General features: G+C 37.9%; 1 protein-coding gene across 1 annotated transcript; it reads left to right on the top strand.

Moving 5' to 3' along the window:
- Positions 1-35009: 35009 nt before the first annotated feature.
- LOC131227624 (21 kDa protein-like) lies at positions 35010-36143 on the top strand. Its single transcript, XM_058223429.1, has 2 exons — positions 35010-35817; positions 35865-36143. Exon 1 carries the CDS (start codon positions 35071-35073, stop codon positions 35752-35754), a length of 684 nt encoding a protein of 227 aa, XP_058079412.1. The 5' UTR covers positions 35010-35070; the 3' UTR covers positions 35755-35817; positions 35865-36143.
- Positions 36144-72089: the final 35946 nt, after the last annotated feature.

Consider the following 72089-nt stretch of genomic DNA (forward strand, 5'->3'; position numbering starts at 1 on the left):
GGTGTTTCAAGTTGTAGTGGCTGATATTTGGGCATGGGCCCTCTGACCTTTGTTTAAGTTGCCTCCCCTAGTGGGTCCGCCGAAGATAGTGCGGATTTTCCCACTGGGTTTGTTGTTAATGGCTTGCTCGTTCTTTGGGTTCGCTCGCTCTTCTCTTTTGGTAATATATTCCCGCAAGTTCCCGTTGCGAATGAGGGCTTTGTTTGTTCTTTTAGATTGAAGCAGTCGCCAATTGAATGGTCGTGGTCACGATGGAAGTGACAATACTTCCGCTTATCTCGCTTATCGGCATTGGATTTCATCTTGTTCGGCCACTTGAGAATTCGTTTGTCCTGAACTTCCATGAGGACTTGCTCAGGCATCGTTTTGAGAGGGGTGTATGAGCTGAACCTGATCTCAGGTCGTCTGCTCGAGCTTTGGCCCCTAAGGGGCTCGTCGTCTTTCCTGCTTTTGTTGTCGTTTGTTAAGGTCGACTTCTCCTTAGGTCATTTTTTTTGTCAAGCATCCCTTATTCTGAACATCTTTTCATAGACTAGTAAGCTCCTCAGCATTGGAGAATTTCTAAGCTCTAATGAGTAGGTCGGCCATTATCGTCAGAGGATTTTTGTCAAGTGAAAAGAGAAATCTTCCCTCTCTGAGGCTCCCCATCATGGTGGTGAGAGCGATCTCATCCAAATGTCCTTATAATTGCATCATGTAACATCTCGGAAAAACCCGTACAAGGACCCAAGTACCACCTCAGGCAGAAATTACCCAGGACCAAAACCTTTAGAAAATTAGGTTAATGTTAGCAAGTGCTAAACTAGAGTGCTTATGAAATTAGCACTAATCACTTTAAATATGATCTGTAAAACTCAAAACGTGCAGAATCATTGACGCTACATTACCCTGAAATCTAGAATCTATCCTTAAACCCGGTTGCTCTCGGGAGCATCTTGAAACTCCGTATCGGACCTAGACCGCACGTCGAAAGTTCGATGACCGCGAAACTATACAGTTATAACCGCATTATTGGACTTGACAATCCCTTCGGAAATCAAGTCCTAATTGTGTCTAGAAATGCACAACTTGAGCCTGAAGCAAAGTGTGTGAGAAACGTGAACATATTTAGAAATAAAAATTTGAATTTAAGTAATCTGAGTCGTGTTACTTGCGAGCCAAATATAAGGATTCAGACCATCAGAATCTGACCCAAATACACCCTCGGATCAGGAGCAATGTCCCACACATGTCGATGTACTTGTGGCCCTGATCGAGTGACCGTGACCGTTAAACTGAAACTGGTCCACCACGGCTGATCTGTAAATCCGATCAGAACGAAAAATCAGCCTGACCTAGATCTATGGTCAGAGAGCTTAAGTCCGACCGCACGTGGAAAAGGGGCCACCAAAAGTGCTTCGTTGGACCGCAACAGTCCGTATTTGGATATAACCTAAGTATACCTTGGCCCTGGGGCCATTCCCATCAAACCTGGGCCTATGTAAGGACCTTAAACCCTCTCTCTCTCACCCCATACGAATTTGAGAAACCCTAGGGAAGAGAGGAGAGAAAAGACAGTAAAGAGAGAGAAAGTGAGAGAGAACTTGGAGAAGATTCCTGGTATTCTACCCTGCCTCTTCCCGTGCTTATTCATTGCTACTGGATCGCTATTCCGGCGAATTCTATTCCACTATTGAGTAAGAAAACCTAACCCTAATCTGTTTTAGGGTTTCAGATAATGTAAGTTATGAAATAGTTAACCTAATTTATGCTATAGGTTATCAATCTGCCGTAAACAAAGACTTAGCTTTAAAACTGAGTTCGTTACGAGTCTACAAGCGTAAGGTGCGGACTATAGACGTATAGGTTATGGTTTTCAAAGCTTTCACTATCGGTTAATGATTTATAACTGACATGGGTGCTATTTTACATGCGAAATGCGTCGTCTGTTTCATTTTACAAGTATATATGAACTATGTGACATATAGTGTATTCTATGTATATATTGTGATATTTGAATACGTATGGAATTTAGATTTGTGCCTAACATGATTATCTGTCGTGGATATATACTTGTTATACATATAACAACTCCTTAGCGAAATGACTTGCCCTAAATCACGCCACGGTCAATATACGTTATATATGTTAAAGTGTGTAGCCCAAGTGTTTGTGGAAATGATTAAATGAATATGGAACCCAGATTCATGTATGCCATGATTATCCACCATGGGTATATGTATGTGGTATACGGGGCAACTCCCTAGTGAAAGGATTTGGCCTAATACATGTGTGATCAACATACATCATGTATGAAGATGTATGTTGACTAAGTGTCTGTAGAAATGTTTGAATTAGCTAGTTGTTACTAAGGAGTAATTTGTTTGAGGGTGAATCTCGGCTACCTTAATTATGTGTACGATTTCCTCCATGTATGTTACACTATGATGTTTGTTTCATTATGGAATGAATGTGTGTAAACTCATGTTTACGTTGCTTTGCATTACATGCTCATATGATAGTAGAAATTGAATTATTGTCCGTTATTGCTTTGACGGTCTCGTATGATTACTTGTGGAAACTGAATGAGGTTGGGACTATGATATAGTCCAGGCAATCGGTAATAGGCCCTGATTTGGTGGCTGAGGTTGTTTTCGCCACATTGGACGTGTTAGGTGAACCCGAGTCGTGCTTTAGTCGTCGACAGTGGTTAAGCCACACGAAGTGCTTGCGCACTTCATGTCAATCGATTCGATGTGCGCTCGTACTAGTTGAGCTCGTCCAGTAACCCGATTGGTCCTATTATATGTTCACCATGTATGGACACTACTATTTGAACCTAAGGTATCAACCTTACCAGTGAAACCCCGTTAACCTTGGTACCTCGATCCGCTAAGACTCATGAGCCAGACATGGTGGTATGGGACACCGTGGTTGAGCTGTCGGCCTACGCTGGGGTGACGAGCCTCCCCGTAGTGTCCATTGAGCAATATAGACTCGTGAGCCGAATACGGTGGTATGGGACACTATATTCGAGCTGTCGGCCCACACTGATAAGGTGACAAGCCCTTTGTAGTGACCTCGAGCGTATGCTAAGACTGCATAGAGGTGACAAGCCCTTACATAATAACAAGAGTACACTAGGCCTGCACTGATGAGGTGATAAGCCCTTTACAGTGACCTAGAACCATATCTTCGTATGAGATTTACTAAGATTGACGACCCTAGAATGGATCATCATTTGGGAATTGATACAAGGGAGGTACCTTAGATTCTCAATCCTGCTATATGAAAGGGACTAATAATAACTCGGTAATCACGTTTATTCCATCACACTACATGTGTCCCGGGTTGAAGAGCACAAAGGGAAGAAAGCATGCCGCGACCGTAAGATGGTGTCGCACGAGGGAGTGTAGGCGAGGGCATGCATCATGCTTACATTTCATCCTTGCATTAATAAGAGTATCTAGGAATGTCTGATATGTCTGCTTTATCATTACTGCTTAACTGAATTGATAACATGTTAACCTTTGCTCTATGATTCCATTGAGTTGATCACTCACTCCCACGTTCTAGGACGGTGTTCTGAACACCCACCAGACTCTGTCTTAGTTACAGATGATGATGCGACTTAAGTGGCGGAGCCCGATTACTATGACAATCAGGATGAGTTCTCATATATGCAATTCTTCGGTGGTTTCGCTTAGGCCATCCGGATCGACAGGGCTACAGGGTTTATTATTGTAGTTGAACTATTTTGAACTATTACATGTATATGGTAACTCAGTGATGTATTCATACTCTGGAGACCGATCGTGATCCTTTTGGCTCATACACGTTTATATACATTTTCCAGTCTTCCGCTTGCGTTATATGAATTGATCTGGAGCATGAATTACTGTTTTGGTATAATCCCGCTCATGATTAATGCGCTAACACAGACAACATTTAATCATCATTATCTATGTTGCATAAGTGATGCGTTGGAACTCGTGGGTTGAGTTTATGCTTGACCCCCAATTTGCAGGGTGTTACACATCATTTCTAGATTAAAAAGATTGATGTAGTTTTTCAATAGTTCGTTGTCCCTCTGAACAACATTTAGGAGATGGGAAGCCGGCTTGAGTCTTTCTTTTCCTCTGATAAAGTTGGTGATGAATACCTTGTTGAGTTATATGAAAGAGCTGATCAATTGTGGCTTTAGTTGTTGAGCCACTTCTGAGCTGCTCTTATTAGGGTTAGGGAAAACGCTCAGCACATTACTGCAATTGACACGCCGTCAAGTTCCATCTAAGCCCTAAAGGATTCCAGATGCTTGGCTAGGTTAGTGGTCCCAAAGTACAGGGTGATCTGTGGCATCCGAAATCTCGGTGGGAGCTAAGTGTGCATGATGTCGGCAGTAAATGGCAGCTCAGTTTCCTCCAGTATCACTTTGACTGAGGTTGGAGCGATCGGGTGGTAAGCCTGTCGTATATCACTGATCTGACCTTACAAGTCATTGAGCTCAGCTTCCCAAGGGTCTCCGCTCTCGGCGATCACCTCGGCACTGCTTCGGGAATTTTGTTGCGTTTATTTTTCTCCAATTCCTGGCATAAGTCGGATGCAGCCAACGTCGCAGTGCTCGAGACGTGGGAGGGTGGTGGCATTGAGGTTCTGATCTGCCTGCTTCTTTGAGAGCCAACGGGCGCTTCGGATGGGTCGGGTATTTCTGTAATCGCTTGTCTTGTAGCTTGTTCAGTCTTTTGGACGAGGTGAGGTTGCAAGTATTCTAACAATTATTTCATTGAGTTCAAGTTATTATTCAGGGCCTCAACTTGTTGTTCAAGGGAGATAAGCCGACCACTCTGGCTCTTAGATCATTGTATTGGTCCCGCGGGCGCAGAATCAGCCTAAAGTTGGGAAGAGGAATCCCGATGGCTAGCAGATTGATCTGGTGGCATGAGATCAGGGTAGCGGTGGAGGGGACTGTCTTCTTCTTCCCTTTCGCCATCGTTGAGCCTAGAGAGGTGAGAACGACTTTCGATGTCGATTCCCACAGACGACGCTAATTTGTTGATGTAGAAATACGGTTAGCCTTACCTAGACCTTCGCGTACCTGCACAAGCAACAGATAAAGGAGACCCTGGCTAGTGCAGGGGACCCTCTGATGCCTAAGTCAGGTAGGGGATCTGGGTCTAGTTGAGTCGATGTGTTTTAGGCTAAAGATTTGCATACCTTATACCATCGAGGGTACTCTTATTTATAGGTGGGGAGAGGCAGTGACATAGATGGCATCTCCCTATTTTGGTAGGGACGGATTATAGTAGGATTTAGACTCCTTACTTGGCAGGGAGGATCTTTCTGGATCCTTGGCTAAAATCCTAGGTAGAGCCATATTGGAGTCAGTTTCCTGGATCTTCAGCTGGGATCGTGGATAGACCAGATAGAGGTCAAATCGGATTCCATGGAGGGCGGGTTTAGTTGACCTGAGGTGATCTGACTTGGCCCACACAACTGGGGTCAGGTCACATCCGTCAGAGAGCAGGTCTTGCCGACCTGAGGTGAGTAGCTTGTTTCTTTCAGATTGTGGTCGGTCAACAATTGTCCCGACCTTGTGCTAAGAGGTCGACCTCGGCCTTTCTCTACACTTGGTCGAGGAGATGAGGGTCAAGATCATTAGGTTACGCGTGCTACTTTTTGAAGTGCTGACCTGGCCTGCAGATAGTTGGTCAATCTATTTTTCCCATAACAAAAATGATCAAATATCGTTCTACCATTTTTCTAAGAATGTAATGTATTTGTCGTTAGCCTAAATAACAAAAAAAAAATGATGATTCAACTCAAAACTAATCTAAGAGCTAAATAGATGTAATTCAATGCATATAGATTGAGAATACTCACAACGCTGTCAACCCATACATCTTTCACCCATATTGAGTTGAACCAAATTCCCATTGTCAACTCTTTATTTGCATCATACTAAGCCTTCAAATTTTGAACTTCCTCCTCTGATAACACTCTAAATGGGTCGATTTGCATAAGAAAGGGTATATGAGAAGTACAAAATTTTTTGGATTCTTCAGAGCCGATGATGATGTTGTGAGTTGTAAAAAGGGCAGACAGGGACAAAAATGGAGAAACCTTGCAGTAAGAATGCTTTAAGATCCTTTTTGGTCTTCCTTCATAGGCAGGAGTAACTATCGTTGCTTACTCTTCTTTCTCTACTGCAGTAGAGGCTTATCTCTCCATTTCTTCTGTATTCTCTATCGCAATAAAGGGTTGCATCTGTACCTCTTCCTTCCCTTCTTCATTCTCCTATAAAGTAGATAAAAATATTTAGTAAATGATAAAATAGTTCACAAAAGAGTTCATAATTAATATATCAGGGACACAAAATAATAGTATGACATATATCACAAATATATCAAGGATTTTGCAAAATATATTACAAAATAGTTCGTTGAACATTAAATAGTTTACTCAATACACAAACACACCTTATGAGAGCCTTCTTTCAACTACTTTATCCGCATCTCCTTCTTCAATCATCCACTATCCTTCTTCAACTCTTCTATTTCTTTCTTCAACTCTTCCCTCTCCTCCTTCAGTTTTTGAACCAATTCATATCCCTTTCCCTTCTCCTCTCCCTCTCCTTCTCAACCCTTCCCTCTCCTTCTTTAACCATTACCTCTTCTTCTTCAACTCTTCCATATCCTTCTTTAACCATTCCCTTTCCTTCTTTAACTATTCCCTCTCCACCTTCAGTTCTTCAACCAATTCATATCCCTTTCCCTTCACCTCTCCCTCTCCCTCTCCTTCCACATCTTCTTCATCATCCTCATCTTCCTCCTCCTCATCTTTGTCTTCCTCATCTTCATCTTCCTCTTGCACATTGAATCTTATCTTCTTCCTTACTTCCATCGTCCTTTCAATATAACCCACTTTAATGCCCTATAAAATGTAATGCATATATCCAAGATGTAATATATTAAAGATGTATATGAAATTAATAATCTTGAACAGAAAAAAGAGAGATTGTATGACATCTTAGCCCAAGCTTTTCATGGACCAAATGAATGACTTCCATCTCCAGTTCTTGACTAAGGACTACTTTAGTTTGCAAAATAACTTGTTTCAAGTTCACGTATAGAACCTATATGTTAAAATAAGCAACCAAATAGCTTGAAATAAATTAACTTACGTCTTCACTCCCGAAGATGTTGTATATTGTGTTGTACCTTCAATCCTTACAGTCTCGATATTAAATGAAGTGTAGAATTTGGGAGGGAACAAATGATATCACACAGTCTTTAATGGCCAATACTCTCTCAATTGCCCATATCTGTTATAATGAAATTAAATAAGGTTAAAAAAGTATAATTTAATACAAATACTAGTTATATGGAATAAGGAAAGAATCATTACTTGCAACAAAAAGATGGAGCTATAAACGTTGTAGGTTTTTCCTGTCCCATTTGATGCCTCGACGGTTCCTTTAACTCTTAACTCATTATCTTGAATGCCAAACTACCCTAAGGATACTTATTGAACTCTTCTAAAGACTCAACCAATTCAATGTACTCCGATTTGCATTAAATTTGATATCTGTCCCCCCAATAAACCCCTCTACACAAATTAATAAGGCAACCTTCACAACATCTTCATGCTTATTAGAGTCGACAATCTTATCAAACACCACTGCTAGATGTTTCTTTAATATTGGATATTATTTTTTCATGTACTTCTCTCTTATGGACTTCTTAGTAGTCCATATTTTGGGTATACAAAGGGCTTTAGTCTTAAGCCCTATTATAAGGGTAATGTCCATCTTAGTAAATTTCAAAAGCTTTCCTCGTATCTCAAATACAAAATCACCTCTGTATCTCAAAAAAAATATATATGTATGAAATAGCTCCTATAAATCTAAATGATGGAATGTCAAACAAGACAGAAACTTGGGACTACCTAAATAGACTTAACCTAGTCTCATTCTTCTCAAAACTGCTCTTGACTTTATCAAACCACCATGTTAATGAACATTTCGCAGATAGGTTTGGGATCCCAAAGTCACTTCCCTTCTTCAAAGGCTCTTCAATTTATATAAATATGAATGAATTGCAAAATATATCACAAATTGTTTAAAAGTTCACAAAAGAGTTCACAATAAAGTTTACAATACTCGGTCAAATTTACAATGTACTCGGTGAATATTGACTGAGTACAGGTAAAAATTCACCGAGTATATGTGCAAATTCACCGAGTACATGTGAAAATTGATCGAGTATAGCTGCATATTCACCAAGTACAAGTGAATATTGACTGAGTATGGTTGCAAATTCACCGATTGCAAGTAAATATTGACTGAGTACAGGTACAAATTCATCGAGTACAATGTGAATATTGACCGAGTACAAGTGAAAATTCACCAAGTATAAGGTAAATATTGACTAAGTACATGTGCATATTCACCGAGTACAGGTGAATATTGACCATAGTATAAGTGAAAATTCACCGAGTATATGTGAAAATTCATTGAGTATAGGTGCAAATTCATCGATACAGGTGAATATTAACGGAGTACAAGTGTACATGGCGAATATTGACCTAGTACAAGTGAAAATTCACCAAGTATTGGTGAATATTGATCGAGTACAGGTGAAAATTCACGTTTCACCATTTCAACATTCAACACATCCGCACAATTTAGAAATGGAAATTAAAGTTTTGAATGTTTAGTTCGAATGGTCAGTTAAAAATAAAGTTTACAGAGGAGAATTTCTCTGAAACGATTATACCACAATGTGTGGCTTCTTAGACGTATGCACCATCTTCTTCCTCTTCTATCTCTTCAAATCTCGAATCAAATCCCTCTTCAACGTAATCGATTCGAAGTAATAATGAAAATAAAGTGGAGATTTTAGGAAGAAAAATGAAGAGAAATTTTGAGGAAGAAAGGTGAAGAGACGAGATGATTTCAGGAAGAAATACGAAGGCATAAAAATGAATTTTTGGTATAATAAAGATATTTTCATCCAAAAAAAAAAAAAAAAAGATCCAACATTTAGAAATAAAAAGTAAAGTTTCGAAGGTTTATGTATCTTGGTAGGTTAAAATAAAAAGTAAAGTTATTGAGGTTTACATATCTTGATAAGTTAAAAGGAAAGTCTAGGAATGAAAATTTCTCCTTTCTTTTCTTCCATGCTACCGCATGGTTGCCTATGCAACTTCAGAGAGTGGTCCCAAAAAGCCCGCATACTAGGACACGACTCGCCACGCTTGTACTATATCCACCCTCCATCCGTTTTTCCATCCCATTTTAGGACATGGTCCTAAATATGAGGGAAGTGGGGCCACATCACATAAGACACTACCGAATAAATTACGAAGGAAGTAGTTTTGAAAGTAGAATAGGTGTGACTATTTTTTAAAGCACCGAACCACTATAATTCTTTGTGCCATGTGGTGAATGCTTTCTTTCTAGTTGTGGTGGATTGAATGTATTTAATTTCAATTGAGTGGTGAATGTTGTAATACTTTTATTTACTCTTGTTAGTTTGAGGTTTTAATTTTAAAGAAATTAGTGAAATAAGATTGTCCTGCCTAAAACTTTAGGTGAAGGTTGTCCTACGAATTATTTGGAATTAATGTTTCAATACTCAAGCAATTGAGATCTTTGTTTTATATACATATTCAACACTTATTTCGATTATTTGACATTGTCCTATTCACCTTCCCTCTAGGATATTTTAAGCTCTCCTTTTAAGATAGTCAATTAAAATGAAGTTTACATATGAGAATTTCTTCGAAACGATTATACCTGCATTGCATGGCTTCTTGGGCAAAGGCATAATTTTCTTCCTATTCTATCTCTTCAAATCTCGAATCAAATCTCTCTTCAATATAACCGGTTCAAAGTAATAATGAAAATAAAGTAGAGATTTTATGAAGAAAAATAAAGAGAAAATTTGAGGAAAGAATGGCGAAGAGACGAGAGGATTTCATGAAGAAATATAAAGACATGAAAATAAATTTTTGGTATAATAAGGATATTTTCATCAATAAAAAAAAATGATCTAACATTTAGAAATAAAAAGTAAAGTTTTGAAGGTTCATGCATCATGGTAGGTTAAAATAAAAAGTTTTGTAGGTTTACGTATCTTGGTAGGTTAAAAGCAAGGTTTAGGGAGGGAAATTTCTCCTTTCTTTTCTTCTGTGCTACCGCATGTCGCCTTTGCAACTTCAGAGAGTGGTCCCACAAAGCCCGCATACTGGGACACGACTCGCCACGCTTGTACTATATCCACCCTCCATCTGTTTCTCCATCCCACTTTAAGACGTGGTCCTAAATATGAGGGAAGTGGGGCCACATCACATAAAACACTGCCGAATAAAATGCACACCGTTGAAACCTTTCCAAGGGCGACAGTAATTTTTATTGGCCATCTACATCTTTCATAAGATTATTCAAAGGCAAACATGGGCCTAATCCAAAACTTCCGTGGCCTCTAAGAATGTTTCAACCGTACACCTTCAAGTCCCGCTCTTTCCAGTGGTGTGGCCCACTTCACTTTTAGATTTCCCTCATGTTTACTCTCATTACTTAAAATGACCTGAAAATATAGATAGACGGAATGGATATAATACAAACATTATGGTGGGTCCCACAGAGCTTGGGCTAAGTCACGCCGGCCATACTGCGAGGCACAATTTATGGTACACCGGCAAAGTAAACTCCCACATTACCTTTCCGTTATGCCTTGATCATCAGCCCATGAGAAAACGACACGTGTCCACATTGTGACATTGCAGAGAGGTGAGGCTGTAATCCAACCCATAAAAGAACAAGGACTAACTAATATTTTTGTCCCCAACCTACGATTCTAGATCCTTCCTATCCTACTTCACGTGCATTGCAACATGTGGTCTGTACGTGTATCAAATAAGTGGGGTCCACCTCATCTCAACACTATCACCCTATATATATTCGGACCTACAATCCATCACATGAGGCCAAGAAATCTGGTACCTTGTTTCCCTCCCTTGAAGAAATTGAAAACTTTTCTACTAAGCATCAGGCAGAAGGAATCCTTCTTAACTGGGGAGTGGATGAGGTGTTACCTGACGTGGCAGCATATCATCCATACGCGGGTTATCATTTATTGATTAATATTAGAATATGGTAAGATCCTGGACGTTGAATATTTTACCGTTTATTGATTGAATGGCAACATTGTCGTTTCCTTTTTATTAACCATTTCTTAGTTGCCTACCTATTGAGAGGTTTAAAGTTACAGTACATTGACCATTTACAGCCAGTACAAGTGGGGCCCATGATTCATTGCTCTGAACATTACTATGATGGGCCTCATTTAAATAAGATGATCCTGGACGTTGAATATTTTACCTTTTATTGATTGAATAGGAACATTGTTGTTGTAGGCATGTTTGGGAGCGTGGATTTGGAATCCCTTGGATTTGAAATCCTCCTATTGTGTTTGACACCAGAGTTTTAATTTAATTACTAAATCAACTTTAATATCTTTAATTAGTGATGTATGTAATATTTTAAACAATAGTTATAACAAGCCCGATGAAATATATGCTTTGCCCGAAAATAATGAAATTCCAAATCTCGAATGGGCCACAAGTACAAGATCATGTCCCAGTGACTAACCAACGATTTTTAACTATTGATTTACATGAACATTGTTTGGATGGTGCCCATCATCATATTAAAGTAATTATAGTGATGCAATTGATCATCTAATTGTTTTGGGATATCACTAGTGGGCCATGTACCCAATAGATAATAGTCTAGTGACACACATGTTACACATGCAGCTCCCGTAAGGATTTTAGATGTAATCCAATCTCTCCCTGTGGATTTCAAACCCCTAGATTTGCTTTATGCTGCCAAAGGGGATTTGAAATCCCCCCAAATCCCCCCAAATCCCTGGTGCCATGATATTAATGGCTATAGTTGATATTGGACCATTTATGGTTGGGGCCATGATATTAATGGCTTAGATGACTACTGAATGGGTCTTGCTTGTATAAAATGAAAACCCAAGTTGAAAACCCTAATCATTATTGTGCAATCTCTTGGCCAAAGCATTGTATAATATCTCATAACACAAGGAACACTGTATAATGCTTAGTTAAGAAGGTTGCTACACTCATTCATGATGAGCTATTGGCCCAAAAATCAGGTCAATTAATGATTTAGGTGGGGAACACCATAGACAACAATTGACAGTGGATGGCCGCTGATTGAAACCTTCTTGATTGTATAGAGGGCACAGAAAAATGTGGTTTAGACATTTAGCCCATTCCTTGTGTGTGTCCCACTTAGATGAGAGCTCACACCAAATTTTAGGCCATTTCAAAACTTGGATAAACCCTATCAAGTGTTTTTAGATGTTTTAGGCATAATTTTTCATTGTTTGGAATGGCATGGCCCACTTAAGTTTCGGATAGTGTTGATTTTTTACACATCCAATGGCCTAAAGGAACCTTCCAAATGCATGGTGCATATATCCATCACCATCATAGTAGGCCCCACAGAGCTTTCCAGAGGTCCACCTCATAGTATCATTTCCCATATAACATTTCAAAATAGATGAAATAAAGTTTGCAATGGCCATTCAGGTTTCCAAGTTTGTACAAGTAGGGCACATGGTTCAGTGATCCAAGCCATTAATCAACCACCCCAACATGGCCAATGGTCAATCCATTCCCAAGATTGAAAGATGTTAGTTATTGGCATTTTGACTTTGATTTTGCTGAATGCGACCTGTTGCCTCATTTTCTTTCTCATAGACTTTTATTTGTCGTCAGCCACCTGTTGACGATTAAGATTTTTTCTACGCCACATAGCGTCCGTTAATTAATGGGCCCAGTGATATCAGCTATTTAAATCATGGAACCATTTAATGACAGCCCAAGGATTGCATCGATCCCATGTTCTTATGCGATGTCCATAAAAGTCATGATTAATGGCCAGGATTGGTCGATTGGATGGTGTGGCCCATCAAAGTGCTGCCCATGTAGTTAGACGGATATTAGTTAATCAGATGTGTACTTACTGATGATGGTATATACACTTTCCTGTTCTTAAACTGCGCACTGTGGAGCACTGGTACATTTTAAATGGACGAGGATTGTGTACTGCACTCACCACAGGCTGGGGCTCTGAGAGGCCCACATGATGTATGAGTTTTATCCACACCGTCCATACATTTTTATATATTGTTTTAGGATGTAAAGCCAAAAATGAGGGAGATCCAAGGTTCAAGTGGTCCACACCACAGGAAACAGCAGTTATATTGACACTCACCGTTGAAACCTTTCTAGGGCCCAGCGTGATGTTTATTTGATATCCAACCTGTTCATAAGATCACAGAGACCCTGATGAAGGAAAAAAACAAATATAAGCTTGATCCAAAACTGTTGTGGACCTCAATGGTAGAAATTTAATCCCCACTGTGTGGTCGATTTGAGCATTGAATCTAACTCAATTTTGGGCTTGTATCTTAAAATGATAGGCATAAATGGATGGACGGTGTAGATCAAACACAGGGTGGCCCCTCATAGCCCCATCCCGTGCCGAGGGCGGGGGTAGTACCCAATCCGCGTCCATTTTAAATGCACGTAGAAACCGTAACATGGCACGTTTGGACAAGATCTGGACTGTTCATTAGGTGGGCCCTATCGTGGGGTATCCATATCTATAAAGAAAAAACACTGATCAGACGCTGTCTGCCACGTCATCGGCCTACGAATAGACACCTGTAGAAAAGTGAAAAGAAAACCAGAAAACTCTCCACATTCAACGGGTAAAAGTGTTCTTTAATCATTCGATCAATGCGGTTTTAACGGTGTGGGCCACCTGAGTTTGAATCTCATCCATGAGTACGGGAAATTCCAACCAACTACTAACTACTTTCCCATGAGATCCCCACCAAACAACCCGTCAATTCAGGATCACTGTTGATTGACAGCCATTCAATCAAGATCAGATTATCAGGGAACATCTCACACTGTTGACTGGATCTCAGCTTTACACACCGGACCAACTGTACGAGAAGGAGAAATGATGGATTTGATTTCTTGGTTTGGTAAGCTTACGTGCGTGTGTCGCGTGGGCCTACTAATCTACACTTGCACACGTGCCAATATGATACATGTGTGAGATCTGAGCTTTCCATGAGATGGGGCATATTTTTTAGAACGTCTGGCCCAAAAACTAGGTTAGTTCAGTTCTCGGGTAATCTAGAACGTAAAAAAATTAAATGGAAGGAATACGTGATTTTTTTCAAGCCGTCCATTTGTTTTGTATGGTGTGACCAACCTGAGGAATGATAGGCCTGATTTTTGGGCAAAATGAAATGTCCCAGATCATGAAAGGATTGGATCTTGTACAAATGTGCCACGTTGGCTCTTGTGGTGGCGTGTAGATGAGCAGGGCTATACACGCGCGTGGGCTCAGCTAATTTCGCAGATTTCTAAAAAAGAGAAGGAATTGTTTTAGGAATGTGGAACACATGTGTGAAATCCACACCATTCATTTGGCGAGGCCCAATATTTACATGCATTCTCCCAAAATTCAAGAAATTCTAGTCATCATATGGGCCACACGAATGTGGAGAACATTCACCATTGGCGTTTTTCTCTTTCCATCTATTTTTATACCAAACATATGGTCCGCTTGATGATTACACCAGCCCGATTCTTGGGCTGCAGCATGTTGGCAGCGTGCCATACCTCATTCATGGCCTAATTCTCACACACGTGTTTTAGCACTTGCCAGAAAGGCCCTCTATTCATTTCACATGTACGTGCTCCACACTGCACAGGTTTCACAGGACTCAGATTAGGTAGTGATCCCTCCCGTACCGAGCTCGGTAATGGTCGTACTGGAAAGCTCTGTGGGCCCCACCAATGGAAGCGGATTGCGCGCTGTGCCACCCACCACTGACCTCCAAGGTGTGTTGACGTGGCAAACTTCTGTAGGCCCTACAATGATGTGTGTGTTATATCCACACCATCCATACATTTTTTGAGATCATTTCATGGCATGAGACAAAAATTGAGTAAGATACATAACCAAACTGGACCACACCACAAAAAGCACGGGGACAATGAGGCCTACCATTGAAGGCTACGGAAGCTTTGGATTAAGCTGATATTTGTACTTTCCCATGATCCTTGTCTATGAGATCTTGTGAAGAGGCTGGATGGTAAAAAAAAACATCATGATAGGCCTTATAAGCCCTAGGAAGGTTTGAACCGTAGGCATCATTGTTCCCACTACTCCCTAAAATGGTCTCTCAAAATGATTAGACGGTGCGGATATAATACATACAAGGTATCAGGGGCATAGCAGTTTGCCACGACAACACACCATGGAGGCTAGCGGTGTATATGGCACACCACGAAATCCTGGTCCCCTGCCATGATGTATCTGTATTAATTTACCAGTGCACCCGGTTCAATCCAGTTCTGAAGTGAAACCAGAAGTGAACCTTCCCGAAGGTTTCAGGAAAAAAAAAAAAACGAGAACTGGACTGTTTATACCCTGGAACCCCTCGGTTCGGTCCAGTTCTATGATTATGGGCTCCGGTCCAATTGTATGATTTGTTTTTATAATTCAAACCAAGTACATGAATTTTTTTAGAATTCAATCCAAAGGCCATGAAAGGGGGAGAATAAAGAAAAATTAGACTTCTTTTATTTTCGTTTTTTTACTTTTTTATGTTAATTTTCTTTAAAATATTTATTGGTTGAGGATGCGGTTCCAAGCTCGGATCCAAGTTTCAGTTCTACAGTGCAGTTCAATTCTACAGAACTCCGAACTGAAAATCAAAATGGACTTACCGATTCTTTTAATTTTGGAACCAAATTCAGTGCACTTTAGAACTGGACCAAACCGTGCGGCCTGACCGGCTCTGATCCGATCTACCGGTTCGACCAACTCATGTGCACCCTATGTACTGTCCATCCAATTCACTTTGCAAGCACATTTTAAGATATTAGCCCAGAAAATAAGAACCAAAGCTTAAGTGACCAAACCAAAGAGCGTGAATAGTGATGACACCGTAGAAAACAGTAGGGATGGAATGCTGTGCTGTTGAAAACTTCCTCTGGGCCACGGAGGTTCAGCTTCATCCAAAACCTCCCAAGCCCACGTGAAGTTTTCAACATCAGCATTCAATCCCTACTGTTTTCTATGGTGTGGTCTACTTACATCTTTGAATATTTATCCTCTTCAGGGATGATGCACTAAAATAAACTGAAAAAAATAAATGAATGGTGTGGATAAAAAATAAGCATCTCAAGTGGTTCACATGAGCATTGGATACATTTCATTTTTGGATTTATATAATAAATTAGTCTGGAAAAATGGATGGACGGCGTGGATATGGAATACATATATCAAAGTGGGCCTCACGTTAAGAGCAGCACCGTCTTGGGTGAGTCCGGGGTCGCACCTAATCCGCTCCCGGTTTCATTCACCATTATTTGCGGGAAACAAATCCGCCGCTCTGCAACAGAACGAGGAAACTGAAGGATACTCGACCAGCGGCTTCCACAGGATACGCGGGTTTTCAATTCTGAGAAATATAAACCATTCTTCGATTATCTAGACCATTAATTCGTTGAATCCAACTGTGGATGGATCATGTACCAAAAATATTTTCGATAATCAGATCTTATCCGTTGAAATTTGATATTAAAATAGACAGTTAAGAAGGGAAATTAGAAAACAGTCCATACAACTGAAAACATTCCCAGCATGGTTCATTAATATCTTCCAAATCATCCACTGCAATGCAACAAATTAATGGTCCAGATTATCACAAAATGGGCCCCACTTGTCAGAATTAATAACCCACGTGTACTGTGAAAAGACAAGGGCCGCGTATCATAGAATCCCTTGAATACCAACCGACCGTTGGTCCCTCATCGCACGAGCCGCAACTCAAGGTGGTCCTGCTTCGCTTTCTCACGGCATACGTGGCCGGAAATCTCTGAGTTCGTTTTTTCTCTGTCGCGACTCAGAAACAGAATTTTCTCGCCACCCACTGCAGCTCACATGATCTGATGTTCAGATGATCTGAACCATCCAGTTTCTAGATATTTCATTAAATAAGCTATTTATATAATCATGATTCAGTGATGATAGGAAAGATTATTCTTTCTTCCATTTTCTTTTTTTCTTATACTAGCCAGAATATCATAGATTACATAAAATGGATGGTTCAGATCATTGAACCATTCATCATGTGGGACCCAGTGACTGTCGACACACGCTGGTGTCTGAGTCGCGACAGAGGCAAACATGAATTCTGCAATTCTACGGCCCACGAGCCGAAAGGGAAGGCCAAAGTATAACTGCACAAAGAGCTCACTTTTTAAACAAAATTACAGGAACGCCATTGCTTTCTGTTGACAAGAGTATCCCTTCATTGGCTTGATGCGGGAATGGTCCAGGGATTTTGACCAATATACCCCTCCTGGTATGGCTAAACGCACAAAAAATCAGAACCTTTAAAAATATGCACTACCTTTTTTCTTTTCTTTTTTTAACACACGCACACACGCCCCCACAACACTCATGCCTTAGTGGGATTTCACCACCTATGGATACTTGAACCCTTGACCGGGTGTTGAAACTCTTAAGAGTCTACCACCAGGGAAGGAGTAAGGATCCGCACTACTTAGCGCATAGCACCTTTTACAAAACATTCGGGAAGAAATTACCCCAAGCTTTAGATCCACACTAACATGGCTTTTCTATAGGGGAGAAGGTACATGGTACTCATCTCAAGGCACGAGACATTTCATTGAATCCACTAAAAGGTAGATCCAATTGGTATCCGTTAATGTGGGAAGATGATAACCTTATGTTAATACGATTTACTTGTGGCTCATAAAACCTGGTAACCTATAACAATATCTGTTCTGTTTTCTTATGATGTGGTCTATATGATTGGCGGATGTCAATCATTCTTCTAACTACGACATTTCATAAAATTCTGAGGATAATGGATGGAGTGGATTCCACACACGGGTGATGGTGGGTGCCATAAACGGTGTATGATCTCTCTTAGATTGGCCAACCATTGCCTTTTTAGAGGGCCTTTCATCTTTCTTAGGAAAGCCATGGTCGTATGACCCATTGCCACTCTCTTAAGTGTTCTCTTTGGCATTTCTCTATAGAGTTTCTCTTTGGCGTCTCTCCGGTGTTTTTAGTAGGCGTTCAATTATCCGACATTCTTTGGCGTTCGTTTGAAAACTCATCTTCTTTGAAGCTTCATCCACCACTTCTTTTTATTAGGCGTTCGATTATCTGACATTATCCGACATTCTTTGGCGTTCGTTTGAAAACTCATCTTCTTTGAAGCTTCATCCACTACTTCTACCATCATGAACATACATTATATTTTCTGGCGTAGTAATCCTCTTTATTCCATTCTTCGATGTCCTATCAAACTAGCGAACTATAATTTTAGTTGTTATTTAAGGTAACCTTAAATCTTCGGTTGAGGTTATCATGTGTTAAGGTTTAATGCCCAAGATTTTCATGTACTCGAGCATTGAAAGTCCTTGGACATTTCTATTGAAACTTCAAATAAATATGATGAATATGCACGTTTATACTCGAAATTCCTAAAAACTTACACATGAAAACATATTTCTAAGTATCGGGCATCGAGAAAACTTCAAACAAAACCTTTATAGATAAAATCAAACTATGCAAATTCGATTAGATACTCTCGGGAAGATATTGAATTTGCTCGATCACTTAAACTTAGGGTCCAGCTTTGTGATAGGACCATCTAAGGCTCCAAGACAACCAGGTGCTGAATCTTGATTAACAAACCAAATTGACCTAATGATTCTCTTAGCCTAAGAACTAATAGTTTATGATGATTAGATTGAATGTCATTTCTGCTAGTTACAATTAGTTTACATTATGAACTTAATTAATTCAAGCCTTTTATACAATGCACAAGACATCTCACTACCTAGTTTATTCTAAAAATGTTTAGATTAACCAAACAAGCTCTATACCGTTTGTTAGTGGGCCACTAAATCCAAAACTATAGAAAGACATTCGTCTTGGTAGGCTTGACGTTAATTATGGAATAAACCACTATATCGCATCCCGAATCATTTAACTTGGGCTCGCAAGGCGAGCACATGAGATGTGTGAATAACCTTAGGATTTGCAGGAACTTAAGTTAATTGTACCCGTCTGATCTTTATCAAAGTTGTGGCTTCTGGACTGTCAGACCACGACCAAATTTAGGGTACTAACATTAGTTAATATCCTACATATATCCATATAACCATAACCTCGATCGATGATCGGTAACCGTCGAACTGACTTTTGATTGTAGCCATCAATCGTTGTGTCTGAACTGTGGGGCGATCGATGCCTTATGTATATTATCATTAGGGATAATTATCCTACGGTACAACCGACATGTTTGATGAAATGCTTGAGTAATATGAAATTCCTACTGTTAGAACCCTTTTATGCAATTTGATAAGCATTGTTGATGCATGTTGATTTGTATTGATATACATTGGATTGTACTTATTCATATCAGTATTTTATTGATATACCCTGTTGTGGTATAAATTGATGTTATTGATATACGTTGGATTATACTGACATATGTTGAAGAATGCTGATTCACATATGTATTTAATTGATATACCATGTTATGGTATTAAGTTATTCTGTGATTATGTTTATATATTGTAAATTTGAATTGCTGTTATGTGGATCGAATCTTGTAAATCACTTAAGTGGATGACCCGTTAGCTATCCTAGACTTATACAGTCGATCGATGTTGAACACAAAACAACCGACAATAGTCTAAGCTACATGAGATCCTTTGTACCTAATGCTGGTTTTGTCTGGGGTCCCACATTGTCGATCAAATTAGTCCAATGCATGGCTTGACATTCTTATGTTTTGCAGTTGTATAATATTTGATGGAATCTTGGATACCATTGTTACCTATGATTTAAGTCCATTCATAATCGTTAACAATCCTACAAAGACTTATGAACCAAACATGATGGTATGAGACACCGTATCTAAGCTGTCAGCGTATATTGGGGTGACATGCTTTCCATATTGGTAACGAATTAGGTGATGGACCCATTATGTTGATAAAACATTGGGTGACAAGCCTCCTCGTAGTGACCATTGAATACTAGTGAAGGCCACAGGCCTACCGTATTATTGATGGATTTGATATTGTGCCTTCACTATATTTGTGTTTGGGTGACAACTCTTACATTATTTGTGATTATCCTTGGGTGGTGTTTAATTGTATAAGTTAGACTTCTAAGGTGACAAACGTAAAATATGATCAAGTCACACTGGTGAGGGACCGCTACGTACCGCCATGAGCTACGTGACCCATTTAACGACTTTTGATAAAATAGAGGTATCCCAATTTTGTCAATTCATTTTATGAAATGGGATTAATAATTACTTGGTTAATCATACATATCATGACAAACATTGGTGGGTTGTACGAGAGCTAACCATTGCGCATTTGATTGATTGTTTCACTAGTAATAGTATTGATGTGGAAATTATTAGTGTGTAATTGAGCGCTCGACTGACTATTAAAGGCCAGGGCATCGTACCTGACTGACTGTTAAAAGCCAAGACATCATGCCTAGCTGACTGTTAAAGGCTAGTTCACTATTTAAACCCCTTATGGTTACTCCCAGGACATACATTTGCCTATCATGACATATATGCATCTAATCAACTAGTTAAAAGGTAGAGCTTACATGGTGGATGGTCCATATAAAAGGTGGGCCCCATATGATGGATTATCCCATATTAATGTGGGCTCACATATATATGGCATACATCAAAGGTCAACCCATAATGATAAAAAGCCCACATTCAAAGCGGACTGGTATGATGGACGACCCAAGGTTGGGCCTACATGATGGATGGTACACATCAAAGGTGGGCTCCACATGATGGACAATGGGCATTGAAGCTGGCCCCCACATGATGGATGACCCATATTGAAGTAGGTCCACATGATAGACGGTCCACATCAAAGGTCGACCCCTAACAATGGACTGCCCATATCTATGGTGAGCCCTACATGATGGGTAGAGGTGGGCATCGAGTCGAGTCGGACCGAGTTAAGTCCAACTCGACTCGATTCAATTTTGCTAACTAACTGACCCGAACTCGATCCGACTCGGGATCGAGTCGAGTAGGGCTGACTCGATCCAAACCGATTCCTGGGTAGCCTAACTCGAATCGAGTCCGACTCAGTCAGGGAAACTGAGTCAAATCAAGTTAGGTACGATTCAGATCGAGTATTTTGTTTCAAACTTTTTTTTTGAAAAATTTAAAAAAATAAAAAATATATATATATGGAAAAATTCTAAAAAATTGTAAAACTGGATCTAGTTCACTAGCTAATTCGCGTCCGTCCCAATCGGCTGGACCCACCATGAAGTGTGGTCCACCAGTGAGCCAGGGTGGGACCCACCATCGGGTTAAGTAGCTAATCTACGTTCGTCTCGATCCAGGGTGGGCCATGACCGAGGTCTCGAGCCAGGGTGGGTCACCAGCGGCCTACACAGCTGTACCCGAGGTCCCAAGCTAGGGCAGGCCACCAACGGCCTGCACGGCTGCACCCGAGGTTCCGAGCTCGAAACAACATAGAAAAAAAAACATATAAAATTAACCTACCTAATGAATGGACGGGGATGACCGGTGAAGATAGGGTGCTGAGCAGCTGACTGGCCTAGATTTTGATAGAGTTCGGTGTGACGCTGACTTGAGTAAGGTTAGGGTTCATGTAGATGAAGGGTAAAGGTATAAAAAAAGAGAAAATTTTGACTTTATAGTACCCGATTTTGGATTGGATTTGACCGGATCGAGTTATTACGTGAACCAAACTCGACTCGTTCGGGCTTCGGATTCGAGTGGGTCTACTCGATCCGACCAGACCCTGGCTTTCAGTTCGGGTAAAGTCAAATCCGACCGGTTCGGTCGAGTCGGACCCTGCCCAACTCTAATGACTCACATAATTAGTTGACCATCATAATTTTTTATATATGGCATGTAAATATTGTTCATTTCCTTGATGAATGACTAGAGTCTCTTTATGAGAAAACAAACTAATGTAACAAAGAAAAATCAAACACATAAAACACAATAGATTCTCATGTTTGGGCATTGTGATGACTTCATAGATGAGCCCTATCAAAGACATAAATTTCTCAAAAGGATTACAACCTTAACAAATTTTTAGCACTAAAAACTAAAAGGAGTTTCTTACATAGTTCTAATTTGACCCCATAAACAATATTTGTACCCCATACATAGAAATGCCCAAAATACCCTATTTGGATGGGTCAAGTCTTTTACAATCTAGGTTAGGGTCATTGCCCCCTATCCTCATTGGGGTGTCGTAACCCCATGCATGGGGGCAAGTTGCCTTCCATTGGGGTGATATCTATAACTTTCCTTACATTATTATGCAGAATACATGACAACACTCCCCCTCCCCCCACCCCAATTGATGTGACACATGAACATGACATGCCATTTGCATATGTTATGACATTGATGCCTTAGAGTTGCTTTTCAATATTTATAGTTTTACTTATTGTATTCTACATAGTACAAAACATCTATTACAACACTCTTACCTGCGTGACCCTCTCATTGATGTTACACATGGACATGACATACCATTTGTGCATGTTATGACATTGATGCTCAAAGTTGTTTCGCTATACTTATAACTTTCCTTGTAATATTTTGTAGAATACAAGACCTCTATTACAACACTCTGAGTGGGCTCTCATTAATGTGGCACATGAGTGGGCCCTCATTAATGTGGTACATGGACATGACATGACATTTGTGAATGTTATGACCTGAATGCTCAGAGTTGCTTTACACTATTTTGAATACGAGAGTATAATATGGGTCCTTGGAAAAACCAAGAGTAGCATCACCATTAGGAAGAAAAATGACAACTGATTTTGTAAGTTTATACCGACTTGTATTTTTTAAAATTTTAATTTAAAATCTTTATAAAAAAAGTAAAAAAATATATAAATAAATAAAACTTAAACTGTAAGTTTCATGGAAGGTCTAAATTCAATGTGATTGTTTTAGAAGGTCGATGGTGGGATGGGTGTATGAAAATATTTCCATGCACCTAGTTACAATTGGACTTGTTGCCATTCTCATCACTTATCTCCATTAGGTCTAGTCCACTATTTATGACATCTTCAAAAAATCATAATGATCTAATGATCTAAATTTTAAATTCAATGGCATGAAAAATTTATGTATAAGATTGCTTGTATAACGTGGGTCTAGTTATTAATGTTTACAAGGACCATATTACTGTGATTTTTATCTTATAGTAGACTAAGAGGAACGTGACTTTAAGGTTATAAAATTCACCTGCTACCCTAAGCCTTATGAACCACTACGATGTTTGTGGTATATCCACTCTATATATTAATTTGGATAGTTCATTGCAGGATATAAGCCCAAACATGAACCAGATCTAGAATTTAAGTGGGCCATGTTAGAGTTATGCTCTAAAAAGTAAATGTGCGACCCTAATCTACTAGCCCTATGGAGATGATAGGGTTGATCTCAACCATTGATCTTGATGATCATAAGCTTTTTTGGACAAGTGTGTTGTGTTTTACTAATATCTAATGTTACCTTAAACTTACGTATTTTGGTTAATATGAGGAGTTATTCCTTTGGTCTTTGGAAACTTGAGATTGGATATAGTGATTACTAACCTAAGAGAGTTATGGTTCAAGGATAACAATACCCTAATGTGTCATGATCATCATAAATGCTTAGGACATATCTGTGGACATCACTCTTCGATATATATGGCCATCTTATGTGACGCGATTAACCTAAGTTAGGATGAAAGGTCTCAATCATCGACAACCAACTTGATGTTGGTTGTGCCTTTAACCTTTACCTACATGGGAGTATAAGTATGACATGAATATAAGATCTTGATATTAGACCTTTGGACACTTGCATTGGAGGATCGAATTCAAGTCAATAATCTCCGGGCCTATTAGCATGAACCATGATCTATGTGATCAATGATTTGATGGTGTATAAAAGATTATTAATCCTTAAATATGAGGATGTTATAAAGGTTGTAATCTTGACTAAGAAGCTTTAGGTCAATTTATGAGGTTTTCTAGAGATCAATAAAAGTGAGTGATGTTAGGTACGTCCATCAAGAGTTATTGATTCTTGCATGGACTAATATGAGATTCATTGGGTTTCTATAGGGACTTGTTTATGACTAAATTTAATTAAATCAGGATTTCGTCAAGTTATTTTACTGCTAGGCCCAACACTTAAAATATTTTAGACTGCCTTTCAATAGTTTTCAACTATTAAAGTTTCATTTTAATCATTAAAATTGTTTTGATTAAACTTAATGATATCTTGATGTCCTAAATTTGATGGTCCACTACTTTATCAGCATGACATCTAGATCTATAATGGATGCCCTAAACATTGGAAGGATCATATTAAGAGTATGTGCATGTGTAAGGCAATTTAACGAACTTCTTACATAATAGGGTACGTCAAAATTTGTAAGGTATTAGAGCACCAAATTCGTATATAGCCATAAAATCCTAAATCCCTTTTTATATATAAAACATATTTCAAGAGAGAATATAAAGATTTGAAGAAAACCCAGAATGCCTATCCCTTTGGGCATCACTGTATAGAGAGAAAAGAGAAATGTGTGCCCCCTTTTCAACCATCTATTCATTAACCTTTTCTCTACACCATATGTGTGGTTGTGTTGGGTTCATTTTGTAGATGGTGTGTTTCTCCTTTAGCCACTACCAAAGGAGCATATACCGAATTTCTCATTTTTTTCACCTGAAATAAATAGGTAAAAAGGCCTCTTTTGTTAGAGGATCGGCATTGACAAAAGCTTAATGGAAAAAACATCATGTGATTCAATCGTATAAGGTAAGATCCCAACCCTTCTTTTTGGAATTTAATCTTTTAAGAATCTAATGTTATCATAATTGTATATTCTTAGGAGAAATATTAAATTGAATCTTCAGATTATGTTGATTTTTCATTGCGCTTAGACAAAAAATCCAATATGCCATAATACAATAAATAATTGGGGTGGAAACACCCTTCGTAGACCTCTACCTAAGGTCCATTATGATATTTATATTATGTCTGACCCGTTCATAGGCAAGGAATGCCAATGGGTACCTAGACCCATGGGTCCCAATGGACCAACTTGATTTTAGCCAATCCAGGTCTCATTTATTAGACTTGTTAAGAAATCGGTTAGGTTCGGATCTCACCTTTTAGTCATTGTTATAAATCAGGTCTAGTCGAGTTTGGGTTGAGTCAATGTGACGAGCTGGGTAAATTTCAAGTCAAGTCGAGTCTAAGTTAGGTCTAAATAATTTTAATAGTAAAATTTTATATATATATATATATAGCTTATTCTATTAAAAGATTTGAGGTTTCCTAAGTGCCAAACATGCAAGAGTCAATTTACATACATATCATGCATATGTTAAAGTATCACATGTGTGTGTAATTTAATCCATCCATTGGATGACCTCAACCATGTAAATGTTTTTATTGTCTTAAACTCAAAGAAAAATCTAGATTCAAAGACCCGATAGGTACTTAATGAGTACTCAAAGTTAATGGAATCCAGGTTTGGGGTTTTAAGAACTAGACTAGGACCTATTAAGACTGGAACTCTATTAGTGAGGGTGTGAATATTATAGGACGGAATGTCAACAACTTTACTCATAGGTGACTCCCACCAAGATGCACAAAAAATACAAAATATTAACCCAATCTAAAACTTTTGTGGCCCCTAATAAGGTTCAAAAGATGGGTGTTCAACCCTCACTACTTTTAATGGTGTGACCCACTTTTGTTTTGAATTTTTTTTATGTATATATTTTTTAAATCACATTCCCAACACCAGATGTTGATTATGATGGATGAAATGGATATATATATAGCATTGATATTAAATGAATGTTAACAATAGTTGTATATGGTAGGTCTAGTCATAGATGTTAGCAACAATAATTTTACTATGATTTCTTTATAACAGTGGAAGAATAGATATGCAAGTTGCTTGTAACTTACCCATAACACTACGCTCTATCGACTCATTGTTATATTTTGTTATATCCAATTCGTACATTTGTTACACCAACTCATCATATATGAGTCCTAAAGCAGTATTAGACTTGAAGATTGAAAGTGCTTCTTCTTCACATGTGTGCTTCACAATGTGAGAGGTATCTGTATTTATAAATGTCACACCCTAAGATTGGCATCCGGTTACGTGGGACCCTAATACTAAACATGAGGGTACGACTTAGGATTTCTAAGATTTTTAACCCATAAACCCAAGTTATAATTGTCACATGCATCCAAGCAAGTCTAAATAAAAGAATCATCAATAATTTTGATTTCACAAATTCAAAATGTTCATAATCACCACTCAAGTATATTTCTCATAATCCAACTTACTATCTAAATAAAAGAATCATCAATAATTTTGATTTCACAAATTCAAAATGTTCATAATCACCACTCAAGTATATTTCTCATAATCCAACTTACTATATGAATTAGTTGAAATTTTTTAAGAATCTAAATAAAACAATCACATCTCTAACCTCAACTGCTCTAACGAAATTCATTTTCTAAAATTTAAAATTTCAACAGGGTGAGTTATAAAGCCCAATGAGTATAACCCTATACGAGTTTTTGAAAATAATAATAATAATAATAATAATAATTAAAAAAAACATGTGCAACTCAAGAAAGACATAAAACTGAAATCAATAGAAAACTGTATCCATGAGATAAAATATTAATTCTAAAGTATTTAAACGATGAATGATACAATGCATAGAGGGTGACCGTGGTCAGTTTACACGTGTTGGATAATACTTTCCCCTTGACTCACATGGCTTGATCGTGGCCTTTTTACAAATTAACATGCTCATCCATATGTCCTCGTAGTAGTTGACTGATACGTATGTTAGTGGTCAAACTATTATTCTACCTAGCTTGATGTTAGACTTTTGAAAATAAATCATTTTTATCCATGTGGCCCTATAGTAGACATTCAAATAATACCAATTTTGACTTTAAGGACTTTCAAGGGTCTTGATCACCCCACTTATTTACACTTTAGGGACTTTCAGCCCTAGAGACTCAATCACCTCACCTATTTTTCTGATGTTCTGATTTGAGCTCATAATTTCTATGAGTACGTATTATGATTTTCATTTAATCCATCATTTTAAACATCTCACGATTAACATATCTCTAGTTATCCAAACCAAATCTAGTTTCATGATCTTTAAAACATTTCAGATACATTTACTCTATTACTAATGCTACTAGGTAATTGTCGGTATATGGACTAATAGAAAAAAGAGAGCAAATTAATATAAACTAGGTATCAAATACTCAAGCCATTTCGTATGTAATTTTATGGTCCACTTCTATGAAATTTCCTTTTTAAACTAAGGACAGATTTGTGACCACTTTGTATATGAATTAATAGTTGGATTTATACAATAAATTATATGCTAAGAATGAATAGATTTACACATCCTAGTGCACTCAATCAATGGTCATATTTGTACAAGTATGAGCTATTAATCAATTGTCAAATTATTTCATCATTGTACATTCGACCAACGGGCAGATTAGTACACCTTTGAGTATTTGATCAATATGAAGATTAATATAGTTTGAAATACATATTTACGCGAGTTTGCACATAAAATCGATGGACAAATTTTCTCATTTTTTTTACACGTGATCCACAGATTGATTTGAGCACATTTTGTGCCCATGATCAATCATTTGATTTGAGCGAATTTGTGCACGTTACCAATTATAACGCCCTAAATTTTAGGGATTGAGCACAAACTCGATCCCCGATATTTTGAGTGTCACTTATAATTTACGGAAGCATGAATTTACTATACAGTTACCTAATATCCAAACAATCATAAAACTAAGCTAAATAGTGTAATATACTTTAGAATAAATACATTTAAGGCAAAGTAACAATAAAAAATATACAATATATCCATCCAGAGTATGGGGTAATAGTTAGGGCCCAATATATATTTAAAAATAAATAGAAATGTATCAAGACCATAGTCTATCCAATAAAAGAAAATGTCCAACGAATCCGGCATTGATGCAAGCCGGCTACAAATGCCCATCGAAGAGCTGGAAGTATAAGAACTTATCCTCCAAGTCCATTTATGTGCTCTTAAAGGTGTCCATCTGTAACGCCCCATACTTTTCAATATTCAGGTGTTACCATGTAATCTAATTGAATTGAATGTTATCCCAAACTAGGATAAGAACCCTAGGAATCATCAACGATCACCTCTAGAATTGATCTGACATTTAGGTTATTAAGGATCGTTAGTAGACACTCTAATATAAGAGTTATGGTCCAGCTAAGCTATTGATCTGCCTCATTGTCAAACGAGTAGGCGATCATAAATTGTTGGACTCAATGGATGAGTTAGATTCCTAGAGAGATCACTGTGAGCCCCTAAAACTATTCTAGGTCAAGTTAAAAGCTATCTGCCCATGGAACGAATTAAAATTAATTTAATCTTTGCTTTTCAAAAATCTATAACCTAAAATTATAATAGAAATTTAGTCTGTATGGTCCACTAATACATGTAATCCGCCTTAAATTTGGGACCGAGGCCTAGTAAGAAACTTATAGACTTAATAGATGTCTCTGATGGGAAATAAAATAAAATTAGGCCTTAAAAAGAAAATAATAATAATCGTAATAATTAAATATTTAATAATATAAAATCATGAGATGATAGTCCTAATGACCTATAGAGTGGCCTACAACATGATAAAAAAAAACATGCATATGTGAAGTAAAAATAATAACAATGAAGTGAAATAAACAATGACAATAATAAATAGTTATAATAAAGTAATAATAATAATATTAATATTAATATTAGTATTGGTTAGTAATATATTATAGGAATTATTTTTCCCTAAAACCCTAACCTTATAATCTCAAATTTCAGATTTTCTTTCTTAGGGTGCGGACTATTATTCTTACATTGCTATTTATCGACCCTTAAATGTCTCAGTTAATAATTTATTGTTGTAGATGACATAGTATATGCTAACATATTCATATTTTAATTTTGATTGCAACATCTGCTATTACTTGTTTATTGGTGCTCCTATGTTCAATGAAAATGCCTGAGTGATGGTGTTGTGTTATTGATGCTCACATGTTTGATGAAATGCTTAAGTGATTATATTGTTAAATTTAGACTTATATGAAATCTCGTTATGATTGCATAATAAGCTGTTGGCCCTTAGTGATATTTAGAATTATTTACGATGTAGGGTCATTCGGTAAATTATCCGAATTAAGGGGTAACCCTAGTTAGGTCGGTCACCCTAGGCTTATTTGATCGACCCAAGTTGGATACGGACGATCGATAATAACTGGACTATACAGGATGCTTGCACCCAATGCTGGTTAGACTAGGGTTGTCCCAAGTCAATCAAATTAGTCTACTGGCCAACTGATCATATATGTTCACCATGTATGACATGACCAAATTGAATATAGGATACCCTGTTCCATACATAAGCCCATTCATAACCGTTAGTATGTTACGATCCCACTAAGTCTCATGAATTGAGCATGGTGGTATGGGACAGTGTCCAAGCTATCGGCCTATGCTGGGGTGATTATTCTCTCTGTAGTGACTAATGAGCATTGATGAAGGTAATGGATTGTTGTATGAACGGTCCCCATTAAACACTCGATCGATGGTTCCATGTCAAAGTATCGTTCGAACGACCCAAATATGAATTGAATTGAGTGATGAGCTATTTCCTTTGTTTTAATTCAGTTTTTATGTGACAAGCCTGCACCTCTGAACTAAGTGATTATACTCAATGCTTAAGTGGTAACCCATCTCGGGTTGATCCTCATACATTTAAGTATCATGTCGTATCTTTAAAATTATTGATTTATAAGATATAATAGGTGATACTTAAATTTGGATAAAAGGGACACGAGTGAGGAGCCATTTCATGCCGCAACGAGCCACGTGATCTGTATAAGGACTTGTGATATAACGTCGGTATCTTAACTTTGCAAATATGTTGTTTGAATTAAGAATAATAACAACTTAGCTAATAATGCATAGTATCATGACAATATTGTTGGGTTGTGTTGCGGGTCAGCCATTGCGCATATTATTATAGAAATTATTATTGGATTGTGTTGTGGGCCAACCATTGCACATAACATCGCATCATGTATTAAATAAGTAATTTAAGAATTATTTTTCTATGTTATTATTACTTGCATTGATGGAGTTGATAACATATATAACTTAAAATTAATAGAACCATTGAGTTAGCTAATCACTCCTACTTGGGACGATATTTTAAAACACAAACCAGACGATATTATTGATGCAGGTACTATCAAGATCTCATACGAGTACGCTTAGATCACCTTGTACAACTATTGTTATGTTTTAGATGATTGAGCTAAAATAAACAACTTTACATTTTAATCATTTTGAGTATCTATATTGTGGCTTATATAATCCTTATTTGGACAGATACTACTCTTGAAATTTTACATTTTAAATATTAGTCATCTATTTATGGGCTTACTTATCTCTGCTTAACTTTTGATGCCTCTGATTTAAAACTACTCTGATTGGTGAATATTAACCAGACCATGCGGGCACGCGGAAACTCATCTATATACATTTTTACTAAGTTCACACTCAAAAACTCAAGATTAGAGTCTCCGTACTTAGGTGCCGATTTTCAAGGCGTGACATAAACATGTTAGCGGTGGGCCCACGACGAAAAGTAAATATTCTTTTTAGTGTGTAAGTAGAATTATAAAAAAAAATGCAAATTTTAAAATTTTTAAAAGAGAAATTACATTGAATGCATAACCACAATTGTCTTCTTCATTGCATATAAACACAGAAGGAGACAAAAAAAAGTTTACCATAAATGTAGATTCTTAACTACATTAGAAAAAAGAATACTATACACATTATGTGATCTCTAGATTTAATGGACTCGATTAAGAATATATATATATATATATATATAGGGCTTAAGAGGAAAAATATGTTGCTCAAACCAAATTACTACATTTATATTTATAACTTCAATCTTTGAGAAATCTTAATTAAAGACTAACTTTAATATTTTTAATGTTATTATGGTAATAAAGTGTATCAAATTATTATGCTCTCTCTTGATAAAAATATCCAATATAAACCATCTAATCTGGTTGATCTAATATGAGATGTATGAGACTATAATTCTCCTTAGGGGATGACATCAAACATTGTACTAAATCTACAAGTTAAGTAGAAATGACTTCTCCTAATCTTCAATTGTTTGTCTTAGACCATTGATCCAATCACTTAATCAGGCACATTTAATTACATATGTGCAGTGCATACATTGAATGCTTCAATCATGATGCACACTTACTTATTTTTTAGATTGAGCAGATTTTATGTATACAAACTTGATCAATTCAAACATATTTACAATGTCAATATAATAATAATTAAAAATAGTTTAAGATAAAATTTTACCGCGCATTTAATGCAACATCTTATATAAGCCTCATGTGCATTATCATCACCATAGGATAATCTACAATTTTTTTTAACTCATATTTATGATCCGATATTGATTTGGTCTCTTTTCTAAAGTGCTTTTGGTGCATCTAAATTTGTGCACAAGGCCTTAAGAATACACACACTAAAGTGTGAGCACTTCATCACAACCTTATAAGATAGTGTAAAGTAATAAGGACACGAGAGTCACATATGGTACTAGCATTCTTACACACCTACTAGACTAAACTTAATATGTTATTTATAGGTAACTGATCTCACAACACATGTTTCTCAATTCATATATCTTGAATGTCAACTGTTCATCGTTTACACGATCATCACATGGAATCTAATCATTCAACCAATTATACATCTTCACCGCAATATGTAAGCTTATATGATCTGTTTGAGTATGAAGTCGTTCATACTGATCATTACAAGATCTCATCCTTATCATTTCATAAATCAAGGTGGAGATACATCTCATATTATTGCAACATACAAAATCATATTTTTTAAAATTGTTGAAAAGTGATTAGCACACATGGCCTGAGTACAAGATAGCGGATGGATGGGCAAATAGTGTCCAATCAAAGCAATTACTAAGTCATTAGAATGTATATTGAAATTACTTTCATCCAAAATTCATTTCACAACAATCTAAGTTATAATGAGGAAGATCCTGACCCATTTACTGAAATTGCATATTGCTATTTTTGCATACAAAGTGAATGTCTCTATAACAATTTTGTGCCCACTTTTAATAAGTCAAATGATGTCCAATTGAAGTAATTCTAGTTCCATTAGATAACTTATTAAATTTTCTTTCAAACGAATACAAGATCGCCCAATTTGATGTGTAACGAAGAAGGCATGAGTGTTTTGGTGAAAGGTGCATAGTATAATATGCAAGAGCACAAATTAAGGTGAATGACCACGAGAGTGTGAACCAATATTACTGTATGCGCCTTCCCTGAGACTTTGGAAGAGCACTTACTACACTTCACACCCCTCATGGGCCTCACTCATATATAAATACCTCATATGGGTCTCATTTGCAAGATCTAGGGATATTTCTCCTACTTTCAGATAGCTGCTCTAGGCCAAAAAATGAGAATTTATGCTCTCCTTAACTTACCAATATGCACCAACTATGGAAGTATCCCATGGTGAAGATAGTGCATACCTCACATTACATCACCGCACTCTATCCGGCCAAGTAAAGCTCATGCACCTCTCGCCTCTAACATTAGCACTCTACCCTCTTGCAAAATTCACACTCATCTATTCCCTAGCCGAACATAAACTCATCACTGCACTACAACAAAGCCAGCGCTCTCTCATGGTGAAAACTCTTCACAACAACGTCGATGTTACCATGATTGTGATCTTTATGATTACTTCCCTCTTACATTAGCGTCCATGGCCACCTCCATGGTAACACTCACCTCACAGTCATGACGCTCTCCTCTCCTCTATGGTTGTTGCATGTGAACCCATTTTCATAACAACAGATGTGTTCATAGTACTTTACCTAGTTCATAATTGCATGACCATTTGATCTGTCTAGCAACGTGGCCCCTCGATCATGACCATTAATCAAATGGCCCTTGTCCATAGTCATCCATCATGGAGATTCCCAATGTTATCTTTCCCTGGCAATATCCCTAGAATCCCTCATTAGGTGGACCATGATCAACATATATTGTAATCATCCATTAATGAATGACAATAGTTGATAATCAAAACCATTTGATAGGTAGGCCATGGTCAGTGCAGCATGTACAACCATCCACCATGGTTAAGATCCTACAAATAGCTACTTGCATGAGACATGTTACAGAATTTTCTCAATCACTCCTCCAAATGCAGTAACCATTGAAACTCTTTAATAAGATAATTACTACCTTCATGTAATATAGGTCCACCACATTGAAGTTTATCTCAGATATCTCGAGATCAACTCTAGCTTCATCACACCATTTGATTTGGGCCACTTATTTTGCTATGTATAGGATAGTTCAATTCATCATCATCCATTAAAATGGCTAACTCTATCGTGCAACCTATTGATCACCATCTTCATCTGACCTAGTAGGCTATGTTCTAGCACGTGGATTCTTACTTCAACGCTCTTTCTCATCTAGCACCTATAACACTTTTTAGTAGATAATTGGTACTTTCTATTTGTTCTTTAACAACACAGGTTATTTCACCTTTACTATGTTGTGAATATGAAAGGATACAACCCAACACAAAGATATGCTCTATATGCATTCCTTGCATCATGCCTCTGTATGTATATGAATCTGCATTAATACCTATGAACTTCAATTTTAAATTGACTATTTTGTCACATATTATTGTCTTAAAATTAAAGCTTATTTATGTATTATAATTAAGAATTTGTAGTATGTTACAACTTAAAATATAATAAGAAAGCAAGATAATAATAATAAGCTTTTTAAATATATGTTCGCCTCTCTTATATGTACGTACGTGGCAATGTTTTCTAAATATTTATATTCAATATGAATGTTCTCACTTTATTTATTTTCCTAATTATGAATTAACACATATTTATATGTATTTCAATATATATTACTTCTATTATGTATACTTATACAATTATCAACATTGTGTAAGAAGTGGGTCAAAGATCTCATTATAATACCTATGTACATCATTATCAAATAATTACATTCATAATGCATATATATATATATATATATATTCAAACATTCAATCATGTATGTCAATGAATAAATAGTTATGTATATAAATAACAGCGTGCGAACTTGGACTAAGTCTAAAAAAATAAAAGGATGGTTTTTTATATTTTACACTTTAAATCCCACCTCTAATATAGATACCTGCCGTTTTTTTATTAGGCCTATATAACGTGGGTTACAGCCAATTACATCCCATATACATGCAAATCTAGCACTCTGCCAGAGGCACACGTGCACCTCAGTCCAAATGGACGCAAGTTCCATAGATAGATACATTTAATCTGCGGAAGATTAAATGCCAGCCATCCATCCAAGGATCGGATATCATGAGTATTGTTGATCGTACTCCCTCAGACTACAAATATTTCCAACCGAGAACCGGATCTCCATTTCCCCTCTTCCGAAAAAACGGTCACACGCCACATCAGTACGTCACATCAAATGGCATTCTCGTCATTTCATAATCTTCAAAGTACCATTCCCGTAATTTCACTCCAATGGATGTGCCTACAAAACCCCTTCCCTACCATTCCCACCTTCCTCTCATCCCAATACTCTCTCTCTCTCTCTCTCTCTCTCTCTCGAATCCAATACAAAATGGCAAAATACCAACTCCTCGCCCTCTTCTCCGCCGTTCTTTTCTTCGCAGGTCTGTCCCAAGTATTCTCAGCCGTCTATTTTCAAGACCATGCCGATACCAGCACGAACACGAGCACCAACGCCACAGATTTCATCCGTACGAGCTGCAGCGCCACGCTGTACCCGGAACGCTGCTACGCCTCTCTGTCGCGCTACGCCAACGCCATCCAGCAGAGCCCGAGCCAGCTCGCTCTCGTCGCCGTCTCCGTCAGCCTCCGCAGGGCGCGCCGCACTGCCTCCTACGTCGCTTCCCTCCAGCGCGCCGCAGCCGCCGGCGATCCACCGGCCGACGCCCGCGCCCTCGCAGCGCTGCGCGACTGCAAGTCGACGTTCGGCGACGCGATCGACCTCATGCGCAGCTCGCTCGACGAGCTGCGCCAGCTCAAGACGGGCGAAACCTTCCGCTGGCAGATGGGCAACGTGGAGACGTGGATGAGCGCCGCGCTCACCAACGAGGACACGTGTACGGACGGATTCCAGGCGGTCGCGCCCGGCCCCATGAAATCTGACATCAGCGCTCGCGTGGCGAGCGCCGAGGAGGTGACGAGCAACGCGCTGGCGCTTGTCAACAGCCTCGCTTCGAAGGAAGGGAATGCCGCTGAGTCGTCTGAGGCCGTTTATTTTGAGGGTCGAGGGTTCTGATGGAATCTGGGCCGTTGGTTTGTTTGAATATGTATGATATATGATAGGGTGTGGGAGAAGAACCTTGTGCTAGTTCACCACCATTTTTATAATGATGGTCGGAGAAGAACCTTGTGCTAGTTCACCACCATTTTTATAATGATGGTCAGCCATTCTCCTTAAATCCAGACCGTCCGAATTGTGGAAAGTTTGCGACTGGATAAGACCCTGGATCGATCAATCTTAATCTTAACCGTCCAACTGATGTCCCACAAATGGATGGTTGAGATTAGATAGTGAGTGGTCCGAATTTCAATAGTCAGAAACAGATGTGTGTGATTTTCAAGTAATGCTCGATCACGGACTTTGGAAAGTTTCATAATTACAAAATAGCCACAGGTTTGATGGAATTGTATGAAATTACATTTATACCCATGGGATTATCTTCCTAAAGGTGGTCGTGTGATCGCATCCGTCTATTTTGTTGCTTTTGGTGGTAAGATTATCCCAGCGTACTTAAATGTAGATGATTGAAAATGAAAAAGAAAAAGAAGAAAAGAAAAAAGGACGGTTCTTGTTCGATTCCATAAAATAAACGGCTTGGATAATCTTTTAAGAATGGTTGGTGGATCATGCGCCATCCACAATGGGGGGTTAAAATGATTAATGGTTCTAACGTCCATCTATACAGTGGGCCCCACAACGATGTGCGCTGGTGAATATCCACGATAAGGCATTGAGTCGGGTATTTCCGGACGCGGATTTCCTGCTAAAGCCTTTGGCAGGAAGTTCCTGCGCAAGGATGCTGGGTGGGGCCCATCGACATGTTTGTAGGAAATCTACTCCGTTCATCCGTTTTTTGTACTCACTTTACAATACTAGATTAAAAATGAGGTGGATCCAAAAAGCAATTGGACCACACGAGAGGAAACAGTTGGTATTAAGTGAGATCCGTTGAAACATTCTTATGGCCATAAAAGCTTCGTTTCAGGATAATTTTCTTATATCTTCACTTCTTCCCAGTGATAATGACATTATAAACGGTTTGGATGGTAAATTAACATCAAGGTGGAGCCATGGAAGGTTTCAACGGTATGCATTTCTTTCCCCAATTATTACTCTCGTGTGGCCGACTTGAATTTTGGATCCACCTAATTTTTTATTTATTTTCCTAAAATGATGTCGCAGAACGGATGAACGGAGTAGATTTTCTATAAACATGGCGGTGGGAAAGGCTTTCGCTGGAAATCCACTTCCGGAGTAGTTCCTCAGTTGAGGACGGCTCGTACGCTCGCGGTGTATAAAACTTCCATCCACCACCAGCCTTCTCGCATTGGTGATCTAATCTGTTATTTCTGGTGGGATATCTCGTGGACTGTCCATATCCCAATATGAAAAGGAGTGGAAAGTCTCAGCCGTTATGAAATTGATTTGCAGAAGCAGGGTTATGCAGCTGTCCAGATTGCACCATTAAAGTTCACAATGACCGGACGGTCAGATAAGTCCAATTGCTTTCACATATATGACATTGAGGAGTCGGATTCGGTAGTGGCCTTTCCAGTACCGACGTCGGTGCTGGTCGTCGTTGAAAAAGAGCGCGATCTCAGCCGGAACCAGCGACGTGGGTGGTACCCTGATGGTGGCCCAGCCAATGGCTGGTGATCGGTGCTCCGTGGGCCCCACCATGATGTATGTGTTCCATCCATGCCGTCCATCTATTTTCCTAGATCATTTTAGAGTATGAAACCAAAAATTAGGTATATCCTAATCTCAAGTGGACCACATTATAGGAAAGTGTTGAATGAACATCTACCATTAAATACTTTTTGGGGGTAATAAAAGTTTTGGATCAAGATGATATTTGTTTTTTACCTTCATCTAGGTCTGTATTACCTAATCAACATATTGTATGTCAAATAAACAGTACAGTGGGCCTTAGGAGGATTTTAATGGTGGATATCCAGTCACTATTGTTTTCCTGTGGTGTGGTCCACTTGATATTTATTTCCCTCTCATTTTTTGGATCAAGCCCTAAAATGATCTGTAAAAATGGATGAACAGCATGGATGAAACACATACATCATGGTGAGGCCTACAGAGCACCGACTACCAGCCACCGAGCTAGTGACAGGGGGAGTAGCCAATCCCTTTCCAGAACGGAACCAGTTAAGTGGGTGATACCCTGGCGGTGGGCCCACCAAAATACATGCGTTGTGTGTCTATGCAGTCCTTCCATTTTTGGGAGCTCATTTAATGGCATGAGAGTCCAGAAATAAAGTAGATACAGATCTCACGTGGACCACACTACATGAAACAGTGCGGTTTGTGTGAACTCATTAATAGGTTGAATGGCAAATAAATATTATAACGGGCCTAGGAGGGTTTAATAGTGAGCAATCAATCACCGTTATTTCCTTTGGTATTATCGACCTTATATTTGTATCCGTTTTATTGTTGGGCTCATGCCATAAAATGAGCTGACACAACGGATTGAATGGGTAAATATACAATGCATATGTTATAGGTGAAAAGGGTTCAACCGCTTATGAGGTCATCTCAAACTCACGAACACGTGTTTTCCGATCCAAGGTTGAAAGGTAGAATCAGGACTGATCATGACCAATGAGCTCCTCAATAACTATCGGATTAATCTGAAGAACAGCGGGTGCCAAACTCCCGTGGGTACAATACTATATATTTCCAAGCTCCAACCAAGCCTGTCCAATCCCCGAGGAATGCCCGGATTTGTACGATCAGCCCCATTGATAGAGGGCTTGGCCTAGCTCGGCCTCGACCGTCCGTCACATGATTTTAGGGCTAACCACTTCAACACTTGTTACCACCGCAAAGTCAGCGTAACGATTGAAACACATATGCAAAGATTGTACCTGTGACCGAGAACAGTTTCTAACCCCAATAATGACCCATCTACATTGTAAATAGGGAACTCGTCTACACTAAGAGGTACGCAAAATCTTACCCAAAAACTCACATACGCTATTAGACCCAGATTCCTAGCCTGACTTTAGCTTCGAAGGGTCCCCTACTATAGTCAGGGTCTCCTTTGTCTTTTTCATGTGCAAGTATCTGAAGGTTCAATAGTTTGGTAAAAGGGTGAATCAGATTTCTGCATCAACAGCATATATCAAGGTAGGTCCCACGGTCAAGGTACCATCCACATTGCTAGGTCAGAGGTATCGACCAAGCCGCCCCAGCTCCAAAAGCTTCATGGACTCCACATGACATATGTCTTTTAACCACTCCGTCCATCCATTTTCCAGCTCGTTTTATAGCATAAGCCCAAAAATGAGGCATATCCAAATCTTAAGTGGACCATATCAAAGGAAATATTTGTGATTGAACGCCACCATTAAAAACTTTGTACACTCATTATAATGTTTTTCACCATATAATTTGTTGATAAGGTCACACACACACACTTCTGTAGCCCCAAAAAGTTTTTAATAGTAAATGTTCAATTATTAAGATTTCTCTTCATGTGGACTGCTTAAGATTTGGATCTACTCGATTTTTAGGCTCATCCCCCAAAATGAGATGGAAAAATAGATGAACTACATGGATAAAACACATACATCATAGTGGGGTCATAGAGCTTTTCTAGCACCAACGTAGGTACTCGAGGAGTCACTACAGAATTCGAGTTAGCCATTGAGGTGGTAGACCATCAATCAATGCCAACATCAACCTGACCACACATCTTTGCTGCGTAGGGTTAATTCTATCTTGATTACTAAAACAACCTTGAAAATCGATGGTGAAATTGAGAATGTTTGTGTTCAATCCTATCTCATTATTAAAAAAAAGAATGGGTGACAATGATAGCAATGCTGAGGGCATCTTTTGAGTGCCACTTAAAAGTTTAGTTCACCTTAATTATGTATTAGAAATCATATTTCTTTTAAGATAGGATTAAAAATAATCTTATTAGCTAGATTCATGATCTTTAATATATAATTATGATTAACTGAAATGAGATCAACTCACTTTTGGGCCTCTAACAAATGGGTCCCAAAATTTTCAGAGAACTAAAAGTCCTAGTTTGATGTGTTTTTGAGTCAAGAAAAGATAGCGAAGAAAACAACCATTTATTCATACATTTGGGATGAACCATATATAAATAAGATTGAAATAGCAAGCATTAATTAAAATTTTTATAACATGCACACACACACACACACACATTTACATATGAGTAATGATAAACAATAGAGGTGATCAAACGGTGGGCTAATATCATTTTTTAGCTATCTGAAGTCCTTTCTTTTAGGGCATGTTTAGTTTTTTAATTTTTAATATATATAATTTAAAGTAAATAAGCTATCATTATTTTTTTCAGGGTGTTTGCTTAATAAAGAAAAATAATACAGAAAATGAGAGTCAAATACACATGTAAAATAAATAGTAAAGGAAATTGTAAGTGATGTTATCAGGCAATTGCAAAGATAAGTAATCATTATCCTCTTCTAGCCAATTACCACCGTAATCACAAAACCAAACAAGCCCTTAAGGTAATTCTATATAAATCGATATGTTTTTGCTAAAAAATTTCACCTTCCACTTAATTCTCGTGATTGCTAGTTTCTATTTCTATTTTTAAAATTGCCTCTGAAAGTTTTTCCTCCTCTTCTTGTTTTTTAACAACTTCCAAAATATGCGGAGGCTTGAACTCCAAAAATAATATGATTTTTTCCCTTTCTAAAAACTATATAGTTTAAAATGGACTTTTGCTAACAACAGGTAGGCTCCACCATAAATTGCGAAAATCACACCGGTCCTTGTCAAGTATACCACCTATAGAAAATCTAAGTTAGATGTGTGGACCATTTGATTCAACATAATTAAATATGTGGCCATTGATGAATGAAATGGTCTCATTTGGTTTTGCTAACCACTTTATACATTAGTTATTTAGCACTCAATCTTCCTATGCTTGGTCCACATGTATAAGATCAGGTTCGTTCATCTGTTGGGTGTACCACTGGTGAGTCATGCTCAAAATTCACACTTGGGACTTTCTTGGATTTCAAATGACATTTTAAAATAAATGAATAAATATCGATGTTGATCTACAGCAAGGCTTATTGGATTTTAAGAATGTTCCAACTATAATAGGGCCCAACAGATGATCATTCTTAAACATGTGTAGCCATGTGTGGAGATACTCTTTAAAAAAATCATAATTTTTGTAAAACTTAGGTACCTATTTGGAAGCATATATTTGGAATGCATTAGTTTCAAAATAATCAAATCAAGATGTTTGGAAGCATTTGGCGGCTTATAATCCCAATGTGCTATAATAAAAAATAGGAATGCATCAAAATTATATAGGAAATTTATTGGGATTTGATTTAATTACTAAATCAACTTTAATATTTTTAATTAATGCACATATGTGATATTTGATAGAATGATTGTAATAAGCGCATTAAAATTTTGTAGTAAAAAAGATGAAATGCTTACTCTTAATTGGGCAAAGGCATAGAATCACAAAGAAGCAACTCACTAATGTTTTTTTCAACCATTAATATACATGGTTATGTTTAGGCTATTTCAATCGTTCCATTGATGTAATTTTTAGTGATGCAACCGATTATTCAATCATTTTGAGGGTATCATTGCAGTACCGCATATATAATGAATTAGTAACCTAGTGACACTTTTACTACGTTTGCAATTCTACAACATTTAAAAAGGAGGAAAAAAAAAGTATTTAATTTGTATAATAATAAAAGGGAGTGATTTCAAAATATATCAAAACTACGCATTTTGAATATCATAGAAACCAAGCTATTAAACAACTTTTGAGTTAGAAATGAACTCAAATACACATTGCAAAATGACCCCTTATGAGATGAATATTGAGCATGCGCAAGGGACCCATATAAGCAAGCCCGCTAGTGTATTTTGGCCCCTATCAAAAACATAGGATCATATGTATTTCACCCTGTAGATGTTCTGCAAGATAATCTGTTTTATAGCCATATGAGTTTAGGACATGTTTGGTGATCTAAACTATCAACCGTCAAGCTACAAAGATAAAGCTGGTTGGTTCCAAACCCTTGATCATTGAAAAATCTTAAACTTTTGGCCAGTGGCCCACAAAATAACAATTAGATTGATGGTCCATATTCAAAGATAAAAAGATTTACTTGATCCGAATGCTAAAATGTTATAATACCAAAATCTTGTTATTAGCATCACCATCGAAAGTTAGACCAAATCGTAAGTAGAAGATGGGCCCAATCATGGATATTTAGGGCCATTTGATTGATGCGATTTTTATGAGCATCACCATCCAAACCTTTCATAAAGTTACTCTTAGCCTGATTCATAATGTAACCCCACGAAAGGTTTCAACGATGAGCGTTCTCTCTCAACTGTTTCGCCTGGCATGATGCATTTGAGCTTTGGATCTACTTTATTTTTGGACTTGTGTCCCAACATGAGCTACTGATGGAATGTGGATGTCACACTGACATTGTGGTGGGCCCCACATAGATTCCACCTATAGGAACTTCCTGTTTGGGTGCTTGGGTGATTTCTCATTACCCCTTTTTAAGTTGTGGCGTCTCATCTACCGTGTAAGTGGCGTACATGTAGAGCTGTACACGAACCGAGTTAGCTCAGTTAACTAGCTCGACTCGATTTGAAAAAGCTCGATTCAACTCGGTTTGAAATTGAGTTCGAGTCGAATTGAGCTGATTTTTCTAGCTCAAAAAATTTTCTAGCAGAGTTCGAGTTTGCCCAAGCTCGAGTCAACTCGACTCGGATCGAACCTCAACTCGAATAGGCTCGATGACTTGGCTATTTTGATATTGATATTGCTCACCAAGTGTTTGATGTAATGACTTAATGAAGTGCTATTTCAAACGCATACATTCTCCGCGGGATCTGCTAATGAGGAGGAAGAAACGGATATAAAACAAATCACTACGACAAAAACTTAACATTATAAAACTGCCTTAAAATCATGATTTTGATGTTGCCAGCCCAATGTTTGGTGAAATACTTGGATACAACGGTTATTGTTTTGCCTTATGTGAAAAAATTAAAGATGTGCTCTGTGTTTGAGAAAATGTCGCATAGGCTCGAGCTCGGCTCGAACTTGCCTGAATTGATGACCGAACCGAGCGGAGCCGACCAATCAAGCTCAAGGATCAAGCCGAGCCAAGTTCGAGCTTGAGTTAATTACTGGCTGAGCCGAGCCAAGCTCGACGTGATTCTACTCACATGCATTCAGACTGTCCAAAATGTGTGCACCACCATGGACAGCTCACATCCCAAAAGCGACACCAATCGAACAACAATCCGACCGTCCAATCAATGTCTCCCGGTTGATGGTTAAATTTCCAATGCCCAGTTGTCCAAATCTAATGGTTAAGGTCATTGGATGAACGTAAATTTCAAGCCATGCTCCACTGACAATGACACCCACGTCTTGGACGGTCTACATCTCATGCAAAATGGTAGCGAACCCATAGCTTTCTACATTTCTATCTTTTCCATAATAATTGACAAGAAAAAAGAATCCAAATCCATCAGTGTCATTCATCTCACATGAACTTGTCTTGCCAAACCGCTTCTATTCCATGTGAACCGAGTGGGCCCCACTAAGATCACGACTGCTACGATGATTATTTACAACCGCACGTCTTACTCTCTCTCTCTCTCCAACAAGGAATGGAAGATGAAATCCTGACATATGATAAGATGCCGTCCTCACTAATGATGTCTTACCTAACTAATTAATATATTAATTTGGAAATGCTAATGAGGTTTTATTAATCCCTTTTTATTAATTAAGGCTGACCTTTTCTATGAGTTGTAACATGATGTTGGGGAAGTGGCCAACCACATGAAGATTTTTGTACGGCCCAAATACTTTTTAGGTGGGACCCACCCATGTGATGATCCAAGTGGTTCATTAGTGGGAAGTCTGTCGCGTATGCCCAATGATCGGATAGTACGATCCTTGCCATGTGATTGAGTGCCTATATATATATCTACACACACACACACTTTAGTGTGGATGGGACGATTAGGATAGTCTGATAGAAAGATTTATGGTTGCTGGTCAGAGTGAAAAGGGGCTCTCGCGTGCCCACGTGGCACATGAGTCAAAATCCAAGCAGTTCATGAGGTGTGTCTCATTTTTTGGTGGGCCATGACGTATGCTGAATGCAGGCAAAATGGTGGTCGTTCAATCACCACTGTTTCCTGTGGTGTGGTCCACCTGATATTTGGATCTACTTCATTTTTTGGCTCATGTCCTAAAATTAGGGGGAATAATGGATGGACGGCGTAGATATACAACACATACATCAAGGTGAGGGGCCTCATCAGCATGCTGTTAACCGGACGGCTAATCCGCACCCATTTTCTTAAACATCTATCTCATTTCTACAGCTGTGGCCCACTTGATCCGATTTATTTTTCTGGGTAGGGCGTCTATGCTATAGGCACTTCTAAATGAGTGGCTTGGATCTCACACGCGTGTCATGTTGGCATGGATGGACCGCCACATCTTGGCAAGCGTAGGCTCTTTTCAAAATGAAGCCTGCTGCTTGTCGGACTCATGCAAGTGTGTTTGCTTCGTTGATGACTCACGAGTCACACGTGCTCACATTGTGTTGATATATATTAATTTTTTAATATATTTGAAATAAAAAATATCATATATATATATATATATATATATATATATGTGGTTTGCAAAATACTTTTTCTTATGTTTTGAGAATAATCCAACATTGAAAAAAGAGAAGAAAGATTTTGAGTATATATATGATGAGTGAAGTATTATAATATTTACTCATCTAGTCCAAGAACAATAGAGCTTGCGTGTTCCAGTGCGGGCACAGGCTCGGTGCGAGAGCGTAGGCATGTGAAGCAGTGTGGCTGTAGAGGCGCTAGTGGCGATAAGAGTGCGAGTAAAAAAATTATATAGAGGTTGAAAAGAGTTGTTGCAGGGAAGTGAAACTCCTCATATAATCAATTACTGACCATGCAGAAACTGCTGAATGTAGCTAACCCAACAAGTAGAAACGGCTAGCCAGTGTCTTACAACGGTCAGAAATAGCTGCATGTAGTAGCCATTACACCACATGCACAACAGGTAGAAACTGCCAATAATAATTAGTTTCTCCCAACAGCTAGAAACGATAACCTATATATACTAGCCCTAGATGGGTTTCTAAACTATCACAACACACTCCAGTAGACTCAAACGAGAACCATATACTCTCATATAAATCAGAAGTTCCAGCAAGACAGCAAGGTTCATTTGAACCATTACCTGAAAATCAGACCAACGGTATGGTTTAGAATGGTTAGATGAACCATTAGCTGAAGAACAGACCAGTATAGTGGTATGTATGGATTTTTCATTTTATTTTCTGCCAAAAATTGTGTAACAGAATTCCATTAGTGGGTCTTCATTTTTGCTGAACGTAAATTCACACCAAGCTCATCGTTTCTTAAGAGTAATTTGCTTGTAACGTTTCAACATACTCAAATTACTTAATTAGGGATAAGTAATGCTTTAAGGACAACGTTCTAATACGTGCTTCAGCCTGTCCTGATTTCATATTAATATCGGTTTTCGAGCTTTCATATTTTATAGAAAATATTATTTCTATATAATTTCTCAACACAATGCACGCGTGTGTGTGATCCAAGTCATCCATCAGGCGGCCGGGACACTCGTACAGAAGAAATGAACTTGTAAACTATGGACAAAACAAACATATGTTTAATATACAAGTGTAGCTTCACTATACAAGTGCACCTGCCTGATAAGCGGCTAGGATTTTACACATGTGTGCCACATTAGCACGTGTCCTGAGTGAAGTCATGCGCGATTCAGTTTCGCGCGCGCATCTCGTCCAGATTTCGAAAGATTCCTGCATGGCTTTCGCTCGAGTTAAAACGGAACGCAATCCTCTCCAACACGAGCTGTAAAAAACCCGTGCAACACCCAAACCATCTAGCCCACCATCATGTGTGTATGAGATCTACTCCGTACATCATCTTATAATAATGATGCTAGAAGTTGAACCCAAACTTCAGGCTGATCCATAACTCAGTAGGGCCGCACGATGGGAAAGAGTGGGGATGGGAACGCCATCATAGAAGCCTTCCTGAAGCCACCGTGCTGTTTATATTCAATCTAACCCGTTCATAAGGTGATCCCCACAAGGATGAAGTAAATAAAAAATTAACTCCAATCCAATAATCAGGTGGGACATACCTAATGAATTTAAAGATTTTTTATCGTGATTTTATATTATTCCAGTGCCGCGGAACACTTGAGTTTTTGGAAATTTTGTCATGTATAGATAGCATGAGGTCAAACAACGGATGGACGGAATGGATGTCATCTAGAAATCACGGTGGTCCCCACAATGCTCTGGCGTTGCACATGCATCCGACAACAGGCGTTGTAAAGGAATCCAGTCCGACTAAATAAAGACCTCGTTCTTGATGAAAGGTCACCCTAACTAACATGAATGATGACGTTGACGCATTGTCTACAGTCCGTTTCAAAAGGCCAAATCTTGGGGTGGGCCCAAAAATCATATTTGATCATTCAATCCCAAAGTGCAACTTTGATTGGATGCTTCTAGTAAATGAGCATCTTCATTAACGAAAATTGAAAAGTAATCCAGTGGGCCAAGTGCATGGAACCTTCTCATGCACATAGTTGCATTTGGATCATTTGGCATTCAAATCAACCATGTGGACCGTCCATAAAGTCCGTCCACTTTTTATTTGGCTACTTCGGAAAATTTACAGCAATATTCATATGGCATTAGGCTCGTTTGGGAGCTTATATTTGGAATGCATTGGATTACAAATGAAAAATCAAGGTGATTCGTTTGGCCCATGCAGATTGAGTGTTACCCTCCCCAGCTAGGAATGGAGGACACAACTCGACAGGGATTGAATACTACCGTCCCTAGCTACGAACGGAGAACACAACTTGACATGGATTGAGTACTACCTCCCTAGCTAGGAACGAACAAGGGTTATGAGGGCCCACCATGATGTATAGGTTTTATCAATATTGTTGGTTCATTTTTCAATAATATTAGTTTAGTTACAAGCACAAAATTGATGCGGTTCCAAGGCTTACGTAGATTATACAATGGAAAATAGGCTCTTGGCCCATGGCTTAGTGAGAGATGAGCTCTATTTCAACACTGAGATCATGAGATCCCGTGCTCATCTAGTGTCGGTGTGTGTAAAAAATAAAAGACAAGGAAAAAGTAGACCCCATGATAGGATTAAATGCCTACTGTTGAAAACTTTTGAGGGCTATTGAAGTTTTGGATCAAGCTAATATTTGTGTTTTCCTTCATCTAGCTCTATGTGACCTTATCAACAGGTTGGATGGCAATCAACCATCATAGCGGGCCCTAGGAAGGTTTCAATGGTGGGGTCATTGTCACCACTTCTTATAGTGTGGTCCACTTGAGCTTTGGATTTGCCTCATTTTTTAGACTTATAACCTACAATGACATGAAAAAAATGAATAGACAGTATAGATAAAAACCCATAGATCACAGTGGCGACTCAAAACCCCTAACTGTTCCTAGCTAGGGACAATGGAGGGTACCCAATGCATCTGTATTTGGGGGCATATAATCCAAATGGACTGGAGTCTATAAATAGCAATGCATTGAAAATTTAAAGTATACCTTGGTAATAAATGATGAAATTCTCAGCCACAGGTGGGCTACTACAAGCACAGGTTCAAAAAATGAGCAACTTTTTTTTTCTTTAAATTTATTTATTTTACACATGCGCACACACCCCACATACTCACGCTAGTGGAATTTCACCACCTATGGGTACTCGAACCCCTGACTGGGAGTTGAAACTCCAAAGAGTCTACCACCCGAGCGAGAGTAAGGACCCAAAAAAAAAAAAAAAAAAAAGAAGAGCAAATTGCTAATTTTAACTGTTAATTGACATGGCCAGTGTTTGGACTGTTAGGATCATTCTATTAATATAATTTTAGTGATACGTCTAATAATTAAAATGTTTTTGAATATCATCAGCGTGTCCCATGTCTGATCGATTTATAGCCTAGTGATACATTTATTACACGTGCCGCTTGTCTTTAAAAGGAGCTAAAGAAAGCATTTGATTCTTAATCGTATAGTAAAAGGAGATATTTTAAAACATAGTAAAATTATATATTTGAAATACCTCTATTCCAAATATACACCCCTAGGATGCTGCCAAACAATTTTTAAATTTCAAATACATTACAATACATTCCAAGACAAGCTGCCAAACGGCCTCTTAGTCATCCTGACTGAACCTATCTTCCTAAGGACAATCTTGTCAAGTCATCAACGGGACGGTTTGGATAATCCAACTAGTGTCCTTTTGTTTTATTTTTTATTCGAAGGCAGCCTCTGAAGATACCTTGACAGCAAGCCCAAGCACAACCCCGCACTCACACCATATTAGGATTTCATCATGGGAACTCAAATCCAAGACCTCTTATTAAATCTGGGGAGACTCTACCACCGAGGCAAGGACTCGAACCAAATACTCATACAAGATTAGTTGCACATCCAACCAGTTGGTGGGTGGGGCCACCACCATGTTTTTATGACATCATAGAAAACAATGAACAATCACCCAAAAAATTTCACATTCACTTGGGCGGATTTATATAATGGTTGGATTGACCTAATTTTTTTCATTAGATAACTTTGCTAGATCGGCTAGGTGTTGGACAAACATTGCGGTGGGCTCCACATGCTAACTAGTTGGATGTACAACTAGTGTGTGAACTATTTCACCCTGGAAATGCACTCTTTTCATATTGACCATAGATCTAAAACCCCAGTGGGCCAAGAAAACTAATTGGCGATATTTCGAGCCGAGTCTCTTGAAAACTTATACATTGACAACAATAACTGGGCGGAAGCCAATTGGCTAGCGTACCACACATCAGCTATATACCTAGTGTATTGACGTTAGCAAGCTCTATGCGTCCCATCATAAGATATGTGTTATATCCAAACTGTCCATCCATTTTGCGAGCTCGTCTTAAGACTTGAACAAAAAAATAAGACATATCTAAAGATCAATTGGACAACACTACAAAAAGCAGTGGAGGATTGAACATCTACCATTGAAACCCTTTTGGGGGGTTATAAGTTTCGGATCAATATGAAATTTGTTTTTCCTCTTTATCTACGTATTTGTGACCTTATTAAGAGATTGGATGAAAAATAAATGTTATGGTGAGCCCTATGAATTTTTTAACGGTGAGGATTATTATCTTCGCTGCTATTTTTGGGGTGGTCCGAGCTTTAAATATGATTCATTTTCTGTGTAATGATCTAAAATGATGTGCTTGTAACCTTGATCTCCTTTGAATCGTTCGTGCACCTCGGAGCTCGAGGAGCGGCTTGTCTTGACGGGACACGTGTCATATAGCTGGTGTGTAGTACACCAGCCAATCCGCTTCTTAACCGGGCTGGACCTGACAAGACTATCCATTGGCTTGGCGTGACTCAATGGCTCACTTGTCTAATCAGCGTGTTTTTATCATTAAAAAGACAAAAGGACACACAACATCACTGGGGACAGCATGCGCTACTGCCCACTTGCCAATTAGCACAACTTGACGGATATGATCTGAAGCTGAGTGTCTTACGATGACTGGGTTCGGACTAGATAAGACTAGTCGTTAGTGTGGTTTGACTCGATGGTTCACATTTTTAGTATAGTACTATTTTTATTTTTATTTTTTGTTATTAAAAAATGGACAAGGAAAGAACCGCACACACGACCCTATTGGCAATTTCATGTGCTTACTACCTTCCATGACAATTAGTGCAACTGTGTTTATTATTAATTAATTTATTTTACTATTTTCAAACAAATTTTTTTCAATAAATTACAGTGTCTTTTACTATAAAAATTCTTCAAAATGACTCAATTGATGGTTTGAGCCATGTATAATGAGTGTATTATTGAGACTCGGTAATAATAGTTGGACCGTGAAGGCCAACCGTCCAAGGTTTCTATTGCACTTGGGATGTAGTATGCAGGGGGTGGATTTTATTTTAAACCAAGTAATCCAGGCCTTAAGTCAAACAAATAAATCTTCATTTTTTATTTTATTTTATTATTTAATTTTCTATTTTTAAAAATATTATTTATTATTTTCAATACATTATTTCCAATACACGTCACTTTCACAGGGCTTCGGTGAAAACAGGCGGCCCTACCATAGAGATCACTGTTAACCAGAGTATGCTCCGCTTGAGATTTGGAATTCCTTTCTTTTCATATTCAAATGATATTGGCAACCGGAAGAAGGGTAGTGTCAATACAAAATACATACATCAAGGTGAGCCCATGGTAAGAGCCGCATCATCACGGGTGAGGCCGGACTCTCACCTAATCTGTTACCATTTTTAACAGGGCTTTGTCATTTCCATGGTACTGATATCCTACACGTGTCATACATTTGTAAGAAAAGTCAGATATTTCACATGTTACGGTACTTGCGGATACGTGATCAGTTGATATAAACATGTGAGCTGGTCGCTACTGGAAAAGCTCCCCGGGCGCGCTCTCTCTCTCTCTCTATCATTTTAAGTTATGAGCCCAAAGATGAGGCAGACCTAAAGCTCAATTGGACCAAATCACAGGAAGCAGTGGCCATGGAGATGGCCATATATAGTTGAAATCTTTCTAAGGCCACTGCTATGTTTATTTTCTATCCAGTCAATTCATGAAGTCACATAAGCCTGGATGAAGGGGAAATATAAAAATTAGCTTGATCCAGAACTTTTGTGGCCCATGAGAAATTTTCAACTGTAGGAATTCAATCTCCATTGTTTCCTATAGTGTGGTTTACTTGAGCTTTGGATTTGCCTCATTTTTGGGATGGTACCATAAAATGAGCTGGAAAAATATACAGACGGTGTGGATAAAACACATACATCATGATAGGGCCCATAGAGCTTCAAACAATACTGAAAGGTCACTGCATAATCCGAGTCCCGCATTGCCTGATGGCACTAGTGTACAAGTCATTCAACTTCATTTCTTTGTCCACCATTGCCTATGTGAGATCTTCTTTGTTGTATGTGTGCCATCCACCAGTGTATTAAGTGAGCCCCATCATGAAATAGGATTCCCAAAAATAGGCCCATCTCATTATTAAGTGGACCATATATCATAAAATACAACGGACAACCACCATATAACCTTCGAATTCACGCAATGGCCCACATAACAGAAGTGTCGGTCCTTTTTTCAAGGTGTACAACTTTCATGGTGTGGAAACCACGGTGGACAGGTTGATGCCATACACACACCATGGTAATTCCCACGTGCAACCATGGTACGATGGGTTTATTCCGGGGACTCGGACTATGTAAGTGTACAACACAGCATCCATGTCAGTACCTTAATATGTGGCAAAACTCTGCGGCCCCACTATGATGTTTTTGTTTCATCCATGCCGTCCATCCATTTTTTCAGATCATTTTAGGGCATGAACCAAAAAATGAGGCAGATCAAAATCTCAAGTGGACCACGCCGTAGGAAACAGTGGGGATTGAACTGTAACCATTGAAAATTTTCTGGGGCCCGCAGTAGTTTTGGATTAAGCTGATATTGGTGTTTTCCCCTTGTTCCACGTTGGACGGAAAATCGATATCATGGTGGGCCCTGGGAAGGTTCCCAGCGGTTTGCGTTTTTACAGAACAGGCATCTTTCAGGGCAGACGTATTTCAGGCTGTGTTCCTGGTACGTTGCAATGGAACACTTGAACTATCGAATCCATTTACATGGAGTGTTCACTAGGTCCAACGCACATTTCATGAGCTCCCACGCTACCATGATACCAATCCAACAAATATTAACCATCCAATTGATGGTCTTTAATGTGGACGGTCAATCTTATTTACATAAAACATGTCTTATCAACTGTTTGATCCATCCATTTGTTAAAGACCATGATGGATTGCTTGCAATTCTAAAGAATCACCTTTCTTAGGCAATTCTAGCCATCACATCCATGGCTTGGAAAAAGGACAGTCTTAGAAAATAAGGCCAATTCAAGAGTGGATAGAACCATCAGATCGGCGTAAAATTTAAATGGTAGGCTTAGAAATCTTTCCTAGACTTAATGGACCGTTCAGATAAATCGATTGAACTTTCCACGTTATTGGATGCCACTAGGAGCACTGTAATACTTGTACAGCACTGGAACATTTCTAGCAAGTAAAATAAATAATATTCGACGCGACCAAGATTTTGTTTGACGGATTCCTATTGCTGTGCTGGTATTGGTTGGTTTTTGTCTTTTGGTAGTGGAGACGATCGCACGCGACAGGAGGTGAATGGGCGGCCCACCTCACGTGCGGTGCACAGAATTTCTGTTCTACACGACTCTGGCTAACTGGGTCACGAGAGTTTCCCTAATTGGTGGGTCCCACATTATGTCACCCCATATAAAGCATGAGTGGAAAGGGGATGTCGTGAGAGAAATGGCAACTGCATTTGTCTCACATGGAATGGGGAACACGTGTGTTGTATAGGTGCCGCTCATCAGGCAATCCTCGTTTGTTAGAAATCAGGCTGATAATATTGATGGTGGTCGGTTTGTCTCCTGTCACGTGCAGTGTACGTGTGCGTGTGAAACTTATCGACTTTAACCCAAGCACCGTAGTAAGCTAATAATTTCATTATAAACATATAGTACAGATTATGAGAAAATCAGTTTCTCACTCAGATAATTGCTGAATTTTACAAAGATTAGATGATAATTAAATGATAGGGTTCTTAGTTTACAAGAAAATACATTTAATATACAGTTCAAATCAAACAAATGAAAAAAAAAAATAAAAAAAAAATCACAATCTACCGTTGGGAGCAAATGCATCTCTTGAAAGAATTACATGATATTAAATAAAGAATAAATCTATTATATGAGCGTATATCTAGATTACAATTAAAGACTATAATTAAGAATTACTGTTTTTTGATTATCGTTATTTCTAAGATAGGTTGAAATAAAGTAAATTGATAAATTTGGTTTGATTTGATTGGTGTGAGACTTGTGATATTGCTATGTTGATTTCTTCTCTTATTTATAGATTTTTCTTGTAACTTATTCTTCCATATACATCTTTTATTACTACAACGATTACGGTAGTTGAAAAGGCTTTTTAGATCATTCTCTTGTTACGTTTTCCTTTGCGATTTCTCATCTTCTGTCGGTCAAATTCTGTGTCTCTCGGTCGCCTTCTGTATCTTGAACTGCATGATCACATTTTTCTCTTCACTCGTTAAACTTTAGATAACTTGGCCGCATTACTTCGTCAATCATTTACAGACATGTAAAATTGGATCTACGTTAGTTATAATTCTGCAAAAAAGCGTTCCAAGTATCTTGAAGATTTTTTTATCCACTTCATGTTTCTCGTGTAATGTCACATGTTGCCCTCCTATTGGCATTTCTAGAATGACCATAAATAAAGTACAACATTGTCCCACCATGTCGCTATGCCTTTAAGAAAAATGTGAAAGCGACGTTGTTCAGTTGTCCAATACAATAAATGCAATCGGCCATTGGTTCACATGTTATCTCCCCATTGACTTTACCTAACCGAGGTTATACCAAAAGATATCTTTTACCTATTGTCTCTAGGTTATCCATATGACATGTCGCATAGAATTGTATTATACAAGGAGTCATTATCATCCTTTTATTAATGCGCACGTATCATGACAAATAGATAAACACGACTCTTAGCCGGTGCTTACTTCTTTCACCATTTGCTTGTTCTTTCTTATGTTGAAACTCCTTTTTCAGTCTTTTTCCTCTCGATTATCATGGTTACATCTTCCCACTCTTTCGTTCTAGCCTTCCACCTAGAATCGTTTGTTAAAGATATGGACGTTCTGTCTTTAGGAGTAGTAAATGACCTCCTTTCAATACTCCTATTGAACCGAACAAGGCATTGTTGACACTTGATGCAGCCTTTCATCCTGCAGTTACAACAATTTCGTGAGATTAAACCATGTATTCGAAAGTGCCCTGATGAAATTCTACTTATCCAATCTGATCAATTTTCGGATCCTTCTAATGTATTTAAGTCTCTGAGATCATGACCAAAATTGATAAATGGTTGGGCTGAATAGTTTACTCAGGTTGCAGTGCAACATGGTGACACACAAAAGCAAGATGGAATTTATGAATGCATCAAAATTTTCTTGCATGAATATCTAGCCAATACCTTCCTCATTGCAGTAATTTCTACTTTTTGGAGTTGGTCAACCAACCCAGTCCATTTTGGATGCAGCCCCATGGGTCCAACAATCATGGATATATGTGCCTCCACCCACCTTTTGCCATTTGGTGAGCATGTATATCCGGGCTCTACTTTGAAGAATCAACATCCCTTCACCCTTCCGGACAAGACCAGCAAGGCGTTTTCCACTTTCATGGCTTTACAACGCAAATCTTATAATGAAGTTGATGAGAAAGAAATGCATCTTTCCTTTTGATGTAGATTTGTCAATTTCTATAATGCGTGAGTGCTCTTCAAATCACCAAGGAATATATCCATCCGGCCAAGCCATTCGATCAAGGATGTCAGCTTGTTCTCGCCTCATTTGTGCTCGGCCACCTTTATTGCGACATGTTTGAAGCAACCACAGAGGGTTTTTAACACTCTGACGAGCCTACCTGGCTTGTCCAAATGTGGTTCTATGAGTATTTTGGAGCAAAATTTATTAAACATGTTCTAATAGATGTGGAATTCACCTCCTTCGGCCATCGCAATATCCTCTGTACCAAAATCAACTATTCCTTCACCGAGTGTACGGGTTCTTCCTTTATTTTAACCTCGATAAGTCCAACCATTCTTTCTGTTCATTAAAAGATAAAGAGTTTAGCCCGACCTAGTTCAGTGAAGACTACAGGTCGACCAATATTGAGATGGCAATCCTTAGAGACGTGACTTGGAAATATTATTTAATCTATACAGACCTACTATATGGAGGCACAATAGATACGTATGCCAAGGCCAGCATCGAACAATACTACCCTAATATTCTTGCTCATTAATTTGGCTTGGCCCAATGCATCCCCTTTCCATTTATTTACCAAACTTGTAACCAACATCCAACTCATCAACCAGTTGCGAACTTGGCCATCACCTTTTAGATTCTTTACAAAGGGTTTGATTTTGTAAGCTCTTCTTTCATGCTTCCCCTCTTTACCAACTATCCTCAACAGCTAGAACTGTTTTACTCCTTGTGGAAATTTATTATGGGATTTTGATTGGTGATCACATGAATTAATAATTGGTCGACTTTCTCCTTCATCCAAAGTGAAGAAACCTACTATTGAGAAGAACAAGATGACCAAAGAAGACACCCAAATTTTGATTGTACCTCAGTCGGCAGTATCTCTTGTCCAAAGGAAGATATAATCAATGAAGATAACTTTAATTGCATTGACAGTCCCAACCCCAACACCAATAAAGACGGTACACCTTCTTTCACATTAATAAAAATAGTCGATCTAATTCAACTTGAACAAAAGCGTTAGAAGACCACAGTTGAAGGTCTAGCTAAGGTGGTTCTGGCAATTGCTTCAATGCTAGCACGTACAGCTCCCCCAACTATTTTGAAGATTTCTGAGTTCGGGCCTCTCTCAGATACTTGCTCTACACTTCTTGCAACTTCTGATCAATCTGCTATAGCTATTTCTTCTTTGGCCAAAATTATTCTGGCCTTTGAAAAATATTACAAAACTAAATTTTGGTTGGGTATTCCACGTTTAAAATATTCTTAGGAGATGGAAGAGGCGTATGAGAGATACAAAGATGCTCACTTCAATAAGTCTTTTAATAAATGACAAAGTGAAAAGGAAATATTAAACAATTCTAATCTTCCTTTTGATCAATTTCTCAAGCCAGATCGCCATGATCATCCCCATTTTCCTCATTCCAAGCAAGCTTTGGCTTTAGTCACCGACCCTCCTAAAATTTCACCAACAGTCAAGCGATTTACCACTGTTGCTATTCAGTCAGATTTACGTGTTTCTTTTTTCAATATTTTGTTCTCTTCACTTTTAATTATTTTGCAATCCTCCTATCTTACTTTCTACCATCTTTTAAACAGTAACCAGAGAACTCTTAACATTCAAAAAGTTGGTCTCTGTACCAGCTTCTCAACCTGAGGTTTCTATTCTTGATACTTTGGTCGATGTTGCTCAGTCTCTTAAAAAAAGACTTAAAGTTTCTGACTCGAAAGATCCTATAAGCATCATTTATTGATTAGGAAATAAAATAGAAGGTCAAACTCAAGAGGAGATAATAATATACCAACCTGAAGAGTCCTTCAGTCTCCTTTTACAAACTATAACTTCATCACTTGTACCTGATCAGGATTAGGGAGTTGTGAAATCGATCACGCCGACAACCTCATCTTCCATTTAGCCTGCCCCATCCATAAAACTTACCGATCAAGTAGTCCTTATCACAGTCGACGAACACATGATGATTCCTTTGGATAAAACTAAAGTATTGGAAGAAGAAACCTCTCGACCAACTAAAGTCTCTCTTGGTCAAGCTATAAAGATTCTTACGGTCAATGTCTCTACTTCTTTGGTCCCATCGGCCAATATTTCTCATGTTTTGTCTTCTTCTTTTGAAGAGCTACTTCCTGTGGAAGACATCTTATCCTCATTTGATTAGGCCTTCTTCTGTGATATTCACATGGCCGAATTCCCTGCACCTTCATCAAAGATCAGTAGCTTTATGAGGAATTACGAGTTTTCATTCACTCCGGTGCCGCTGACTTCATTGCGTCGGGATCGATCAAGAGACTCAACTTCCTCATTCATAGATAATAAACTCTCACTCGGTCTAATAAGTTTTTGTCGAGCAAAATGCTTACGCTCTATGAATTTTTTAGTTTGATTCATGAGCATCAAGATGCAGTGCTGTGATCGATAGACTTTAAGATGAGCATTCAACCATCTCTATCAAAATGGCTGAAATTGCAACTGTCAGAGAACAACTTGCTATTGTATATAACAACTTGAAGGAGTTAGACGCAATCTTGACTGATCTTAAATCTCAAATCTCAACTATGTATAATAAATCGAAAGTGCTAAAAGAAGAAGAAAAAACTTTGACCGAGCGCAGACATGGTTAAAATGCTAAAATCAATCAATTCGGCGTCTATATGAAAGAGCGCATTGTTGCACAGCATGCCATCAACACAGTGAACCGAGATCCAATCTCGGGTCTCACCCACAAACGATAAACAGAAAGAAATATAAACTAGAAAATGAACCACGGATGCAAACTTCCACTATGAAGAAAAATGAAGATTATAAGATAATATACTAACATCTGCCTTGGAAGTACAAAGAAAACCCTTTGCCCACACCTTAAAACTATTTCTCATATATTAGAAAAGCCCTAGGGACACCTATTTATAGTTTAAGCAATTTTCCTTTCGCACTTTTGTGAAAATTGACTCAAATTTCCATAGTCCGAATCAAATCTGGACTCAAATCTGCGTAAGCTCGACTGGTCGTGCAGAGTCTTCGACCGATCGAGCAGCACCCTTGACTGGTCGAGCACCTCGAAAATCCAAAATCCTAACTCGCTGGAAAATAAGTCGAGCTAGTTCATAACTGGTCGAGTGGGCCACTTGACCGGTCGAGCAGGTCACTCGACTGGTCGAGCAGCCGTCCAGATGTGGCTCCACATCTCAACAATCTCCTACTTAGAGAAACATTACCATAAACATTGGTCTTCTACAACCAGAGTGCACCACCTCCCCGTCTTTAAGCCTGAAGACCAATCAAAGTTGAACAGAGCTTCAACTTCTCCTGTGTGACCGCCTTGGTCAGCATATCCGCAGGATTCTCACTTATATGAATCTTCTCCAGAGCAATCGATCCATCTTCCAGTAACGAACGTATGAAGTGATATCTGATGTCAATATGCTTGATCCTTGCATGAAAGGCTAAATTTTTAGCTAAGTGTATTGCACTCTAACTGTCACTGTACAACTTGCAATTTGCTTGCTTCTTACCCAACTCTTCCATGAAACCTTGCATCCACACCATCTCCTTGCACGCTTCTATAGCTGCAACATATTCTGCTTCCGTCGTACTGATAGATACTATCTTCTGTAACTGAGAGACCCAACTGACTTCAACACTACCCAGAGAAAAAACATAACCTGTAGTGCTTCTTGTGCTGTTGATATCTCTTACAAAATCTGAATCCACGTAGCCTTGTAACTTGATTTTCGATCCTCCATAACACAGCCCTACATCCTTAGTACCTACCAGGTATCTGAGGATCCACTTCACAGCTTCCTAATGTTCCTTTCCGGGGTTGTTCATGAACCTACTAACAACTCCCACTGCTTGAACAATGTCTGGCCTCGTGCTTACCATAGCATATATGAGACTCCCAATAGCTGACGTGTATGGTACTTTAGTCATATAGTCATGTTCCTCTTGTGTCTTTGCACCTTGCTGCTTAGATAGCTTGAAGTGGTTGGCTAATGGTGTGCTAACCGGCTTAGGACCTCCCATATTGAATCGATCAAGTTACCTTGGCTATGTACTCTTTTCTTATTTTTCCCGTCACGCTTAATCCTCATACCTAGGATTTTTTTTATAGCTCCTAAATCCTTCATGGCAAATTCTTTAGACAGTTGTCTTTTAAGATATGAGATGTCCTTCATGCTTGAACCGGCCACAAGCATATCATCAACATATAAAAGAAGGATGATGTACGACGTATCAAACTTCTTCAAATAACAACGGTAGTCTACATGATATCTCCTAAAACCGTTTCCCGATATGAAACTGTCGAACTTCTTGTACCACTGTCTCGGGGCCTGCTTCAGGTCATATAGACTCTTCTTTATTCTGCACACTTTGTTCTCCTTTCCTGGTGCCACGTATCCTGTCGGCTGATGCATATATATCTCTTCTTCAAGGTCCCCATGAAAAAAAGCTGTCTTAACATCTACCTGCTCTAGATGTAAGTCCTCTGTAGCCACTATACTCAAGACCATGCGAATCGTAGACATTTTCACAACCAGTGAAAATATTTCATTGAAATCAATACTTACCTTTTGTTGAAACCCTTTCACAACCAGTATAGCCTTATATCATTTCGAACCATCGTGCTCCTCTTTCAGTCTGTAAACCCACTTATTATGAAAAGTTTTCTTACCCTTAGGTAAAGTGACTAGCTCTCATGTACGATTAGACTCAAGAGAGTCCATCTCATCATCCATAGCCTGCTCCTACTTGACCCGTGTATTCGACTGTAATGCCTCTTCAAAACACTCTGGTTCACCATTATCTGTCAGTAGTAGATAATGTAAGGAGGGTGAGTATCAGACCGTGGGTCTCCTCTCTCGAGTGGACCTCCTCACAACTGGTGTCTATGGATCTGCTTCATAATGCTCGTGTGCATGATCATCTGGTAGCGTTGTAACACCCATGTCCGGTAACTCTTCAAATTCTACGAATTCTTTCTCCTCGGCCTTATTTTCCTGCATACTGTCCTTATGCATCACTTTTTCATTAAAGACTATGTCATTGCTTCTGATGATATTTCTGTTTTCTACATCCCAAAACCTGTAGTTAAAATTATGTTGCCCGTAGCCTATAAACGTGCACCTCCTGGACTTCGCATCTAGCTTATTTCTGTGCTCTACATCAATGTGAACATATGAAGTGCAACGAAACACTCTGAGATGTGCAAGGTTCACTTCTTTTCCAGTCCACATTTCTTCTGGTAGCCCACCATCCAATGGTATTGAGGGACTTCTATTGATGAGATATGCGGCAATATTCACAGCATCTGCCTAATAGGTCTTGGGGCAACCCTATATGTAACCTCATGCTCTTAGCGTGCTCAAGGATGGTCCTATCAATGCGCTCAGTCACACCATTCTATTGTTGTGTCCTGGAATCATTTTCTGATGTTTAATTTCATTTACTGCATAATACTCCTCAAATCTGTTATCATAGTATTCTCCCTAATTATCAAATCTGAGACATTTTACTATTTTACCTGTCTCATTTTCTACCATTATTTTTCACTTCTTAAATATATCAAATACATCAGATTTGTGCTTTAAAAAATAAATTCGCAGTTTTCTACTAACATCATCAATAAAGGAAACAAAATAACGTGAACTACCAAGAGATGATACCTGTGCTGATCCCCACATATCAGTGTGTACAAGATCCAACAGATACGTCTTTAGAGCGCGTCCCGTCTTCTTGAAACTTACTCTCTTCTGCTTGCTATACACGCAGTCCTCGCAGAATTTCAAGTCAATAGACTTCAACCTCGGTAGCTTCCCTTTTGATAATAACATTTTCATCCCTTTCTCACTCATATGTCCAAACCTCTGATGCCATAACTGCCCATTCACTCCAATTGATGCGACTGCGAGTGAACTCTATGATCCCGAAGTCATGTATAAGGTACCTTCCTTCTTACATCGAGATATCACTAAGGCACCTTTTGTGAACTTTCAGGAATCACTGGTGAATGTCGTCACATAACCGGTATCGGCCAATTGCCCCACTGAGATCAAGTTTTGTTTCAAACTCGGTACATGTCTGACATCCTTCAATTTCAAAGTCGTTCCGTCTTTCTGATTTATATGAATGTCTCCCTTTCCAACAATACTGTACGGCTCATCATCACCCAGGTAGACTCTCCCGAAGTCACCTGATACATAGTTACGCAGAACTTTCTTACACGAAGTGGCATGAAACGAAGCACCTGAGTTTATAACTCAAGACTCATTCCTCGCATTAAGAGACAAGATCAACGCCTCTGTGTCACTCTCATCAGATAGATTCACTGAATCCTTCTCGTCCTGAGAGCTTCATTCTTATTTCTTAAGCGTCCTGCAATCACGTTTCATATGCCCCTTCTTGTCGCAATGCCAACACCCGTCTTTGTCTTTCGGTCCCTTGGACTTCTTCCTCGACTTAGAACGTCCGTGTTTATTGCCTCCTTTGTTCAGCGATCTTCCTCTTCCTTCAACGTTTAGAGCATTCCCTGAATCCCCTTAAACTCCTGATGTCTTTCTTCTAGATTCTTCGCTGAGAATTAGACCAGCCACATCATCAAATTTCAGCTTTATCGACCCTGAAGAATTGCTCATAACAATCACCAAACCATCCCAACTGTCTGGCAGACTGGATAAGATTAATAACGCCCTGACCTCATCCTAAAAAATAATGCCAACGGATTCCAACTGGCTCGTGACTGTATTGAACTCGTTTAGATGTTCAGCCATGTTCCCACCATTTGACATCTTCATGTTGAATAGTTGTTTCATGAGATGAACCTTGTTGGACGTCGAGGGTTTTTCATACATGGTGGCTAGGGGTTCCATTAATTCTTTTGTGATTTTCATCTTGGATATATTGAAAGTGATGCACTTAGACAAAGAGAGTCAGATCATTCCTAAAGCCTTCTGATCGAATAAAAACCATTCATCGTCTATCATTTTTTCTGGTTTCTTCTCTTTTCCTCCTAGAGGAATATAGAGGTCCTTCTGATGCAGATAATCCTCCATCTGCATCTTCCAGAAGGCAAAGTTTGAACCATCAAACTTCTCAATTCTAGTCTTCCCTTCTTCCATCATCGCTCCCAATAGAACTAAACTAATAACTTTGATATCAGTTGTTGCGTAGCACGCTAACAACGCAGTGAACCGAGATCCAATCTCGGGTCTCACCCATAAACAATATACAGAAAGAAATATAAACTATAAAAAGAATCAAAGCATTCCAAACAAATCATAAGACAAGATATACATGGAAAATTCCTAACAAGGGTAAAGAACCATTGATGCAAACTTCCACTATGAAGAAAAATGAAGATTACAAGGCAATATACTAACCTCTCCCTCGAAATTACAAAGAAAATCCTTTACCTACACCTTAGAATTATTTTTCATACATTAGAAAATCCCTAGGGACACTTATTTATAGTTTAGGCAACTTCCATTTCTCACCTCTGCGAAAATCGACTCAAATTTCTGCAATCCGAATCAAATCCGGACTCAAATCTACGTAAGCTCGACTGGTCGTGTAAAGTCTTCGACTGGTCGAGCACATCCCACGACTGGTCGATCACCTCGAAAATCCAAAATCCTAACTCACTGAAAAACGAGTCGAGCTAGTCCACGACAAGCAAGTCACTCGACTAGTCAAGTGGCCGTCTAGATGTGGCTCCAAATCTCAACACGCACTCCACTAATTAGTCAAATAGCACGCTCAGAAGCTAAAACCAGAATATCTCTCTATTAACAGGAAGTTAAGTGGTCAAAATTTCAAGAAGCGATTGCTTTTTTTTGTCCTTTAAATTTTGATTACTTTGTACCTGTCTGTTTTCGATCTGTAACTTTACTTTATCTTTAATACAATTGCCCATAATATTTTCTTTCCACCTATCATATATTATCTCAAGTACTTAACTTTTTCTCCTTGTACATGGCATATCTATATTAATGACATAGCATATACATGGAAAGTTGTGCACCCGTTCATTTTCTCTTTCTAAGGAACTTTTTATGCCATTAATGGGGCACTTCAACCTTCAATACGCCTCGAATGCAAGTGTGACTATTCATTTTGAGTGCCTATATAAATGAGTCATTGGTGTTTTTTGCTCTACACACTCAAATTTCCTCAATTTTCAATCTTTAAAAGCTCTTACTTTCTCTTTTTAATGGTTGTTGCACTCATGTCTCCTATCAATCGGGCTTAGACTTTCTTGAAGGAAATTCTTTCCTTAAAAATTGATGCCTTCGCTCACTCCACCCTTCAGTATAACATATATACTTTTATTCACGACATTTGGATGACTGTAAGGAATAATATTCTTTTAACCGAATTGCTAGACGCTTTCGCTAAACTCTAGAGTATTGGCGATGCATACTTCGCTATCGAGAAAGACTTGAAAAAGCTTGATACTCAGACGAATAAGCATGTTGTCATTCACAGGAAAATAAACATACTCTCTTATCAATACAATTGGGCCTGGAATAACTACGTGCACTGAACTCAACAACATTATTTTAATAAAGTGATGTTCAGAACTTTGTAAGTTCATCGCAGAGAAATTGATGACGACCTCCAGAAGACTAAGCCTATTTACTATGAAAGGTAATTGAATTACTCTCACTCTTCTGAACTTTATCAATTCTCAAATCGATCTTTATTAAGCTCAGTCGTGTGAAAGCAACGAATAGAGGAGAGCGGTAGAACACAAAGTCGATATCATTGGTTGTTATATCAATCAAGTCCTACATTTCCTAGATCGTATTTTGAAAAGTAGAGAGTCCTGGAAGGTTGAAAGGTAAACGGCTAAACTCATCACAGAACATGTTGCTAAAGAATTTGATATGATGAGGGCTGCTTATGCCTAAGTTACATTTCGGTCGAGCCTTTACTTTTCTCTTTCTTCTCTCTTTTTTAAAAAATAAAAAATAAAGATATGTAACGGCCCCTCGATCACATTTTATTATTGATATCAGCCTTATAATATAATATATATGTTTATTTACTTTTGTCTTTTGATCGATTTCGATCTTTGTGCACCATTTATGACTATTTTAATCATCGATTGACTTAATCTTTCTATATCTCCTATAGATTGAGATGATATGCTTTTAAAAATTAATTATTTATTATCTTTTCATCAATATTATGAAGGTTATAAGCTCCTCAATGGATAACTTTTATCACTATGAATAGTCCATCGCATATACGTGAGCATTTATGAAACTCAGTATCTTTAGTTTCGAGAAAAAAATATCACTTTCCAAACCATATCGTCTTCACTAAAAGCTTTTTTTTCACTTTTTTATTATATGCTCGAGCAACTATGGTCTTATTTGTCATAGTGAAATTTAAGGCCTTTAGTCGAATTTCGTTTAAGTCTTCGAATTCTACCAGCATAGCCTCTATGAATTCGGTCGAGGTCAAGTTAGCCTAATAGGGTACCTGTAATGATGGCACAATCACCTCCAATGGTAACACAACATTATGTCCATAGGCAAGTCTGAATAGACGCATCCATGTGTTTGTTTAAATTGAATTACGATAAGCCCAAAGAGCTTCTGACAACTTAATATGACATTGTTTGAGATTCCCATTAATCATTTTTCGTAAAATATTCTTGATGACCTTATTACTAGCCTCAGCCTAGCCGTTGGCCTGAACATAGTAAGGTGATGAATGTAACGATTTAATTTTATATTAATCGGCCATTGCCTTAACTCTCTTGGATAAAAATGATGCTTATCAATCAATTACTGGTTAATTCAGTAATTCCAAATTATAGAATTTTATGAGTCTCGATGAACTCAATAATTTTTTGATGATTTATTCACATAATAGGTTTTCCTTCTACCCATTTAGTGAAGTAATCGGTCACTATAATAATGAAATTATCCTTTAAACGAAGGTGATAAGTTTTTTCTGTCAAATCAATCGCTCATCCTTGGAATGGCCAATATTTGACAATAAAATGTAATTTAGTCGCGGGCACATGTTCTATTGGCTCATGTTTCTAACATGCTTCACACATTTTAGCATATTAGTTATAACCGGCTGATATGCTCAGCCAAAAATACTCGTAGCATCGAAGTGTGAGCCTTTTTTTTTTTCAACCTAATGTGCTCCACAAATTCCTTCATACACTTCACCCATAATCAATATAGATTCATTTTTACTCAAAATTTACAACAACACTCCATTGATCCATTTTCTATATAGTTCCTTATCGATCAATAAATAATTTACAGTTGTCCTCCAAATGTCGCAATTGACTTTTTCTTTGGGGACCGAAGATATTTTATGATTGGAACTCTCCATTCATCATTGCTCACCTCAACCTGATAAATTTTCTTGGTTAATTCCTTTTGAAAAAAATGAGGGTAATGACTTCCTTTGAATAATCAACGTTCTTCCTTCAAATTTCTAGGCAATTTGAAGCCCCAATGCTAACAGTGTCATTTCATTTAAATCAATATTACTTTCTTGAGTTATATGTTTTAACTCGACTTCGTCTAATTTATTCAACAATTGTATCACCAAAAGATGATAGGATTATAGAACAACATTTGTATAATTAAACGAATCGATTAATTGGTTTATTACTAATTAGGAATCACCCATAAGTAATACCTCTTTTGCTCCTAAATCGGCCAACATCTCTAAATTAATTATCAATTATTCATATTCAGCTTGATTATTGGTGCAATCAAACTTAAACTGAAATGTAAATTCTTGTTTTCTATCGACTAGATCGATAAGGACAATGCCTGCTCCTGATCCTTTATCGGTTCTTAAATTATTAAATATCAGTCTACAGGGTGACTAATATACCACATATAAATCTAAGGCTTCTAAATGAAGTTGACTTTTTATATTTGAAGGATGATTAACTAGAAAATCTGTTATGGCCTGTCCTTTTACAACCCTATATAACACATATATTAAATTGAACTCTGATAATGTAAGAACCCATTTGCCAATTTGACCATTTAGAATCAGTTGATTTAACATATATTTTATTAAATCAGTAACTGCAATCACATTTACCATTTCAGCCAATAAATAATGTCGTAATTTTGTAATCTAAAATATAATGATAAACATAACTTTTTTTGATAGAATACCATCTCTTGGCATCTAAAAATGTTCAACTAAGATAATAAACCATGCGCTCTTTTCAGTCATCATCGTCTTATGCTAATAAAGGTCTAAACAATTTTATAGAAGTCACGATATACAACTTGAATGCTTGACCATTTATTAGTAGCATCAACATTGGTAAACTGGACAAATAATCTTTAATGCTGTTAAAAGCTAACTGATGTTTTGCTTCCTATCTGAACTCATCTCCTTGTTTCAGCTTCAATAAATGATAAAATACATTAGTTTTTCCTGTATAGTTAGAAATAAATCGTCACATAAAGTTAACCTTGCCAAGAAATTTTTGTAAATCAGTTTTGGTTCTCAACGGCCGAGCTTCTATTATTACTCGTGCTTTATGTTGATCGATTTCAATTCCTCTTTAATATACCATGAATGATAGAAAATTTTCAAATGATACACTAAAAGCACATTTCAGAGGGTTCATCTTTAATTTATGAATTTGTATTCTTTTATATGACTTTTGTAAGTGGTTAAAATCTCGATTAAAATGGCTGATTTGACCACCGCATCATCGATATAGATTTTCATAAATCGACCAATCATATAATAAAAAATGGTGTTCGTATATCTTTGATTTTTAAACCCAAATGACATTATGACCTAGTAAAATATACCTAAAAGACTAGGACATTTGAATACTATCTTTGAGATATTTTTCACTGCAATGTTTGTTTTATTATATCCTTAATGGTCATCCATAAAAGATATCATTTAATATCCAACAGCTCGATCAAATAGCTAATCGACCATAGGCATATGATACTCATATTTTGGTCTAGCTTGATTTAAATTCTGAAAGTCAATGTATACTCTAAAATTATCATTTTTCTTGATAACACGTACTATGTTCGAAATCCATTAGGCATATTTAATGGGTTTAATAAAACTTTCTTTTAAAAGCTGATCAATTTCTTCTTTTATCTTTTGTATCACTTCAGTCGTCATTTACCTAAGCAAATGTTTATGTGGCTGATAACCTTTCTTCATAGGTAACTTATGTTCAATCAGATTTCGATCTAATCTAGACAACTCATAATAATCCCAAGCAAAATAATCGGCAAACTCTTTAAGTTAATAAGTTCGGTGTATATTTGGAAATCCAATAATGCAATAATTTTGTCTTTATTAGAGGATCATAAACTTGAGCTTGAGAATCCTTTAATTTATTTAGGATTTCAAATCCTTTATTTCAATACCATCTTCAGTCATCTGATCATTCGATACTACTATTTAGGTCATATTAACAAAACATCCATTATCATACTTTTGCAAACTCTCTTTAAGCTGGGGTACTCTGGACATAAACTCAGTCTTGATCAAACATCGGTCTATCATGGAATTTCTTTTATCGTGCAATTTGTAGTCACATAGAAGAAAATTATAATCTTCGACATCTTTTCATTTAGTCAAATCATGGTTGCAATATCTTGTACGACATTATCAAGGTTCAGTCTAACATCAAATCTAGTCGATTTTACATTTTTGTCTCGTCCTGTAAATCGTATTGATTTGATCTCATTTTTATATAAATAAACCTTGACCATATTAGACATGGTTAAGAATGGTTTATTATTGGCCAACACCAATTCCACTCTGTTGGGATTTCAAAATATTACAAATTGGTGTAATGACGATGAAATACACGAGATTGAATGAATGCAATCTTTTCTAAGTAAAGCATCATAATTTGATAAAGTGTCGATCACAATGAAAGCGGCCAACTTCTTGGTTCTCACCATTAGTTCGATTGATAAAACACATTATGTTTGCGTTGCTCCTTTAGTAAAATTACTCATTCGGTCGAAATAAAGTCATCTCGAGTCTTTCTCAATTTAGCCATCATTCTAACCAATAAAATGTTAACAACGGCTTCATTATCGACCAGAACGCGAGTAATTGGACACCCTTCCAAGTGACGGAGATATACAATAGCTTCAAATGTTGGGTTATTTTTAGAGTTAGTCTTTCAATAATTATATTTTCAGATGAGGATCATGAATCCAATCTTATATTTTCAAATGTTGGTTATCCACTTCATTTGTAACTTCATTATTGATTCCTTCATTCATTTTAGAAGAGGTTGGTTTTAATATTGTTCTTGCTTTAGTAAACAATTCTTCAAACAGAAGATCATTCAAAAAATCTTCATCGCTTGAGTATTCGGTCAATCCTTTCATATCTATTCCCACCTTATTATAATTATAATTTTTTACTGAGTCAAGCCCTATATGAAGTTCGACCATATTAATCGATATCTGTACTTCTTCTTTCAACTTTAATATTACTAGCCTCGATCAGGTTGACAAGTATTTCATCTGATATTTGTCCCATGCAATAGTTAACTGTCTTCTTTCCGCTGCCTACTGTCATTGCTAACATCATTCATGAGTATAAGTCATCCCTTCTAGTATTGCTAGGAATTTCGGATGACTCAGCCTTTTCCAAACTTTGACTCAAGTAAGATGGGGTTTAACCATCCCTTGCTCTAAGATAGGCTCAGTGTGATCACTAATGTATTTAACCTTTTGTAAGTAAAATGAATTTCTTTCCTCATAATTTTGATTAACCGATTATCTTACTTGATATTTCGGTCGATAAAATTTCTTATTTGATCGAGTTGGCCTCGCACTTTTCTTAAAACGGTGATGATAATTTGAGATTATTTCCTTTAGATGTGCTTTGATTTGTTCGATCGTAAACTTAGGCCTCATACTCCTTTTGTCATTATTTCACTCATCACCTTAACCCATTTGAATTATAAGATCAATTTATTTTTCCGTGGGCAAACCAACCTTTAAGGATTAATTATGGCTATATTGATCTCCATATTGGACAGAAATGAATCAGTATCGATCAATATCGCTTATTTTTCTTTTTTAGGGAACCTCAATAACTTTTTATTGATGTTGCCTTAAATAACATTTCTGAAAATAACATATTTTTTAATAGAATGCGACCGAGTTATATGTTATTTATAACAATTAATTTTCTTCAGTTCTTCAACTGTTAGAATTTTATAGTTAATAGGAAATTTGATAAAATTTCCTACTAATTTGATACCAAAGATTTCGTCAGTGCGAGTAATATTAAAGGTATACATTATTTGAACTTTCTGATTAGAAGATGTTGTTTCCTCTACTTTAAATAATGCCGAGAATATGAATGGTTGTTTAGCCACTACAACATCATAATTAAGGTCATAATAATATGTTTCTGCTAACAAATTCTTTTGTCACATTAACTCCTGAAGCAGAGCCTCATACCGAGACACATTTTTTGTTAAATCATAAAAATCTGTGAATTTCATCCTAATAAATTCTTTCGAAGCTTGAATTATAGTCCGTCTTAAGCTAATTGGACAAATTCAGCTTCGATCGTGACTACTTTATAGCGGCTTTTTGCTCTTTTAAACTGAGCAATATAATTTTCGATCGATTCTCTTAGCAATTGTAGAAAATGAGCAAGACCGGCTATATAAATTTTTTTATCTTTATAGAAGAACTAAGCATAAAAATTTTCCTTCATCTCTTACCAAGTCTATAAGAAATTTGGTAGAAAATTGGAATACTAAGTGAAAGCTACCCCAATGAGTGAATGACCAAATAGTTGTAATTTATAATACTTGTTTTAGCCAACTCTCCACATTATATGGTAAATTGACCTATATGTTCTATGGCCGATTGACCGATATCATCTATAACCAGTGTAAAGTCAGGTAGATAATTCCTCGACAATAAATATTGTCGGTCGATCCAGTCAGTATATGGCTTATGATAAACTAGAGTAGTAGTTTGACCAAGAACTTGGCTAACTACTTCCTGAACTAGTTGAACCATTTAGTTATACTCCTAGTACTGCTGTGCAGCAACTAGAAGTATTTGTGGACTAACCTTATATTATTCTTCATTATACGGTTGATTTTTAGGCAAAGGTTGCCTCCCAGGTATCTTTTGATTCCTGACTTTAGGGAGTAAGTTCCTATTCTCGCGTTTAGGACGTCTGAAATCTACCAGTGGTGGTGAAATTCGTACATCCTAGATAGGAATACGTTCATGACGTATGAAATCTACCGATATCGGTGAATTTCGCATGTCTTGGATTGGACTAGGGATATGTATAGATAATGTATTTCACCGTAAATGAAGTATATGTGGCACTGGCTAAGTTGGTGGTACAAGTGCCAAATTTTCAACAGAATTAGTATCGACATGTTACTGAGGTGCAACAATTAGTCTTTTAGCAAACAAAGCCAACAATCAATTTATGCTCTCAGTATGGCCGAACATCCACTTATTAAAGGCTTCAGTCTGAGCTCGTGAATGTTCAGCTTAAACATGCAACAATTTTGTGATGTGTTGAATCCCCCTTTGCACATTAACTATTCCAGTTGACATAATCTCAAAAGGTTAAACTCGGGATGTCAATGATCTATCTGGATTTGGTGGAACAGGCACCAAACTATGTGTTTGATTTACTTGCCCACGTACTTGTTAAACTTGCAACTCCTCATGAGCAGGATGCTCGTTGGCTACAACAACATTAGTAGCGGCTGGTGAAGCATTACCACTACCCCTTTGGCTCATAATTTTAAAAAATTATTGCATTTGTAAGTATACTTGTGTACCAAAAGTGTTCTTTTATACAGTCAGTGTAAAACAAATATTGATGATAATCAAGTAGTTTTTGGGTCCCACTAGGTGTGCCAAAAATATTGGCACTCAGTTTGTTTCCTATCACGTGTAGTGTGTGCAGGCTTGTTATAATCGATAAATCAGCTCGATCCAAACCAATCAACTTTGACCCCAATGGCTTAAATAAGTAGATACGTCTAATATGAAAGTATATGACCAGATAATGAGATGATCAGTCGCTTACTTAGTCACTTGCAGAATTTTATAATGATCAAACGATAATCAAATAATGGGGTTCTTTCTCCAAAGATGGGTTATTTTGTGCCTTCCATAAGAAAGGACTTTCAGTATGCTAGTGCAAATCAAACAAAATGAAAAACTCACAATCGATCACTAGGTGCAACTGTAAGAATGAGTCTCTTGAAAGAACTGCGTGATATTAGATAAAGAACAAATCTAACATACGAGCGTAGATTTAAATTATAACTAAAGACTATAGCTCAGAATTACCGCTACTTGATTATCGTTATAATTCCTAAGATAGGCTGAGATAAAGTAAATTGATAAATTTGGTTTGATTTGATTGGTGTGATATTTTGTGATAATGCTTGATTTCCTCTCTTATTTATAAATTTCTTTTACAGCTTATTCTTTTATATAGTTTTTTCATTAATATAACAGTTACTATTATTGAAAATACTCTTTTTAAATTCTTCACTTATTATGTTTTCTTTTCATTAGAGAGTTAAAATTTGTGTCTTGATTGTCTTTGAAGATCTTTTTATTCATCTTTTGTTTCCTGTGTAATGCGTTGTGCAACCCTCGTACTAACTTCTTCGTGAATGGTTAGAAGCAGGATGCAACAAATATTATCGTCGTACGGGCTGTATGAGTACAAATAAATCAATGTGTTCACCACAGAACGAGAGGTTCTGATCTCGCAAAAGTTCTCCTAGTTTTCATTTGAGAGGCAAGTGCACGGGAGCGTTGTTCACTTGTTTTCCCGTACCTATTAAAAAAAAAAAAAAAAAGAGACTGTGAAGGCATTGATGCCACACGTGGCAACCTGGAGAGTGTGTAAGAGATCGAAGCCGTTCATCCAGCTTATCCCACGCCTTTAAATCTTTCTGAATGAAAACCAAGTAGCTTTAGTTATCAGATGTGCGAAAAAACACTTTTACGTTGAAATAATCATTTTCTTCTTCTTCTTCTTCTTTTGGCCGTTTAATTCACATACGCACACGTGGCGCTGACGAACGGAATATCATGATTTTGGGACAGGGACATGTCCATAGTGGGCCATGCCTGATGAATGGTGCACCTGGCTGTTAGCTTATATCTAGCAGAATAATGATTTGTTTCTTAATGGGTGGGGTTGGATACGGCGGTTGGTGGAAAGGAATTGTCGGTCTCATGTGTTTATACCAGAAAGTTCCGCACTAACGAGTGCACCATTCATGTGAGGTGAACTGTGTGCCCATGCGTGATGAATTGCACACGTGTGAGAGATCTGGGCCATCTAACACGCAGGGCTTATTCAGGTGCTGGTTCACTCATCAGGTGAGCCACACGTGTACATGTTCACTTACCTAGGGCTTATACAGGTGCTGGTTCACTCATCAGGTGAGCCACACGTGTACATGTTCACTTACCTCATGCGAGTGGGATCCATTTGATGAGTGGATCTGTCTAGTCTATGTATGGGACAAGAACCTTCGCAGTTGGGTAGGTCGGATCTGAAGTGGGGCCCACGTGATGAACGTATGAATCTAATGCATGGTACAAGTTGATCTATGAATCAAGTGGGCCACACGAGATACAAGTTGGGGTGAAAGCCCAGTGTTGATATGTTTGGAATCTAGGCCGTTCCAATGCAGTAGGGCCCACCGTTTATATGTAGTCAAGCT

This window comes from Magnolia sinica, chromosome 15, assembly GCF_029962835.1.
Source record: "Magnolia sinica isolate HGM2019 chromosome 15, MsV1, whole genome shotgun sequence".
Classification (NCBI taxonomy): Eukaryota; Viridiplantae; Streptophyta; class Magnoliopsida; order Magnoliales; family Magnoliaceae; genus Magnolia; species Magnolia sinica.

Excerpts from the sequence above, each read along its gene's own strand:
- LOC131227624 (XM_058223429.1), top strand. The coding sequence starts at position 35,071 with ATGGCAAAATACCAACTCCTCGCCCTCTTCTCCGCCGTTCTTTTCTTC.